Genomic DNA, 72,089 nt, shown 5'->3' with positions numbered 1-72,089 from the left:
AAAGCAGAGACATTACTTTGCCAACAAAGGTCCGTCTAGTCAAGGCTATGGTTTTTCCTGTGGTCATGTATGGATGTGAGAGTTGGACTGTGAAGAAGGCTGAGCGCCGAAGAATTGATGCTTTTGAACTGTGGTGTTGGAGAAGATTCTTGCGAGTCCCTTGGACTGCACGGAGATCCAATCAGTCCATTCTGAAGGAGATCAGCCCTGGGATTTCTTTGGAAGGACTGATGCTAAAGCTGAAACTCCAGTACTTTGGCCACCTCATGCAACAAGTTGATGAGTTGGAAAAGACTCTGATGCTGGGAGGGATTGGGGGCAGGAGGAAAAGGGGACGACGGAGGATGAGATGGCTGGATGGCATCACTGACTCTATGGACAGTGTCTGGGTGAACTCCAGGAGTTGGTAATCGACAGGGAGGCCTGGCGTGCTGCAATTCATGGGGTCGCAAAGAGTCGGACACAACTGAGCGACCGAACTAAACTGAAATGCAACACTGAGGTTTCATCATGTGCTTGTATGGAAAACTTTAGTGCATATTCTCTATGAAGTTACAAGTCTAATGACCCCTTCATATGATCTGTATAGTGACAGGAAATAAGTGGTCACTGGACAGTTATAGAACATGAGTATATAATGTTTAAAAAATCTTATAGAGGGAAATTTAAAGGCTGAGAAACCTCATCACATAGCTTTTTTTTTTTTTTTTTTTTTTTTTGGGGGGGGGGGCGTTCTTTGTATAAAGTCTAATTCTCCTGTATCAAATTCTGAAAATCTGATTTTGATGAAGATATGAAAATGTTAATAGTCAAACTTTCATCAGTAATCCTTTATTTCTTGTGTAGTTTTCACACTGCTAGTTTTAGTGTGTTTTTTATTTCTTCTGCTAATATTCATGATGTTTAATCCAAGGGTGATGGTATGGATATTTTCTGAGGCAAATCATGAGATTGTCAGCCATGTTTTTGGATGGAGAGTCTGAGGATGAGGCACAGGTGCTAGAGAGCGGAGTTGGGGTGGGAGTGGAAAAGGGTGGGTGCAGGGACAGGGGGGTGTGAGTACATGCAGAAACAGAAGTGAAGAGAGGCAAGAAGATAAGCTCACCTTTCTGAACCGTGGTTAGCTCTTCATATGTACACGTATAATAAAGTCTTTAAGTACTCATCACAACACTATGAGGTAAGCATTTTTAATGCTGTCATCCCTTTCAGCAGCTGAGGATGCAGAAACATGTAGCAGTTAACAGGTGAATGAATTTGCCCTAAGTCACCTCCCTGGAAGAGCTGAGTCAGATTGGTGCCCAGGCCAGAGAGGAACAGAGACATGTTGTATCTCACCCCCAATCTGGAAAACATTGCAGTGTCTAGTGTACTCTGGATCAAAAGGCAGATCAGGATGGGGAACACATGTATACCTGTGGCGGATTCATTTTGATATTTGGCAAATCTAATACAGTTATGTAAAGTTTAAAAATAAAATAAAATTAAAAAAAAAAAAAAAAAAAAAAAAAGGCAGATCAACATGTCCATCTGAAGGAAACTTTACTGTATATGGATTAAACACAGTGTCTCCTAAGTGCATGAAAGACCATGGATTGTCGTGTCAGCATGCACACATCACAGAGAACAGTTCCTGGTACAAATAACAGATACAGTGTCATGAAGACTCTCTATCTCATTCTTTTTAAAAATGAAGAGAACAGAACCTGGAAGGCAATAGACTGCATATTAAGTTTTTTTTTTTTTTCCTCTCAAGTGTGACATTCTAGATAATTTCCAAATCACCTTTGTTTAGCTTTTGAAAAAAATATTTATCTTTCATTGATTGATTATTATTTACAGTATTGATTTCTGTCACACATCAACATGAATTAACTGTGGGTGTAGGTGTACATATGCCCCCTCCCTGTTGAATCCCTCCCACTTCCCCATTTCCACCCCTCTATTACCCCTCTGTTATTACAGAGCCCCCATTTGAGTTCCCTGAGTCATATAGCAAATTCCCATTGGCTATCTATTTACATATGTTAATGGATATGCATCCATGCTACTCTCTTCATTTATCTCACCCACTCCCTCTTCTCCCCTCCCCTTGTGCATAAATCTGTTCTCTATGTCCTGTCTCCATTGCTGCTCTTCAAACAGGTTTATCAGTAAGGTCCTTCTATATTCCCTATATATGCATTTAATATACAGTATTTGTTTTTCTCGTTCTAACTTACTTCACTCTGTATAGTAGGCTCTGGGTTCATCCACCTCCTTAGAACTGACTCAAATGCATTCGTTTTTTTCTATGGCTGAGCAGCATTCCATTGTATATATGCACCACATCTTCTTTATCCATTCCTCTGTCGATGGACATCTAGCTTGCTTCCATGTCTTGCCTACTGTGAATAGTGCTGCATTGAACACTGGGGTACATGCATCTTTTTCGGCTTTGGTTTTTGAAGGGTATATGCCTAATAGTGGGATTGCTGGGTCATATGGTGGTTTTATTCCTAGCTTTTTTAAGGAATCACCATACTGTCTTTCCTAATCGCTGTATCAATTTACATTCCCACCAGCAGTGTAGGAGAGTTCCCTTTTCTCCACACCCTCTCCAGCCTTGTTGCTTGTGGATTGTTTGATGATGCCCATTCTATCTGGTGTGAGGTGATATCACATTGTAGTTTTGATTTGCATTTCTCTAATAATGAGCTTCCCTGGTGCCGCAGATGGTAGAGAGTCTTCCTGCAGTGCGGGAGATCCGGGTTCAATCCCTGGGTCAGGAAGATCCCCTGGAGAAGGAAATGGCAACCCACTCCTGTATTCTTGCCTGGAAAATTCCATGGACAGAGGAACGTGACAGGCTACAGCCTGTTTGCAAAGAGTTGGATACGACTGAATGACTAACACTGTAATAATGAGTGATGGCAAGCATCTCTTCATGTGTTTATTAGCCATTTGTTTGTCTTCTTTGGAGAAATATCTGTTTAGGACTTTTGCCCACTTTTTGACTAGGTTGTTTGTTTCTCTGGTATTGATTTGTATGAGCTGTTTGTATGTTTTGGAAATTAATACTTTGTCAGTTGTTTCAGTTGCTATTGTTTTCTCCCATTCTGAAGGTGTTCTTTCCACTTTGTTTATAGTTTCCTTTGCTATGCAAGAACTTTTAAATTTAAATAGTGCCCATTTATTTATTTTTGTTTTGATTTCCTTTATTTTAGGAGGTTTGTCCTAGAGGATCTTACTATGATTTATGTTATACAGTGTTCTGCCTATGTTTTCTTCCAAGAGTTTTATAGTTTCTGGTCTTACATTTAGGTCTTTAGCCCATTTTGAGTTTATCTTTGTGTATGGTGTTAGGAAGTCTTCTAATTTCATTCTTTTGCACTTAGTTGTCTAGTTCTTCAATCATGACTTATTGAAAGTACTGTCTTGTTTCTATTGTATGTTCCTGCCTCCTAAGTCAAAGAAAAGGTTTGTGTGTGGGTTTTTCTGTGGGCTTTCTATCTTATTTCATTGGCCTGTACTTCTGTTTTTGAGCCTGTAACGTACTGTCTTGATGACTGTAACTTTGTAGTATAACCTGAAATCAGGTAAGTTGATTCCTCCAGCTCCAGTCTTCTTTCTCAAGATTACTTTGACTATTCAGGGTCTTTTGTGTTTCCATATGAACTGTGACATGTTTTGTTCTAGTTCTGTGGAAAACACCATTAGTAATTTGATAGGGATCACATTGAATCTGTAGATTACATTTGGTAGTATAGTCATTGTCACAATATTGATTCTTCCTACCCAGGAACATGGACTATCTTTCCATCTGTTTATGTCATCTTTGATTTCTTTCATCAAATTATAATTTTATATATACAGTTCTTTTGTCTCCTTAGGTAAGTTTATTCCTAGATGTTTTATTCTTTTTGTTGCAGTGATGAATGGAATTGATTCCTTGATTTCTCTTTCTGATTTTTCATTGTTAGTATATAGGAAGGCAAATGATTTCTGTGTATTGATTTTTTATCCTGCAACTTTGCTAATTCACTGATTAGCTCTAGTAATTTTCTGATAGTATCATGGTTTTCTATATACAGCACCACATCATCTGCAAACAGTGAGTGCTATACTTCTTCTTTTCTGATCTGGATTCCTTTTGTTTCTTTTTCTTCTCTATTTATTGTAGCTAGGACTCCCAGAACTATGCTGAATAATAGTGGTGAAAGTGGACACCCTTGTCTTGCTCCTGATCTTAGGGGGAATGCTTTCAGTTTTTCACCATTGAGAATAATATTTGTTGTGTGCTTAATATATGTGGCCTTTACTATGTTGAGATAGGTTCCTTTTTTGCCCATTTCTTGAAGAGTTTTAATCAGGGCCAATGCGCCCACAGACAGGGGTCCACAGGTAATGATTTTAGAGCCCCACACCACTTAATTTATGCTGGGTGACTCTGCAACCCCTCCAAACCCTCTTACAGATACAAACACACACAACAGCACAGCAGAATTTGTGAGCTTGCCTTTGTCTCCTGAGGTAATTGCAGATTTGTGGACTCACTACCCAGAGTTGTCACTGGCCATCCTTTGCTCATTCTTGTCCTGGACAAAGGCACTGCAGAGATGCGTGGACCAGTCTCCCCTAGTCTGTGGATGTCTCCTGTCTCCTCTATTCATTAGACATCTCATGTTCTTTCGACTTAATCTCCTGTGTCAGCAGGGGGCTGGGCCCATGCACGCACATGCAAACACAGGTAACATAAGCACACACCTGTACACACGCATGTGCAAGGCACAGGGACACAAACAGGGAACAAATGTGTCAGTACTTGAAGAACAAGTGGTTCACATGAAATACAGTGATTTCATATTTCTTATAGGAAAATATCCATTCTGATCTTCAAATGTGAAATATACAGAACTCTAACTTCCATGAAAGAGTGCTCAAGCCTAGATTTTTATATAAGAAATACAAAGAATTCCATATTTCATGAAAAATCAGTGGTGCACATATTTTCATTTGTGAAATAGAGATAAATCCAATACCATATTGGTTCTCCATATCTGAAGAAAACTAAAGCCATGATTTACATCTGTGAAATATAGAGATTTTCATATTTGATGTAAGGATCACCACCCAGATTTTCATATATGAAGTATAGAAAAGACCATATTTCATGTAAGAAACTCAGCATACAGATTTTCATAAAGTGAAATACAAAAAGTTCAATATTTCATGAGGTAAATTCAGCACTGACATTTTCATATGTAAAATATAGAGAATTCCATTTTTAACTGAGTAAAATTTCACCCTGATTTTCATATGTGAAATATACTGAATTCCATATTTTAGGTAGTAATATCAGTGCACAGATTTTCACATCCAAAATATACACAATTCCAGATTACATGTGGGTAAATAAGCACCCAGTTTTTCATGTGTGCCATACATAATGTTCAGTATTTCCTAGAGGAAGATTTGAACTGAGATTTTCATATATGATATATAGAAGATTTCATATTTTGTGGTAAATGGGTGTCCAGGTTTCAAATGTGATATGTAGAGAATTCCACATTTCATGTGGGAAAATTGGCAACCGTATTTTTATATATGAAATATAGAGTTCAGTATTTTTTGGTATGAATATCTGAGAAGGGATGACTTTATATCAAAGATGAAAAATTTCGTATGTCATGTATGAAAATCTGTTCACTGATTAATACATGTGAAAAGTAGAGATTTCATATTTCATGTAGATAAAGTTTTTCCCAGTGTTGTATAATGTGAAATATAGACAGTTACATATTTATGTAATAAAATCTTAATTAAGATTTTCACATATTTCATTTAGGAAAACTTCTAATGTGATGTCCACACGGAAAACAAAATTCCCCATTCACATTTGAGAATCTATGCCTACAAAACCCATTCTAATATTTAAATATGTGAAGTTTAGTGAATTTAATATTTAGGAAAATAAATGTCTATATTTTCATATGCTAAACAGAGATAATTCCATATACCATGTAGGAAAATGTGCAACCAATATTTCTAAATGTGATATGAAAAATTCAGCATTTCATTTATGAAATATAGAGAAATACATATACTGTAGAACACACAACGCCCATATTTTCATATGTGAAATATAGATTAGTCTATATTTAAATCAAGGAAATCTGTGCTCAGATCTTTTATATGAAATGTTAAGAGTACCACACATCATGTAAAACAACCTCTATCTAGGTTTTCACTTGTGAAATGTACACATTTCGTATTTCTGGAATGAATATTTGCTTCTGGAATTTCATATTTGAACTATAGAGAATTGGATATCTCGTCAGAAAATTTAATTGAGAAATTCATTTATGAAAGTAGAATTTCTAACTCAACAGGAGAATGTATGCTCAAATTTTCCTATGTGAATAATACAGAATTCCTTATTCATGCAGGAAAATATGTGCACATATATCCATATGGGAAACATACAATATTCCATATATCATGAGCAAACATATACAGCTGGATTTTCAAACATGAAATACAGATTTCATACATCATGTAGAAAAATCTGCACCCATATTTTCATGTATGAAATATAGAAAGTTACATATTTCCTGTAGGAAAGTCATCATTCAGGCTTACCTATATGAAATATAGAGTATTCCATATTTTAAGTGGGAAAATCTGCACTAATATGTTAATACAAGAAATGTACAGAATTTCATATTTCATGTAGAAAATCTACAGCTAGATTTTCAAATGTGAAATGTAAATAATTCCATCTTTCATAAATTTAGCCTGTCTTCATATTTTAATAAGACAAATACAGAGAATACCGTATTTCATGTGGGAAAATCTAAACCAAGATACTTATACATGACAGGTAGCAGATTGCACAAACTATGGAGCAAAATCAGGGTCCACATGTCATATAGGTAATGTAGGGATTCTGTATTTCATAGAAGCATATTTAAGGTAAGATTTCCATATTTGAAACATAGAAAATTCCATATTTCCTGTAAAAAATCTGAACTCAAATTTTCATACCTAAAATATATACAGTTAATATGCCATGTAAAAAAATCTGTACCCTGGTTTTCATATAAGAAATGAAAAAAAATCCATATTTCATCTCAAAAATTCCTCATCTTGTTTTTATTTGGGAAATATAGAGAGTTCCATATATTTTCTAAAATATCTGGACTTAGATTTCCACATAAAAAACATGAAAAATTTCATATGTGATGCATGATTTCTGTATGTGAAATATAGAAATTTCATGGTTCATGTAGTAAAATCTGTTCCCAGCTATCTATATATGAAATTAGAATTACATATTCTATGTCAAAAAAGTCATAATTAAGGTTTTCTTGTATGAAATATGCAGAATCCCATATAGCAATATAGCAGAAAATCTACACTTATCATCTGTGAGATATAATGATTTCATACTTCATTTAGGAAAATTTGCACTCAGATTTCCACACGTGAATCATTCAGAATTACATATTTTCACAGTTGAAAATCTAGGCCCACAAAACACATGCTAATATTTTAATATGAGTTCTATAGAGAATTTAACATTTAATGTAGGTTAATGAATGTCTATATTTTCCAAAGTTAAACACAGAGAATTCCATATATCATGTGCATAATGTGCAAATAGATTGCATAAGTGTAAAATAAAACATTCAATATTTAAGCAGGAAAACCTTTTTCCAGATTTTCATATAGCATATTGCATGTTTCATGCAGGAAAACCTGTGTCTAGATTTTCAAATGGGAAATACAGAGAGATACATATTTAATGTAGAAACATCAGCACCCATATTTTCATATGTGAAATAAAGAGTATCCCAAAACAAGGAAATCTGTGTCCATATTTCTTTATGTGAAATATGAAATATACCAACTTTCATGTACCTAGATGATCATTTATTAAATGTACAAATTTTCTACTTCAGTAATGAAAATTTGCCTCACTGTTTCATATTTGAACTATGGAGAATTATATACTCCATGTCCGAAAATCTTAACTGAGATTTTCCTTACAAAACTGCAAAATATTCCATATTTTATTCAGGAAAACATGTGTTCAAATTTTCCTATGTGAAATATACAGCATTCCATATTCATGCAGGAAAAAGAGTGCAGAGATATCCAGATGTGAAACATACAATGGTCCATCTATCATGACAAAAATATACAGCTAGATTTCCAAACATAAATACAGATTTCAAATTTAATGTAGAAAAATCTACACCCATAACTCATATGTGATATAGAGAAAATTGCACATTTCATGCAGGAAAATCATCATTCAGGTTTATATATGCACAAAGCAGGGCATTCAAAACCAGTGCTCTGGAACAACCCATGGGGATAGGCTGGGGAGGGAGGTGAGTGGAGCTTGAGGATGTGTGGGACACATGTATACCTATGGCTCATTAATGTTGATATATGGCAAAAAAAAAAAAAAATCACAGTATTGTAGAGTAATTATCCTCCAGTTACAACAAATAATTTGAATTAAAAAAATAAAACAGTGGGAGGAACTCTACTCAGTGCTCTGTGGTGACCTAAATGGGAAGGCAATCCAAAAAATGAAGGGATCTATGTATGCCTATAATAGATTGACTTTGATGTACAACAGAAACTAATACAAGGTAGTAAAGCACTCCATTCCAATAAAAATTATTTTAAATACATTTCAATTCAACTATGGCTCCAGCAGTGAATGAATAAATGGTTCCCCCATTTGCAATATATATATATATATTGCATATATATATATATATATATATATCCTAGGGGACATTATGCTTTTTAAGTATAATATTTCAGTTAGAGGAAGATAAAAACTGTATCATCACATGATATTGTTAGTTAATTTACCTGAGTTATAGAAACAGAGTAGAATGTGATTATCTGGGGCCAGTGGAAATAGACCATGATGGTCTAAGTTACCAACTTTCAGTCAAAGTTTGAATAATCTCACCAAGGAAGATACTGTAATAAGGGCAAGAAGGGCATGGAGCTGCCGTCCTTAGCTAAAGACCATACAAGTTAGAAGACCAGGTCCACCAATAGTCAGCCTCTCAGTAGAGTGTAGTAAAAGATATATTTCAGCCTTTGCCCATGGCCCTCCAGGTGCTCTGGTCTTGGTCTGGGAAGCTAGGTCTGGAGCCTGGGGACAGGCTAAAGGCCGAGTCTTGCAGAGGTCCAGAGACCTTACTAGAGCCATTCACTGGCCTGGCCCAGGGTTCAGAGAAATAGGCAACCTACCTGCCGTCCCCACCTCCATGACTTAATTCTTGTGGCAATCTGACTGGGTCAGAGTCTACAGAACCCAGCCCCCGCTTCCCCCTCCCCCCCAGTTAGGGTAGACTGAGAAGACAGGGCAGCTGTGGGCTGGGCACCTGGCTCCCTCATTTAAGGTGGCTGGGCAGGGTATGGGGACCTTGGTAAGAGGAGGGCCCAGAGACTGAGAGCTGCCTCTTCAGTTGTGACTGGCCATGAGGGGGAGGACCAAGACAGGGTCTTGGATGAATGCTCTCAGACAAGATAATCAGCTTGCCCAGGAACCCCCTCCTCCTAAACAGGACCTTGGAGTGTGAAAGTCAAGCTTAGAATCTTACCTTTCAGCATTGAGAATAATATTTGTTTTGCTAGAGGTTTACAGGAATACAGTTACCTAACTGTGACTTTTCTTCAAGAATAGAATATCTGACAGCAAGATGTTTGTCACAGCTAATCACATCCTTCCCACAAGTTTTGTATAAGTGGGCATTCTTGAAAGCTTTTGGGAAGTTCAGGATTTTTAAAGGTATAAGCCAACCATCTCCTTGCATGGCCCTGTAAGAAAATGCTCTCTTTAAACTCCAATGTTCTGAAATTGTTTTTCTAACTAACCCATGGATACATCAGTTGAGTTCAGTTTAGTCACTCAGTTCAGTTCAGTTCAGTTGCTCAGTCGTGTCTGACTCTTTGTGACCCCATGAATTGCGTTGTGCCAGGCCTCCCTGTCCATCACCAACTCCAGAGTCCACCCAAAGCCATGTCCATCGAGTCGGTGATGCCATCCAACCATCTCATCCTCTGTCGTCCCCTTCTCCTCCTGCCTTTAATCTTTCTCAGCATCAGGGTCTTTTCCAATGAGTCAGCTCTTTGCATCAGGTGGCCAAAGTATTGGAGTTTCAGCTTCAACATCAGTCCTTCCAATGAACACCCAGGACTGATCTCCTTTAGGGTGGACTGGTTGGATCTCCTTGCAGTCCAAGGAACTCTCAAGAGTCTTCTCCAACACCACAGTTCAAAAGCATCAATTCTTCGGTGCTCAGCATTCCTTATGGTCCAACTCCACATCTATACATGACTACTGCAAAAACCATAGCATTGAATATACGGAACTTTGTTGGTAAATAATGGGTTTGTTTTTTAACATGCTGTTTAGGTGTGCCGTAGGATTTCTTCAAAACAGCAAAACTCTTTTAATTTCATGGTTGCAGTCACCTTCTGCAGTGATTTTGGAGCCCAAGAAAATAAAGTCTGTCACTGTTTCCTTTGTTTCCACATCTATTTCCAGGAAGTGATGGAACCGAATGCCGTGATCTTAGTTTTTTGAATGTTGAGTTTTATGTCAGCTTTTTTCAATCTCCTCTTTCACTTTAAACCAGAGGCTCTTTAGTTCCTCTTCGCTTTTTGCCATTAAATTGTCATCTGCGTATCTGAGGTTATTGATATTTCTCCCTGCAATCTTGAGTCCAGCTTGTATGTCATCCAGTCCTGCATTTCCCATGATGTAATCTGCATTTAACTCCCGTACTCTTGCCTGGAAAATCCCATGGACGGAGGAGCCTGGTAGGCTGCAGTCCATGGGATTGCGAAGAGTCGGACATGACTGAGCAACTTCCCTTTCACTTTTCACTTTCATGCATTGGAGAAGGAAATGGCAACAAACTCCAGTGTTCTTGCCTGGAGAATCCCAGGGACGGGGGAGCCTGGTGGGCTGCTGTCTATGGGGTCACACAGAGTAGAACACGACTGAAGTGACTTAGCAGTAGCAGCAATCTGCATTTAAGTTAAATAAGCAAGATGACGATATTCAGGCTTGACATGCTCCTTTCCCAATCTGTTCCATGTTTAGTTCTAACTGTTGCTTCTTAACCTGCATACAGATGTCTCAGGAGGCAGGTAATGTGGTCTGGTATTTCCATCTCTTTAAGAATTTGCCACAGTGTGTTGCAACCCACACAGTCAAAGGCTTTAGCGTAGTCGACAGTTTTCTAGGAAACATATTTATTATATCTCTTTTCTCTTTTCAGTCTTTTGGTAGTTTCCTTATCATGTGCATCACATTATGGTTTAATACTTATTCAATAATAGAAATGTTTCCCATCCATTATGTCTTTGTGGAGAGGATTTCTAGATTGAAAATAAATTTTGAATTTTGTTTTCATCTGTATTACTCCCAAACAACCCATTTTTTCTTAAGCAGCTGCTTTCTGAGTTTGGGCTACCTGGTGAGCTTTGGGAGACAGATGAATATATAGCAGTACCAAGTTGAGAGAAGAAAATCAATATTATGAATAAATTGTAGTCTCTCAAAATGTGTATGCTGAAGACATAACTCTCTGTACATTATATTTCATCAAAATGTGAGTAGATTGCCATTTCTTCTGACCCTATTTGGAAATAGGGCCTCTAATTAGGTAGTTGGGCTAATACAACTGATTCTTAATAAGAAAAGGAGATCAGTCACAGACAACACAGAGACATTACTGTATGAAGACAAAGCCAGAAAATTCTGGATGACACAGTCCAGAACAGAACAAATCTCCTGACCCTTTGATTGTTGCTTTGATCCCCAGAAGCTTGAGAAAACATCTTTTTAAGCTCCCTGGCATGGTTCTCATTGTTCTGGCAACCCTAGAAAACCAACACACCCACTTCCTCTTGAAAAGAGGCTTTCAGTTTCAAATGAGGCCTCCTTTTCTTACCTAGGTTCTCATGGAAAGGAAACTGGTAAGGGAATTTCTAACACATAAACTGATGATCCTCACAGATATTTAACTCTCCCTGAGAGTTTTCACTGTTTCTTTAGAGATTCAACTGGGCTAGACCTTATTCCTATTTTATGGGTAAAGTTGGCCTAGGAAGTACTAGAATGAGCATAATTTACAGTAAGTGGTAGAAGAAAATAAGCCTATCATGAAGGCAGCCCCACCTCATAAAATAGATACAGTCCTCTCCTTTCATCTGGAAGAGGAAAGTGAACAAGACATTGCTGCCTATTGCTTTAGTAATGTCACAGAGTCGTGATGTCATGGCAACCATTCCTCCCTAAACCTCCCCTAACCAAGGCACTAGTCTGTAGTAGCCATGGGGAAGCCTAGAGGATCACAAGCACTCTCAAACCATTGAAATCACCTGGGCTTTTCCCCCAGAGAATTTGATAGGTGTGTTAGTGTTACCTTCTCCAAGGCAGAATTTGTAGTCTGTGGCTACCACTCTTATCAGCAGTACTCTGATTTCCTGAGAACCCCATGAGACCACCATTCCTACTTGCAAAGTCCATATCTGAAAAAAAAAAAAAAAAAAAAAAGAAAGAAAGAAAAGAATGCAATTCAGTCCAACTTAAATGCCCCAACCCTTGGAGATGTACAGGGTCCTCAATCTCAACAGGGACTGTAAGAGCAGCAAAACCACAGTTCCAGGCAACCTCAGCGTTAACACCTGCAGCCATGCCAGTGCTATGTCACAAGTTTTGCACTTAAACAGTGCAGACTTTAAGTTCTCTACAAACTCGAGAAATTGTGCCACCAAGATCTCTTGAATTCCATCTTAGCCAAGCCTAAAAGACAGACTCTGTTCTGTAACACATTAGGCCAAATGCATGATCAACTGAGAATATTTGTATGTAAAAATACCAGGTACAGGTTATTGAGGAGAAGATGTGCATTGAGAGTGAAGTCACATAAAAGTCTTTTGTGCCAGTTTCAGAGGGAAACTATTCATCTTCCAGATGATCCAGTCAATAGGATCCAAATCACTAATAATATTCAACTCAGCCATAAGGCAGTGCAGGGTCCCTCTGTGGAAATTAATAAAGAAGTTCCCATGCAAGCCTGTCTGCAGCCTCTAATTTCCATTCCTCAAATGATTTCATTCAGTCAGAGGACAGTTCAAAATATGGACAATGGGCAGGCACTCATGGAAGACGATGAAGACTGCAAGAACAGAGTATCTTTCCAGGGCAGTGAACACAGAATGCTTCAGGTTGGTCATAAGATTGAGGAGAGATGGACCGGAGAATGAAAGGGAGATTTCAGAGCTAAGATCTGGCTTTTTGGGGTGGTGGCAGCTGCTCCAGATGTGCCTGCAAGCTTTAAGGACATATTTCAAAATGTTATAAACAATATGATCTCTGGCCTCAATGAGCTTTGACAATCTTCATGTCTCAGCATACTAGACTAGACCAACTGCAGTGCAATGGCTTAGCAATTCAGGAGATATTATTTGGGGGAAGGGGGTGGTGACTTAAAGGATACTTGCTCTGTCACACTTGTTCAAACAGTGTGAATAGTTAATAGAGTTGGAGCCAGGATTCACCTATTCACCTAAGACTGTTCTCTTAAGCATATTTCAATTTCAAGATCATAATGAGATAACCACGTTTATCTGGTGTCAGAGCACTTAACAGGAGGCTTCCTGTGTGCTGTTTTGGATCTGTCATGAATCCTCTATCCCTTATTAATTCCATTCAGGAATTAAGTGGATTAGCAAACTACTCCTGGGGGCTTAGGAATGCATTCATTTCCTTCCTTAGTTTTCCCATATGGTGATAAGTAACTATTTAGGACCCTTTTCCTTTTTATGAACCATACTGTAAAAGTGATTATTTACAACCCTCTCTCTTTCATATGGTTGACCTCATGTTTCCTTCATAACTTGTAAGTTTTGATTTTATCTCTGCTGAAAATAGGTACCTTGTAAGACAGTATAAATACTCACAAAATGTTCAATAAAACACCTTTGCTCCATCAGAGCTTGGGTCCCCACGTCTTTCTTTCTTTCTTTCTCTCTCTCTCTTTCTCTCTTTTACTTTCTTATCATCGACTCCAGACCACTGGGTTCCGGTCCATTAAAGGACCTCAACAAGTGGCTCCCAGAACAGGTATCTGTTACACGTGGCAGATTCGGATGGAGTGACCTCAAGAGCCTACTGAGGCCGGTAAGTAGTAAGACATGGGTAAAACGGCTGGAAAGCCCCATAACTTTTTTACTTTACTTCATCATTTATTTAAAGTTCAGGCACCTAATGAAATGTATGCTGAATTTTTAGCTAGATTAGTGATGTGAAGTCGCTCAGTCTTGTCCAACTCTTTGTGACCCCATGGACTGTAGCTACCAGGATCCTCTGTCCATGGGATTTTCCAGGCAAGAGTACTGGAGTGGGCTGCCATTTCCTTCAGAAATTGCTATTTCCCGTACTGTAATTGGAGAAGAAGCCAAAAGGCAACTAGAGAAATTACTTGCTTATGAGAATGCAAATCAGGAATGTCAAAAGGCTATATATCCAATTCATAAGACAGGGACTATTATTGATTATTTGAAGGCTTGTCGCAATCTAGGATCAGAAACTCAAAAGATGCAAATGCTAGCTGAAACAATGGTTGCTGCCTTAAGAAAGGGAAATGAAGGATGCTTTACATGTGGAGATAAGAACCATTTAAAAGGGGACTGCCCTAAGAAAGCTAAAAAAAAAAAAAAAACCTCCAAAAATCTGTGCTAGCTGCCATAGAAGCCAAAGATTGTAAATCTAAATTTGACATTGAAGGAAAACCTATTCCAGGAAACTCCAAACAGGGGAACCCCAGGTCCCCTTCAATAAAAACCAGGGGCAAATTCCATCTTTTCCCTCAAACCCTCAACATCCAGCAGTGCTGCCATTGATATACCAGAGCCCTAAATGACTTTCTCCTTTACCCTCAGGCAGTCCCCTCTAGAATACCTACCAGACTTTTTGGACCCCTGCCCCCACAAACCTTCGGTCTCTTACTTGGCCTATCTAGTTTGACTTCTGAAGGAATTACTGTTCACCCTAGAGTAATTGATTCAGACTATAAAAGAGAAATTCAAATTATGTCATCTCAGATTTTGTAGCAATTCAAAAAGAGGGATAAAATTGCTCAATTACTTCTTTTACCTTACATTTCTATAAACTCCTCTAGAGATGTACAGATGGGTGGATTCGGCAGTACAGATCAAAAACAGTCCTTTTGGAGATCATTAGTATCTGAATTTGCCCAACCGGCTATAAATATCAAAATTAATGGTAAAAGATTTTCTGGTCTCCTTGACACTGGATCTGATATTACTATTATTTCCAAACATTTATGGCCCAAATCCTGGCCTGTACAAAAAAGTTCTTGCCAAATTGCAGGGATTTCTCAAACCAAAGTACAAGAGGTTTATCAGAGTACTCAAATTTATCCATGTGAGGGACCAGAAGGCCAACCTGCAACATTAAAACCTTATGTGATAGATGCACCCCTTAATCTAATAGAAAGGGACTTACTTATGCAATGGGAAACTCAGATATATATTCCACATTTTTCCTAGGGGCCACTGCTCATTTAGCAAATACATTAATAAAATAACTTGGAAGAATGACGAGCCTATTTGAACAGAGCAGTGGCCCCTCATGAAAGAGAAATTACAGGTGGCTAAGCAACTTATAGATACACAACTAGAATTAAAGCATATTGAGGAATCTTGTTCTCCTCGGAACTCTCCTATTTTTTTATAAAAAAGAAATCTAACAAATGGCATCTCCTAACAGACCTTCGGAGAAGGCAATGGCACCCCACTTCAGTACCCTTGCCTGGAAAATCCCATGGATGGAGGAGCCTGGTAGGCTGCAGTCCATGGGGTCGCTAAGAGTCAGATACGACTGAGTGACTTCACTTTAACTTTTCACTTTCATGCATTGGAGAAAGAAATGGCAACCCACTCCAGTGTTCTTGCCTGGAGAATCCCAGGGAAGAAGGAGCCAGGTGGGCTGCTGTCTATGGGGTCGCACAGAGTGGGGCACAACCGAGGCCAGGGGTGGTGGCTGGGAGGACCAACCCCATGTCCAAGGAGCCGTGGTTGCGAGGGCGCAGGATGGCCTAGAGGAGCTATCCCACATTGAAGGTCAGGAGGGGCGGTGGTGAGGAGATACCCCTCGTCCAAGGTAAGGAGCAATGGCTGCACTTTGCTGGAGCAGCCGTGAAGAGATACCCCACGCCCAAGGTAAGAGAAACCCAAGTAAGACGGTAGGTGTTGCAAGAGGGCAAAAGAGGGAAAACACACTGAAACCATACTCACAGAAAACTAGTCAATCTAATCACACTAGGACCACAGCCTTGTCTAACTCAATGAAACTAAGCCATGTCCGTGGGGCAACCCAAGACGGGCGGGTCATGGTGGAGAGATTTGACAGAATGCGGTCCACTGGAGAAGGGAATGGCAAACCACTTCAATATTCTTGCCTTGAGAACCCCATGAACAGTATGAAAAGGCAATATGATAGGATAGTGAAAGAGAAACTCCCCAGGTCAGTAGGTGCCCAATATGGTACTGGAGATCAGTGGAGAAATAACTCCAGAAAGAATGAAGGGATGGGGCCAAAGCAAAAACAATACCCAGCTGTGCATGTGACTGGTGATAAAAGGAAGATCCGATGCTGTAAAGACCAATATTGCATTGGAACCTGGAATGTCAGGTGCATGAATCAAGGCAAATTGGAAGTGGTCAAGCAAGAGATGGCAAGAGTGAATGTCGACATTCTAGGAATCAGCGAACTGAAATGGACTGGAATGGGTGAATTTAACTCAGATGACCATTATATCTACTACTGCGGGCAGGAATCCCTCAGAAGAAATGGAGTGGCCATCATGGTCAACAAAAGAGTCCGAAATGCAGTACTTGGATGCAATATCAAAAATGACAGAATGATCTCTGTTTGTTTCCAAGGCAAATGATTCAATATTACAGTAATTCAAGTCTATGCCCCAACCAGTAATTCTGAAGAAGCTGAAGTTGAATAGTTCTATGAAGACCTAAAAGACCTTTTAGAACTAACACCCAAAAAAGATGTCCTTTTCATTATAGGGGACTGGAATGCAAAAGTAGGAAGTCAAGAAACACCTGGAGTAACAGGCAAATTTCGCCTTGGAATACGGAATGAAGCAGGGCAAAGACTAATAGAGTTTTGCCAAGAAAATGCACTGGTCATAACAAACACCCTGTTCCAGCAACACAAGAGAAGACTCTATACATGGACATCACCAGATGGTCAACACCGAAATCAGATCGATTATATTCTTTGCAGCCAAAGATGGAGAAGCTCTATACAGTCAGCAAAAACAAGACCAGGAGCTGACTGTGGTACCACAGCTTTCTTATCCATTCGTCTCCTGAAGGACATCTAGGTTTCTTCCATGTCCTGGCTATTATAAACAGTGCTATGATGAATATTGGGGTACATGTGTCTCTTTCAATTCTTGTTTCCTTGGTGTGTATGCCCAGCAGTGGGATTTCTGGGTCATATGGCACTTCTATTTCCAGTATTTTAAGGAATCTCCACACTGTTCTCCATAGTGGCTGTGCTAGTTTGCATTCCCACCAAGAGTGGAAGAGGGTTCCCTTTCTTCCACACCCTCTCCAGGATTTATTGCTTGTAGATTTTTGGATTGCAGCCATTCTGACTGGCATGAGATGGTACCTCATAGTGGTTTTGATTTGCATTTCTCTAATAATGAGTGATGTTGAGCATCTTTTCATGTGTTTGTTAGCCATCTGTATGTCTTCTTTGGATAAATGCCTGTTTATTTCTTTGACCCATTTTTTGATTGGGTCATTTGTTTTTCTGGAATTGAGCTGCAGGAGTTGCTTATATATTTTTGAGATTAGTTGTCTGTCCGTTTTTTAATTTGCTATTATTTTCTCCAATTCTGAAGGCTGTCTTTTCACGTTGCTTATAGTTTCTTTTGTTGTGCAGAAGCTTGTAATTTCAATTAGATCCCATTTGTTTATTTTTGCTTTTATTTCCAATATTCTGGGAGGTGGGTCATAGAGGATCCTGCTGTGATGTATGTCGGAGTGTGTTTTGCCTATGATTTCCTCTAAGAGCTTTATAGTTTCTGGTCTTAAGTTTAGATCTTTAATCCATTTTGAGTTTATTTTTGTGTATGGCATTAGAAACTGTTCTAGTTTCATTCTTTTACAAGTGGTTGACCAGTTTTCCCAGCACCGCTTGTTAAAGAGATTGTCTTTAATCCATTGTATATTCTTCCCTCCTTTGTCAAAGATAAGGTGTCCATAGGTGAGTGGATTTATCTCTGGGCTTTCTATTTTGTTCCATTGAACTATAATTCTGTCTTTGTGCCAGTACCATACTGTCTTGATGACTGTGGCTTTGTAGTAGAGCCTGAAGTCAGGCAGGTTGATTCCCCCAGTTACCTTCTTCTTTCTCAAGATTGCTTTGGCCATTCCAGGTTTTTTGTATTTCCATACAAATTGTGAAATTATTTGTTTTAGCTCTGTGAAAAATACCTTTGGTAGCTTGATAGGGATTGTATTGAATCTACAGATTGCTTTGGGTAGTATATTCAATTTCACTATATTGATTCTTCTGATCCATGAACATGGTATATTTCTCCATCTATTAGTGTCCTCTTTGATTTCATTCACCAGTGTTTTATAGTTTTCTATATATAGGTCTTTAGGAGCTGACTGTGGCTCAGACCATAAACTCCTTATTGCCAAATTCAGACTCAAATTGAAGAAAGTAGGGAATACCATTAGACCATTCAGGTATGACCTAAATCAAATCCCTTATGATTATACAGTAGAAGTGAGAAACAGATTTAAGGGCCTAGATCTGATAGATAGAGTGCCTGATGAACTATGGAATGAGGTTCGTGACATTGTACAGGAGACAGGGATCAAGAGCATTCCCATGGAAAAGAAATGCAAAAAAGCAAAATGGCTGTCTGGGGAGGCCTTACAAATAGCTGTGAAAAGAAGAGAAGCAAAAAGCAAAGGAGACAAGGAAAGATATAAACATCTGAATGCAGAGTTCCAAAGAATAGCAAGAAGAGATAAGAAAGCCTTCTTCAGCGATCAATGCAAAGAAATAGAGGAAAACAACAGAATGGGAAAGACTAGAGATCTGTTCAAGAAAATCAGAGATACCAAAGGAACATTTCATGCAAAGATGAGCTCGATAAAGGACAGAACTGGTATGGACCTAACAGAAGCAGAAGATATTAAGAAGAGATGGCAAGAATACACAGAAGAACTGGACAAAAAAAGATCTTCATGACCCAGATAATCACGATGGGGTGATCACTGACCTAGAGCCAGACATCCTGGAATGTGAAGTCAAGTGGGCCTTAGAAAGCATCACTACAAACAAAGCTAGTGGAGGTGATGGAATTCCAGTTGAGCTATTCCAAATCCTGAAAGATGATGCTGTGAAAGTGCTGCACTCAATATGCCAGCAAATTTGGAAAACTCAGCAGTGGCCACAGGACTAGAAAAGGTCAGTTTTCATTCCAATCCCAAAGAAAGGCAATGCCAAAGAATGCTCAAACTACTGCACAAGTGCACTCATCTCACACGATGGTAAAGTAATGCTCAAAATTCTCCAAGCCAGGCTTCAGGAATATGTGAACCGTGAACTTCCTGATGTTCAAGCTGGTTTTAGAAAAGGCAGAGGATCCAGAGATCAAATTGCCAACATCCGCTGAATCATGGAAAAAGCAAGCGAGTTCCAGAAAAGCATCTATTTCTGCTTTATTGACTATGCCAAAGCCTTTGACTGTGTGGATCACAATAAACTGTGGAAAATTCTTAAAGAGATGGGAATACCAGACCACCTGATCTGCCTCTTGAGAAATTTGTTTGCAGGTCAGGAAGCAACAGTTAGAACTGGACATGGAAGAACAGACTGGTTCCAAATAGGAAAAGGAGTTCGTCAAGGCTGTATATTATCACCCTGTTTATTTAACTTATATGCAGAGTACATCATGAGAAAAGTTGGACTGGAGGCAACACAAACTGGAATTAAGATTGCCGGGAGAAATATCAATCGCCTCAGATATGCAGATGACACCACCCTTATGGCAGAAAGTGAAGAGGAACTCAAAAGCCTCTTGATGAAAGTGAAAGTGGGGAGTAAAAAAGTTGGATTAAAGCTCAACATTCAGAAAACGAAGATCATGGCATCCGGTCCCACCACTTCATGGGAAATAGATGGGGAAACAGTGGAAACAGTGTCAGACTTTATTTTTCTGGGCTCCAAAATCACTACAGATGGTGACTGCAGCCATGAAATTAAAAGATGCTTACTCCTGGAAGGAAAGTTATGACCAACCTAGATAGCATATTCAAAAGCAAAGACATTACTTTGCCAACAAAGATTCGTCTAGTCAAGGCTATGGTTTTTCCTGTGGTCATGTATGGATGTGAGAGTAGGACTGTGAAGAAGGCTGATCGCTGAAAAATTGATGCTTTTGAACTGTGGTGTTGGAGAAGACTCTTGAGAGTCCCTTGGACTGCAAGGAGATCCAACCAGTCCATTCTGAAGGAGATCAGCCCTGGAATTTCTTTGGAAGGAATGATGCTAAAGCTGAAACTCCAGTACTTTTTCCACCTCATGGGAAGAGTTGACTCATTGGAAAAGACTCTGATGCTGGGAGGGATTTGGGGCAGAAGGAGAAGTGGACGACAGAGGATGAGATGGCTGGATGGCATCACTGACTCGATGGATGTGAGTTTCAGTGAGCTCCGGGAGTTGGTGATGGACAGGGAGGCCTGGCTTGCTGCGATTCATGGGGTCACAAAGAGTCGGACACGACTGAGCGACTGATCTGATCTCATCTGATATATAGGTCTTTAGTTTCTTTAGGTAAATATATTCCTATTTTATTCTTTTTGTTGCAATGCTGAATGGAATTGTTTCCTTAATTTCTCTATTTTCTCATTATTAGTGTATAGGAATGCAAGGGATTTCTGTGTGTTGATTTTATATCCTTTAACATTACTATGTTTATTGATTAGCTCTGGTAATTTTCTGGTCGAGTCTAGGGTTTTCTATGTAGAGGATCATGTTATCTGAAAACAGTGAGAGTTTTACTTCTTCTTTTCCAATTTGGATTCATTTTATTTTTTTTCTCTGCTCTGATTGCTGTGGCCAAAACTTCCAAAACTCTGTTGAATAGTAGTGCTAAGAGTGGGCACCCTTGTCTTCTTCCTGACTTTAGGGGAAATTCTTTCAATTTTTCACCATTGAGGATAATGTTTGCTGTGGGTTTGTCATATATAGCTTTTATTATGTTGAGGCATGTTCCTTCTATTCCTGCTTTCTGGAGAGTTTTTATCTTAAATGGATGTTGAATTTTATCAAAGGCTTTCTCTGCATCTATTGAGATAATCATATGGCTTTCATTTTTAAATTTGTTAATGTGGTGTATTACATTGATTGAGTTGCAGATATTGAAGAATCCTCGCATCCCTAGGATAAACCCCACTTGGTCGTGGTGTATGATCTTTTTAATGTGTTGTTGGATTCTGATTGCTAGAATTTTATTAAGGAGTTTTGCATCTATGTTCATCAGTGATATTGACCTGTAGTTTTCTTTTTCTTTTTTTTTTTTTGTGATCTTTGTCAGGTTTTGGTATTAGGGTGATGGTGGCCTCATAGAATGAGTTTAGAAGTTTACCTTCCTCTGCAATTTTCTGGAAGAGTTGGAGTAGGATAGGTGTCAGCTCTTCTCTAAATTTTTGGTAGAATTCAGCTGTGAAGCCGTCTGGACCTGGACTTTTATTTGCTGGAAGATTTCTGACTACAATTTCAATTTCCATACTTGTGATGGGTCTGATAAAATTTTCTATTTCTCCCTGGTTCAGTTTTGAAAAGTTGCACTTTTATTTTTTTTTTAATTTTATTTTATTTTTAAACTTTACAATATTGTATTAGTTTTGCCAAATATCGAAATGAATCCGCCACAGGTATACCTGTGTTCCCCATCCTGAACCCTCCTCCCTCCTCCCTCCCCATACCCTCCCTCTGGGTCGTCCCAGTGCACCAGCCCCAAGCATCCAGTATCGTGCATCAAACCTGGACTGGTGACTCGTTTCATACATGATATTATACATGTTTCAATACCACTCTCCCAAATCTCCCCACCCTCTCCCTCTCCCACAGAGTCCATAAGGCTGATCTTTCTAAGAATGTGTCCATTTCTTTCAAGTTGTCCATTTTATTGGCATATAATTGCTGATAGTAGTCTCTTATGATCCTTTGTATTTGTGTGTTGTTTGTTGTGATCTCTCCATTTTCATTTCTAATTTTATTGATTTGATTTTTATCCCTTTGTTTCTTGATGAGTCTGGCTAATGGTTTGTCAATTTTATTTATCCTTTCAAAGAACTAGCTTTTGGCTTTGTTGACTTTTGCTATGGTCTCCTTTATTTCTTTTGCATTTATTTCTACCCTAATTGTTAAGATTTCTTTCCTTCTACTAACCCTGGGGTTCTTCATTTCTTCCTTTTCTAGTTGCTTTAGGTGTAGAGTTAGGTTATTTATTTGACTTTCTTCTTGTTTCTTGAGGTATGCCTGTATTGCTATGAACTTTCCCCTTAGCACTGCTTTTACAGTGTCCCATGGGTTGCTGTGTTTTCATTTTCATTCATTTCTATGCATATTTTGATTTCTGTTTTTCTTCTGTATTTCTTCTGTAATTTGTTGGTTATTCAGCAGCGTGTTGTTCAGCCTCCATATTTTGCAATTTTTAGTATTTTTTTCTCCTGTAATTGGGATCTAATCTTACTGCATTGAGATCAGAGACGATGCTTGGAATGATTTAAATTTCTTTGAATTTACCAAGGCTAGATTTATGGCCCAGGATGTGATTTATCCTGGAGAAGGTTCCATGTGCACTTGAAAAAAAGGTGAAATTCATTGTTTTGGGGTGAAACGTCCTATAGATATCAATTAGGTCTAAATGGTCTATTGTATCATTTAAGGTTTGTGTTTCTTTGTTAATTTTATTTTTAGTTGATCTATCCATAGGTGCGAGTGGGGTATTAAAGTCTCCCACTATTATTGTGTTATTGTTAATTTCCCCTTTCATACTTGTTAGCATTTGTCTTACATACTGTGGTGCTCCTATGTTGGGTGCATATATATTAATAATTGTTATATATTCTTCTTGGATTGATCCTTTGATCATTATGTAGTGTCATTCGTTGTCTCTTTTCACAGCCTTTGTTTTAAAGTCTATTTTATCTGATATGAGTATTGCTACTCCTGCTTTCTTTTGGTCTCGATTTGTGTGGAATATCTTTTTCTAGCCTTTCACTTTCAGTCTGTATGTGTCCCCTGTTTTGAGGTGGGTCTCTTGTAGACAACATATGTAGGGGTCTTGTTCTTGTATCCATTCAGCCAGTCTTTGTCTTTTGGTTGGGGCATTCAACCCATTTATGTTTAAGGTAATTATTGATAAGTATGATTCCGTTGCCATTTACTTTATTGTTTGGGGTTCGAGTTTATACACCCTTTCTGTGTTTCCTGTCTAGAGAAGATCCTTTAGCATTAGTTGGAGAGCTGGTTTGGCGGTGCTGAATTCTCTCAACTTTTGCTTGTCTGTAAAGCTTTTGATTTCTCCTTCATATTTGAATGAGATCCCTGCTGGGTACAGTAATCTGGGCTGTAGGTTATTTTCTTTCATCACTTTAAGTATGTCCTGCCGTTCCCTCCTGGCCTGAAGAGTTTCTATTGAAAGATCAGCTGTTATCCTTATGGGAATCCCCTTGTGTGTTATTTGTTGTTTTTCCCTTGCTGCTTTTAATATTTGTTCTTTGTGTTTGATTTTTGTTAATTTGATTAATATGTGTCTTGGGGTGTTTCACCTTGGGTTTATCCTGTTTGGGACTCTCTGGGTTTCTTGGACTTGGGTGATTATTTCCTTCCCCATTTTAGAGAAGTTTTCAACTATTATCTCCTCAAGTATTTTCTCATGGTCTTTCTTTTTGTTTTCTTCTTCTGAGACTCCTGTGATTCGAATGTTGTGGTGTTTAATATTGTCCTGGAGGTCTCTGAGATTGTCCTCATTTCTTTTAATTTGTTTTTCTTTTTTTCCTCTTTGATTCATTTATTTCTACCATTCTATCTTCTAATTCACTAATCCTATCTTCTGCTTCTGTTATTCTACTATTTATTGCCTCCAGAGTGTTTTTTATCTCATTTATTGCATTATTCATTATATATTGACTTTTTTTAAAATTTCTTCTAGGACTTTGATAAACCTTTCTTGCATCTTCTCCATCCTTGCCTCCAGGCTATTTATCTGTGATTCCATTTTTATTTCAAGATTTTGGATCATTTCACTATCATTATTCGGAATTCTTTATCAGGTAGATTCCCTATCTTTTCCTCTTTTGTTTGGTTTGGTGGGCATTTTCCAGTTCTGTTACCTGCTGGGTATTCCTCTGTCTCTTCATCTTGTTTATATTGCTGAGTTTGGGGTAGCTTTTCTGTATTCTGGCAGATTGTGGAGTTCTCTTTATTATGGAGTTTCCTTGCTGTGGGTGGGGTTGTACGAATGGCTTGTCAAGGTTTCTTGGTTAGGGAAGCTTGTGTCGGTGTTCTGGTGGGTGGAGCTGGATTTCTTCTCTCTGGAGTGCAATGAAGTGCCTAGTAACAAGTTATGAGATGTCAATGGATTTGGAGTAACTTTGGGCAGCCTGTATATTGAAGCTCAGGGCTGTGTTCCTGTGTTGCTGGATAATTTGTGTGGCATGTCTTGCTCTGGAACTTGTTGGCCCTTGGGTCGTGCTTGGTTGCAGTGTAGGTACGGAGGCGTTTGATGAGCTCCTATCACTTAATGTTCCCTGGAGTCAGGTGTTCTATGGTGTTCTCAGGATTTGGACTTAAGCCTCCTCCTTCTGGTTCAGTCTTATTTTTACAGTAGTCTCTAGACTTCTCCATCTATACAACACCATTGATAAAACATCTAGGTTAAAGATGAAAAGTTTCTTCACAGTGAGGGACACCCAGAGAGGTTCACAGTGTTACATGGAGAAGAGGGAGGAGGGAGTTAGAGGTGACCCGAATGAGATGAGGTGGAATCAAAAGAGGAGAGAGCAAGCTAGCCAGTAATCACTTCCTTATGTGTGCTCCACAGTCTGGACTGCTCAGAGATGTTCACACAGTTATACAGAGAAGAGAAGAGGGAGGAAGGAGACAGAGGTAGCCAGGAGGTTAAAGTGGTGGAATGAAAAGGAGAGAGACAGATCCAGCCAGTAATCAGTTCCCTAAGTGTCCTCCACGGTCTGGAATACACAGAGATTCAGAGAGTTGGGTAGAGAAGAGAAGGGGGAGAGAGGAGACAGAGGTGACCTAGTGGAGAGAAAGGAGAGTCCAAAAGGGGAGAGAGCAGTCAATCCAGTAATCTCGCTCCAATGTAAAAATAGGTACTGAAGATTGGGTTCTTGCAAAATTTATAACAAATACCAAAAAGCTAAGATTAAAATTCTAGAGTACAGGTTGGATTTTCAAAAATACAATATTAAATAAAAGAAGAAGAAGAAGAATAAAAACAAAGTCACAAAAGTTATTTAAAAATTAAAGGAGTAATAGAGGACTTAAATTTTTTTTTAAAAAGTTAGAAAAAAAAAAGAAAAAGAAGAAAAAAGAAAAACAAAAAAAGAATGATCGTAATAATAATAAAAATATATCTAGGATTTCTCTGGTGTTGTTGTGGGCAGTGTGGGGTCAGTTCATTTTTGGATAGTTTCTTGGTCTGGCTTATATTTCTCAACATCTATAGGCCCCTTCCTATGTAGTCCGTACTAACTACAGGGTTTTAATCTATTGCACCTGTGACTTCCAAGGCACTTCCCTCGGTTTTAGCTTCTGTTTGCAGGTCTCTTCAGTGTCTGATTTCTGCCCTGACACAAGGGGGCGGTGGTGGACACTTTTTTAGGCTCACTTGTTCAGTCGCACTGTGGGGAAGGAGGGATGCTGCAAACAAATAACAATGGCGTGTGCTCGTAGTGTCTCAGCCACACTGGGCCTGCCCCTGCTCACGGTGCGTGCACCCTCCCTGCCCACACAGCTCAGGCTGTAGCTTGCTCTGCTGGGAACCGTCTGAGGCTGGCCCTGGGCTGCATGCACCTCCCAGGTCTAAGCTGCTCAGGCTCAGGCACTCGGGTAGTCCTCAGAGGAACAGACTTGGTTGGGCCTGCGTTTTGTGCCCTTCCCATCTCTGAGCAGCTCGGGTGATGAGGTGTTTGGCAAGTGCGGTCACTGCGACTTATCTCATCTCCTGTCCCTGCCACTAGGTTTTCTGGGTGTACAACCAGCGCACCTTCTCAGGCGGATGACTGTCCAGAACCCCAATAAGTCTTAGTTAGCAAAGAAGCCTGCTTTCAGTTTGGAAGATGATGTCTCTCTGGGGCTGCGATTGCCCCCTTCCGGCTCTGTCTGCCTGTCACCAGAGGGGGATGGCCTGCAGCCGGCTAGTTCTGTTCAGCCCTTTGTTCTGTGTGTGGGCCTCATGGTGTCTTAGGGCTTTTCACGTGGTAGCTACCCCACAGTCTGGTTTGCTAGCCCAAATTATTTCGCTCTAATTACCCTCGGGGGCATTCAGGCCCGATCCTTACTCTAAGCAATGCAGCCCGCGCCTCCCTGCCCAGCTCCTGCTTGCTAGTGGCGGGCACAGGTGTCTGCGCTGCTTCTCTGCTGGGGGAGTTACCACTGGGCTCGTAATCTGTGGGTTTTAATTATTTACTTATTTTTCCTCCCTATTATGTTGCCCTCTGTGCTTCCAAGGCTCGGCACAGACTGGGCAGTGAGAGTGTTTCCTGGTGTTTGGAAACCTCTCTTTTTAAGACTCCCTTCCTGGGACAGAGCTCTGTCCCTAACTCTTTTGTCTCTTTTTTTGTCTTTTATATTTTTTCTACCTCCTTTCGAAGACAATGGGCTGCTTTTCTGGGTGCCTGATGTCCTCTGCCAGCATTCAGAAGTTGTTTTGTGGATTTTACTCAGAGTTTAAATATTCTTTAGATGAATTTGTGGGGGAGAAAGTGGTCTCCCTGTCCTATTCCTCCACCATCTTAGGACCACCCTCCCAAAAACAATTTCTTACTCACATTAAACTAGATTTACCTCTAAAATTATTTGTACCCCACTCTCTTCATTCTCCCACAGGACTTCTTGCCCAACAAGAACACCCAGTAGAATAGATCTATACCCGTTTTAGGGGAATAAAGTCACTTACACCCTGCTGCTGCTGCTAAGTCACTTCAGTCGTGTCTGACTCTGTGCGACTCCATAGACGGCAGCCACCAGGCTCCCCCATCCCTGGGATTCTCCAGGCAAGAACACTGGAGTGGGTTGCCATTTCCTTCTCCAATGCATGAAAGTGAAAAGTGAAAGTGAAGTCACTCAGTCATGTCCGACTCTTAGCGACATCATGGACTGCAACCTACTAGGCTCCTCCATCCATGGGATTTTCCAGGCAAGAGTACTGGAGTGGGGTGCCATTGCCTTCTCCACATTTACACCCTACCTTGATTTAATTGCTCTAATCATTATCAATGGAAGAAATAGGACTAAAAATCTAATTGGCTCTAATCCTCATAAAATTGTAATACCTATCAGTAAATCTCAATTTGAGAACACATCACAAACTTCTCCTGATTTCCAAATAGCTTTTCTGGAATATTTCGGAGAAATTTCATTTCATTATCCTTCTGGTAAGCTGTGGAATTTCTTCAAAAATACTGAATTTATTATTTCTCACATTACCAGCTCACAGCCTATACCACAGGCTGAGGTTTTGTATACAGACAGGACTAAAAGTGCCAACGCTTCATTCTGGTCTCTTAAGGAATATAAAGTCTTTTGTACTAAAATTTCATTCTGCTCAACAAAATGAATTATATGATTTTATTCAAGTTATTTGCCTACATCCTTACCCCATTAATATAGTCTCTGACTCTATATATTCTGTTTTTGTATTAAAAAATATAGAAACCTCCACCATAGACTCCAATCAACCTATTATTCAACAACTCTTTTTCGAACTAAAATCTGTTGTTAAAAACCACAATCTCCCATTTATATTACATATATTCGAGCACATATTGTCTTCCTGGCCCATGACTTATGATAACGAGCAGGCTGATGGACCTTTTTCCTTTGCTACTCCAGAAAAACAGCATGTTTTGTTGCATAACAATGCTGGCTCCCTACACCAGCTATGGAAAATCCCATACCGCCAGGCTAAAGAAATTGTTAGTAATTGCTCTACTTGTAGACCCCTACATCTTTGACCCATCACACAAGGTATTAATCCTCTCAGTTCACAACCTAATGAACTATAGCAAATGGATGTAACTCATAGCCCTGAACTTTCTTCATCTTCTTTTTTGCATGTCTGTATTGACACTAATTCTTTTTTTATTTGGGCCATATCTCTTCACAGTGAGGCTACACAACACATTATAACTCACTTACTAGCTTGTTTTGCTGTAATGGGAACTCCTATAAAAACAGACAATGGCCCTGCCTATATTTCTAGACACTTTAAACAATTTTTACAATCTTTTTCTATTAAACATATTACAGGTATTCCTTATAATCCACAGGCACAAGACATAGTCAAATGAGCACATCACACACTAAAGTTGCAAATGAAAAAAAATTAAAAAGGGGGAATACACAGGAACACTATTGTATTCCTTATCTAAAGCAGACTTTACTAGATTCCAACATAAGATATTTTCTAAACCTATAACTACTGTTAATACAGCTTTATTTGTTTTAAATTTTTTAAACTTACCACAGGGAAATATTTTAACGAAAACAGAAAGGCATTTCAAGGAATTGAAGGACACTGTCTTCCTCTGCCCACTTGGTACCAAGATGGGTTAACGAAACAATGGAAATCTGGGAAACTAATCTTACAGGGAAAGGGGTATGCTTGTATTTCCCCAGATGGATCCAATGAACTCACATGGCTTCCTCTTTGGAAGATTCGACCCAAGAGGGCACCTGGCCTTCAAAATGGAGATGGGACAACAAAAACCCCAGGAGGAAGAAATTCCAATACAGGCCATGGCGGCATCACCCTTATGATCTCCCCACTTGGGAACAAATAAAAACCCTTACTAATCAAGATAAAAATCTGGTTTCTTGACAGGAAATGCCTCAGAGTCTTGAAAACCTCAGTTGGCCTGCGTGACCCCCACCTGAGCCTGATTAACTAATCAGGCTTAGCTGGGCTTGCTTATCCAACCCGCCTTTATTGCAGGTCCTAAAATGGACTGATCGTGTCAACCAATGACTCCACCCATATGCCCCCTCCCTGGAATGTGAAGAAGCCATCACACCCTGGGGAAGAGGGAAAACAAATTAACATTTCTTTAGGCTATGAAGTCCTTTCATTGTGCCTGGGCCCAGAGAAATTGTGCATAAATTTTAGCCAACAAACTTGGGCTTTCACTCTGCCTCCCAAAAAGGATTTTCAGACGTTGCTTGGACTATTTACTGCCCTTTCTTTGTCTGTGAACCATGTTTATACTACTGAGACTTTAGTGAAAGTGTTAGGGAAAGAACAAACAACATTATGCAAAGGGTTTACTTATAAGAACTTTGCATATAGTCCTGTTCGTTAGGACAAATGTCAAGCCAAATCAGGAAAATTAATGTTTGTGGTTAATCATACAATTGTTGATTGGGGACCCCATGGTATGTGGTTATCCAACTGCTCAGAAGAGATTACCAGCACGGTGTGTGACTATGTTATGCAAGTGACATGGAAGGTCACAGACACTATGATGGAGAAATACCATGACAAAGGACTTCTTGGGTGGTTTGACGGTGGATTAGTCCCACCTTGTCCTAGGATCCTCCTCGATAAACAGAGTGGGCCCAAACAATGGGACATTTGGAAACCTGCTGCCAGCACCAGAGAACTTGGAACTTGGACCGGACATTTCACAGGGACCAGTCGTGGTCATAGTAACTATTTCGTTCACTATAATCATCATATTTTATACAGGCCTGTGTCCCACTTCCTTTTGTTATAGCCATAGACAAAGTATTACCCACAACTTCGGGTCTGGAACTATAATTTTGGTGATTGTCTTAGTAATTATATTTGTTGTTTATCATTGCCTTTCTATAAGGTTGGTTAATACTAAACAAACTCAATTGGTCAGGACCTTTTTTACAAATATAATAAAAGGGGGAATTGTCAGGAAGAATTTAACAGGAGGCTTCCTGTGTGCTGTTTTGGATCTGTCATCAATCCTCTGTCCCTTATAGCAAACTATTCCCAGGGGCATAGGAATGCATGCATTTCCTTCCTCATTTTTTCCATATGGTGACAAGTAATTATTTACAACCCTCTTCCTTTTTATGAGCCACACTGTAAAAGTGATTATTTACAACCCTCTCTCTTTCATATGGATGACCTCATGTTTCCTTGATAACTTGTAAGTTTTGATTTTATCTCTGCTGAAAATAGCTACCTTCTTTCTCTATTTTACTTTCTGGTCATCAACTCCAGACCACCAGGTTCTGGTCCATTAAAGGACCTTAACAATCTGAGATTTCATTTTCTTTCTCGTTGACTACTTCTCTACTTACACAACTGGAAGATAGCACTAACTTGGAAGTTACATTTTTGTATTAGGACTTTTCTCTCACTTTTGCAGCTGTACCAGTTGTGCTAAATGACTTCCTACCACTAAAGATGGTAATTCCTTCTGCCATACAAGAATCTATCAAAAAACCAAAAAGGCAGATAGAATGCAAAAGCACAAACAAGCCAAGTTTCTGAGGACTGTTTGAAATAAAGAAAGGCCATGGGAAAGTAGGCCATGCATTGTCTGATTGACATAGTAGTGTTGTTATAGAATCCGTGGCATCAAAAAGAGACAAGAGGCACTCCAAGATGCAGAACAGCCAGGTTTATTCAGCACCAGTGTGGTCTCAGTGCAGTCACCTCCAAAGACTGAGTGCCCCAACTTTGTTCTGGGTATCTTTTATACACCATAGATTTCCCACTGGAACAGCTCAGATCCCTCCCTTCCCCAGGTAGCCCTACTTCCCGAGGAGAGGAGGTAACCAGCAAGCAAGAAATCAGATGCATAAGTGGTGATTGATGAGCAGCAGCTGTTAGTACAAGATAAAGGAAGGGAAAGCAAAAGGTTGTTACTTTAATCGGGGGCTTTGATCTGATTTCTATCTCATTCCCCCCTCTTGATGTTTAGGGTGCATCTGAAGCTGTCAGAGAACATCATCATCCAGAACTGGCTGGTAACCCTTTAAAAGCAACAGCTAGGTGGCAGTTCTCCGTTTGACAACTGTTTCTGTGAATGAACCCTGTTAACTTTTTTATTAGGACGGGAATAAAGCAGGAAATAAACAGACATCTGTGAGTATGACTATGGCAATCCCAATCATTGTTTTAACCAGAAACATTGTCTGAAGCAGAACATGGGCAGTCTTCCCGATATTTTTAGCTATGTCTGTCACAACTTTTCCATTGTCACTTATTTGGATGCAACAGTCAGTTTGGTAGAATTTCCACAAGCTCCTCATTCCTCCATTATTGGATTTTGCTAGATGGCAGTCCTCATCTGGGACTGTTGCTGTGCCAACAGTTCCAATGCAGTTGCGATTTCATTAGTTATAATCTCAAGTACCACCTGCAGTCGGATTGTGTGGGTGAGCATGTAAATGGGGGTCCTGTATCCCCAACTCCTGTCTTGTGGCTATGTGGCCAAGCCATAATACTGGATTATCTGTTGAGAGGGGCACTCATCTTTGCTCCACTTTTGTTTTCCTCCTAGCTCAAGGAATCACTTTTCTCTGTGTCTCAGTTCAGTTCAGTCGCTCAGTCGTGTCCAACTCTTTGCGACCCCATGAATCACAGCACGCCAGGCCTCCCTATCCATCATCAACTCCCAGAGTTCACTCAAACTCATGTCCATGGAGTCGGTGATGCCATCCAACCATCTCATCCTCTGTCGTCCCCTTTTCCTGCCTTCAATCTTTCCCAGCATCAGAGTCTTTTTAAATGAGTCAGTTCTTCTCATCAGGTGGCCAAAGTATTGAAGTTTCAGCTTCACAATCAGTCCTTCCAATGAACATTTGGGACTGATTTCTTTTAGGATGAACTGGTTGGATCTCCTTGTAGTCCAAGGGACTCTGAAGAGTCTTCTCCAACTGCACAGTTCAAAAGCATCACTTCTTCAGTGCTCAGCTTTCTTTATAATCCAACACTCACTTCCATACATGACTATTGGAAAAACCACTAGTCAAACCATCTTTGACTAGATGGACAATTGTTGGCAAAGTAATGTCTCTGCTTTTTAATATACTGTCTATGTTGTTCAGGTTTCAATGGCACAGAAGCAGCCGAGAGGAGCTACCCCATGCCCAAGGCCAGGGGTGGCGGCCAAGAGTAACAACCCACGATGAGGAGCGGTGGCTGCAAGGGCACAGGAGGGCTGAGAGGAGCTACTCCACGTTCAAGGTCAGGAGGGACGGCGATGAGGAGACACCCCTCGTCCAAGGTAAGGAGCAGAGGCTGCACTTTGCTGGAGCAGCCATGAAGAGATACACCACGTCCAAGGTAAGAGAAACCCAAATAAGATGGTAGGTGTTGCAAGAGGGCATCAGAGAGCAGACACACTGAAACCATAATCACAGAAAACTAGTCAATCTAATTACACGGACCACAGCCTTGTCTAACACAATGAAACTAAGCCATGCCTTGTGGGGCCACCCAAGATGGGCGGGTCATGGTGGAGAGGTCTGACAGAACGTGGTCCACTGGAGAAGGGAATGGCAAACCACTTCAGTATTCTTGCCTTGAGAACCCCGTGAACAGTATGAAAAGGCAAAACGACAGGATACTGAAAGAGGAACTCCACAGGTCAGTAGGTGCCCAATATGCTGCTGCAGATCAGTGGAGAAATAACCCCAGAAAGAATGAAGGGATGGAGCAAAAGCTAAAACAAAACCCAGTTGTGGGTGTGACTGGTGACAGAAGCAAGGTCCGATGCTGTAAAGAGCAATATTGCATAGGAACCTCGAATGCTAGGTCCATGAATCAAGACAAATTGGAAGTGGTCAAACAGGAGATGGCAAGAGTGAATGTCGACATTCTAGGAATCAGTGAACTAAAATGGACTGGAATGGGTGAATTTAACTCAGATGACCATTATATCTCCTACTGTGGGCAGGAATCCCATAGAAGAAATGGAGTAGCCATCATGGTCAACAAAAGAGTGCGAAATGCAGTACTTGGATGCAATATCAAAAATGACAGAATGACCTCTGTTCGTTTCCAAGGCAAACCATTCAATATTACGGTAATCCAAGCCTATGCCCCAATCAGTAACGCTGAAGAAGCTGAAGTTGAATGGTTCTATGAAGACCTACAAGACCTTTTAGATCTAACACCCCCCAAAAATGCCCTTTTCATTATAAGGGACTGGAATGCAAAAGTAGGAAGTCAGAAACACCTGGGGTAACAGGCAAATTTGACCTTGGAATACGGAATGAAGCAGGGCAAATGCTAATAGAGTTTTGCCAAGAGAACGCACTGGTCATAGCAAACACCATCTTCCAACAACACAAGAGAAGACTCTACACATGGACATCACTAGATGGCCAACACCAAAATCAGATTTACTATATTCTTTGCAGCCAAAGATGGAGAAGCTCTATAGAGTCAGCAAAAACAAGACTGGGAGAAGACTGTGGCTCAGATCATGAACTCCTTATTGCCAAATTCAGACTTAAATTGAAGAAAGTAGGGAAAACCACTAGACCATTCAGGTATGACCTAAATCAAATCCCTTATGATTATACAGTGGAAGTGAGAAATAGATTTAAGGGCCTAGATCTGATAGATAGAGTGCCTGATGGACTATGGATGGAGGTTCGTGACATTGTACAGGAGACAGGGATCAAGACCATCCCCATGGAAAAGAAATGCAAAAAAGCAAAATGGCTGTCTGGGGAGGCTTTACAAATAACTGTGAAAAGAAGAGAAGCGAAAAGTGAAGGAGAAAAGGAAAGGTATAAGCATCTGAATGCAGAGTTCCAAAGAATAGCCAGAAGAGATAAGAAAGCTTTCAGCAAGAAGAGATATGAAAGCTTTCCTCAGAGATCAATGCAAAGAAATACAGGAAATCGACAGATTGTGGAACACTAGCGATCTCTTCAAGAAAATTAGAGATACCAAAGAAATATTTCATGCAAAAATGGGCTAGATAAAGGACAGAAATGGTATGGACCTAACAGAAGCAGAAGATATTAAGAAGAGGTGTCAAGAATACACAGAAGAACTGTACAAAAAAGGTCTCCATGACTAAGATAATCATGATGGTGTGATCACTCACCTAGAGCCAGACATCCTGAAATGTGAAGTCAAGTGGGCCTTAGAAAGCATCACTATGAAGAAAGCTAGTGGAGGTGATGGAATATCAGTTGAACTATTTCAAATCCTGAAAGACAATGCTGTGAAAGTGATGCACTCAATATGCCAGAAAATTTGGGAAACTCAGCAGTGGCCACAGGACTGGAAATGGCCAGTTTTCATTGCAATGCCAAAGAAAGGCAGTGGCAAAGTATGCTCAAACTACCACACAATTGCACTCACCTCACATGCTAGTAAAGTGATGCTCAAAATTCTCCAAGCCAGGCTTTACCATACATGAACCGTGATGTTCCTCATGTTCAAGCTGGCTTTAGAAAAGGCAGAGGAACAAGAGATCAAATTGCCAACATCCGATGGATCATAGAAAAAGCAAGAGAGTTCCAGAAAAACATCTATGAGTAAAACTGTCACAATGATTTTCATGCCTGTAATACACAGAATTCCATATTTTATATAGCAAAATTGGTACACAGAATTTGATAGATATCTTAAATATACAGAATTCCAGATTGCATGTGGGGAAATTGGCACCCAGGTTTTCCTATGTGATACACATAATGTTCAATACTTCCTCTAGGAAAATTTGAGCAGAGATGTTCATATGTGATACATGGAAAATGGATGGCTCTATTTCAAATGATAGAGAATTCCACATTTCATATGGGAATATTGGCACTCATATTCTCATATATGAAGCACAAAGTTTTCCTTATTTTTATACAAATATCTGGGCCAAGATTTTCTTATATTAAATGTGAAAAATCTCATATGACAAAAACATGTGCATGAGTTTTATTACAGCTTAATTCATACTATCTCTCTCTCTCTCTCTCACACACACACACACACACACACACACAAATTGCAAGCAACCAAAGTGTCCTTTAATTGACAACTGGATAAACAAACTATGATACATCAACACAACAGAATAAAATTCAAGCATATAACAAAATGAGCTATCAAACTGCAAAAAGAAATGGATATAACCTGAATGAATGTTATTAAGTAAAATAAGCTAGTTTGGAAAAGATTATACACTTCATGCAGCCAATTATATGACATTCTGGAAAAGGTAAAACTATACAGCAAATAAAAAATATCTGAGGCTTTTTCCTTTCCCTTCAGAATAGTTTTAGTAGTTTGGATAAGATATGTCAACGCTCAACAATTTCTTTCCTACTTTGACTCACAAATCCACTCAGTTGGATTCTTCATTTCCCCAGAGCTCATAGGTCTGCAGGAACTTCGACATTGAGGGGATTGTGGTTACCACCGGTTGATGTTGTGAGTTTCAGATTCCGCACACTGGACACAAATTTCACAAGGTACATCTCGAGCAGGATTAAGGTATGGAACATGTAGTCTTCTTCAGAGGAAGACTTTTCCTTTTTCCTTCTGAGAGAGCCGAATGAACGGCCCTGACAGGCAGCAGGAGTCTGCATTTTACTCTTGCCACTCTCTCCTGCCAACTTCACTGTCACATACATCAGCACAATGAAGAAAAGCCAGAGCAACGTGATCTCAAACTAGTCTCAGGCATACTCTTGTAGATTCTGCCAAATTAAAAAGTGCCCTCCACAGACCAACTTCTCCTGGATTTCTTCGACTTTCTCTGTTAGAGAAGTAAACATTAAGGCGTAGACACAGGTAACAGCCATGGAAATGCACAGGAACAATTTGAGGGACCACATGACGAGATGAAAAGAAATGGCTCCTGGTGTTCTGGTCTGTCTTGGCCCCTCGAGACTGAGGACCAGCCAGGGATGGGCCCTTGCTGACGTCATAGAGGGCCCCATCCCAGCCAGAATCCATGTGGCCATTGTGATGACTTCAGGGCAGAGGATAAGGAGGCTTGCAGGGGTCAACTTGTACTAGGGCTTGAAGGAAGATGGCGACATTTCCAGTGGGTAGTTGCAAAAGAGTTGGGGGGGTGAAAGAATGCCACCTGCTTGCCAATGTATTCTTTCTGAATGTGGTGTTCTACCGGGAAGATAGGTCCATGTTTCATTTTTATTTTTTCCATTTGTTAAATCCAGACACTGGGTAAGCAGAGCAGACCCATGAGCATGTGCCCCTGTGGAGCTAAGTGGGAAAGAACAACAACAAAGGAGAGGCCACAAAGTAGGAGCCACTGATGTGTCTTGTGTGGCCTTCACTGTTCCTAAAAATGATTATGCTCAGTTGCTAAGTCGTGAGTGACTCATTGAGACCCCATGGGCTGTAGCTCTTCAGGCTCCTCTGTCCTTGGGATTTCCTAGGCAAGAATACTGGAGTGGGTTGCCATTCTCTTCTCCAGACATAGAGGATGTTTTAGGGCAGTGAAACTTTTCTGTATGATGTTATGGTAAATAGATGACACTGCATATTTGTCAAAACCCTTAGAATCTTACAGCACATAAAGTGAATCAATGTATGCATATTAAAAAAAAACATTTTGACATCAAGAATGAATACAAAACTTAACTAAACAATCTAGTTATATTATTGTAAATATTTAAAACTACCTCAATCAGATTCCCTGACTTAAGTAACTTTGGAAATGAATGGAGTTTGCAAGACTGAAAGCAAAAGATAAAAGCACTGTAATCTAGCTGATAGTGTTCTTTCTGGTAGGGGTACAGGTTAACAACTTTGATACAGTTACACATGCAAACGTGAATTAAACTGTTAAATAGATGGCACATGAATATACATACATGTATTTCTTTGTTCTGTGAGCTGAAAGAGTCTAAGAGAAATGATACTCCCCAAATCTGAAAGAAACAATGATGTGGAAATAAGCACAGATATTGGTTCCCAATACTCTTTCCAAGGAAAAGAATCATGCTTCTAGGAGAAATTTCTGATTATAGAGCTCAGAGAAGAAATATAGAAGAGGAGTCTGGGGAATCTTATTGTATCAAAAAAGAAGTGAAAACAACAACAACAACAACACAGTAATGGCGTTATGTCAAGGAAGACAGGAATGAGCTTCCAATGGCAAAAACTAGAACAGAATGAGCAATGCAATAATTTAAGCAAGTCATCCTTTGGGATTATACCCAAAAGTATAAAGCAACTATTCAAAAAGCAATTCAGCAAGGTCTATCAAGACAGGCATCCATGATAGGGGGTTATGGTGCCATAGTGGGCCAGATGAGCTAGTAGGGGTGAAGAGGATATCCTTGCAGACAAAGGAGCCTAGTATGGGGCGTCAGAACTCAAATGGGGTGAAACGATAAGATCCACAAGAACAGGGAAGGGAGGTGTGTAGTATGATATGTGAGAACTTGAACAGGGATAAAAGGATATCGATCCCAGGACGTATCATAGGCAGTCAGCACCAAAGTGGGATTAAGAGGCCTTCACAGAGCAGAGAAGCCTGCCACAAGAGTCAGTTTAGTCCAGAGGATATCAAATAGGAGGCTGGCCAGGCATGCAGAGTAAAAGCCTAAGTCCAGAGAAGTGGAAATCTACATGCAGGAGGCATATTTGTGTAGAAAATCAAAGGCCAAGCAAGAGGAGGAGGGCATCCATGAATGGACGTGGGCAGCCCTGTGTGGGCAATAAGAGGCTGAGTGGAACAAGGGGAGTATCTGAACATGGGTGTATCCCATTGCAGAGTACCAAAGCCCAAGCAAGGTAAGGGGAGTATGTTTATAAAACAGTTGCTTCGAGTGGGTGTCAGAGTCTTAATATGTTAAGAAAGGCACATGGGTTAGGGACAACCCAGAGTTTTGTGATATCAAAGCCACAGTTATGCAGGGAGGATACTCACACAAAGGCATGAACAGGCACATGTATACTTCCCAGACTCTGTCCAATGAGAGGAACTGGGGAATAATGAGTACATACAAGTCTCATATATTGCATACTAAATTCCATTTTCCACTAAAACTTTTTGGGATTTCTGGGAGAAATTGATAATTCCATGGCAAGGTCAGGGAAAGTACAAGATGAGCCTGGAGTACCTTGTACCAAAAGCATCAAATTGTTCAAAGAATGATGAAAAGATGTCAAAAGGACAGAGAACCTGGTTTAAGGAGGTTCCCACTGTCCTAGGCTGGAATAATATGAACATCAACATAAATAATGATAGTGACAATTCATGATTCCCTTAGTAAAATAAGAGGCTATTAATCAAATAGATTTAATTAAATTAATAAATCTAAATTTTGGTAAGGAATAATATACACACACACATATATTATATATATATATATATGTATATATGTATATATATACTTTAAAACACAAAAGAATGTTTTAATTACAAGATAGGGGAGAGTAACTTGACAGTGGAGAAGTTTGACAGCAACCACTTTAATCAAGTGATCCAAGTGAATGTCATCAATATTGGGACACACTGAAATCATGAACCACTTGATAAAATGAGATGATATGAACACAGTATCATTCCATCATTTTCCTGTCAAAGATGCAAAACACGATATTCTTCATGAGCAAACACTGGATGGAGCAAAGCTGCGGAGAATATTACAAAATAACTGGCCTCTAGTTTTGGCATTCAAGTAATACTGCCTCACAGAATGAGCTGGGAAATGTTCCTTTCCACTTCTATGGATACATTTAGAATGTATGTGTGGAGAACTGGCATGACTTTTAGTTTAAATATTTGGTAGAATTCAGCAGTGAGGCTTTTTGAGTCTAGGTATGGTAGGGGGACTTTTGTGAGGGGCAGTGGGCAAGAAGTTTAAAAATGAACAATTCTATCTCTTTGCTACTCAGATTTTCAGTTTCTTCTTGAGTCAATTTCAGTCATTTGTGTATTTCTAGAAATTTGTCCATTTCATCTAAATTTTCTAATTACTGCCATGGTATTCCTTTACAATTATGTTTATTCCTCTAAAGTTTGTAGTGATTTTTCCTTTTCTATTCCTAATTTTAGTGATGTGAGTATTCTTCCTCCCTTGAACAATATCGCGAAAGTTATGTCAACTTCTGACCTTTCTGAACAATGAAATTTTCATTTGTTGAGTACCTCTGTGGTTTTTCTATTCTCTATTGCATTTATTATGCTGCAATATTTATTGTTTAATATAGCTGCCTATTAGAGTTTGGTTTGCTACATCCCCTACCTTAGGTGTAATGTGTTTTCGCTTTCATTCTTCTAAAAGTGAAAAAGCAAGAGAGTTCCAGTAAAATATATACTTCTCCTTTATTGACTCTGCCAAAGTCTCTGATTGTGTGGACCACAACAAACTGGAAAATTCTTGACGAGATGGGAATACAAGACCACCTGACCTGCCTCTTGAGGAATCTGTATTCAGGTCAGGAAGAAACAGAACTGGATATGGAACTACAGACTGCTTCCAAATAGAGAAAGGAGTATGTCAAGGCTGTTATTGTCACCATGCTTATTTAACTTATATGCAGAGTACATCATGAGAAACGCTGGGCTGGGTGAAGCAGAAGCTGGAATCAAGATTGCCGGGAAAAATTTCAATAACCTCAGATATGCAGATGATACCACCCTTATGGCAGAATGTGCAGAAGAACTAAAGAGCCTCTTAATGAAAGTGAAAGAGGAGAGTGAAAAAGTTGACTTAAAACTCGACATTCAGGATACTAAGATTATGGCATCTAGTCCCAACACTTCATGGGAAACAGATGGGGAAACAGTGGAACCAGTGACAGACTATTTTGCTGGGCTCCAAAATCACTGCACATAGTGACTGCAGCCATGAAATGAAAAGACACCTGTTCCTTGGAAGAAAAGTTATGACCAACCTTAGTTCAGTTCAGTCACTCAGTGGTGTCCGACTCTTTGCCACCACATGAATTACAGCACGCCAGGCCTACCTGTCCATCACCAACTCCCAGAGTTCACACAAACTCACGTCCGTTGAGTTGGTGATACGATCCAGCCATCTCATATACTGTTGTCCCATTCTCCTCCTGCCCCCAATCCATCCCAGCATCAGGAGTCTTTTCCAGTGAGTCAACTCTTCGCATGAGGTGGCCAAAGTGCTGGAGTTTCAGCTTTAGCATCATTCCTTCCAAAGAAATCCCAGGGCTGATCTCCTTCAGAATGGACTAGTTGGATCTCCTTGCAGTCCAAGGGACTCTAAAGAGTCTTCTCCAACACCACAGTTCAAAAGCATCAAATCTTTGGCACTCAGCTTTCTTCACAGTCCAACTCTCACATCCAAACATGACTACTGGAAAAACCATAGCCTTGACTAGACTGACCTTTGTTGGCAGAGTAATGTCTCTGCTTTTCAATATCCTATCTAGATTGGTCATAACATTCCTTCCAAGGAGTAAGCGTCTTTTAATTTCATGGCTGAAATCACCATCTGCAGTGATTTTGGAGCCCCCAAAAATAAAGTCGGACACTGTTTCCCCATCTATTTGCCATGAAGTGATGAGGCCAGATGCCATGATCTTCGTTTTCTGAATGTTGAGCTTTAAGCCAACTTTTTCACTCTCCTCTTTCACTTTCATCAAGAGGCTTTTGAGTTCCTCTTCACTTTCTGCCATAAGGGTGGTGTCATCTGCATATCTGAGGTTATTGATATTTCTCCCGGAAATCTTGATTCCAGCTTGTGCTTCTTCCAGCCCAGCGTTTCTCATGATGTACTCTGCATATAAGTTAAATAAGCAGGGTGACAATATAAAGCCTTGAGGTACTCCTTTTCCTATTTGGAACCAGTCTGTTGTTCCATGTCCAGTTCTAACTGTTGCTTCCTGACCTGCATACAAATTTATCAAGAGGCAGATCAGGTGGTCTGGTATTCCCATCTCTCTCAGAATTTTCCACAGTTTATTGTGATCCACAGAGTCAAAGGCTTTGGAATAGTCAATATAGCAGAAAAGGATGTTTTTCTGGAACTCTCTTGCTTTTTCCATGATCCAGCGGATATTGGCAATTTGATCTCTGGTTCCTCTGCCTTTTCTAAAGCCAGCTTGAACATCAGGAACTTCACGGTTCATGTATGGTAAAGCCTGGCTTGGAGAATTTTGAGCATTACTTTACTAGCATGTGAGATGAGAGCAATTGTGTGGTAGTTTGAGCATACTTTGCCACTGCCTTTCTTTGGCATTGCAATGAAAACTGGCCATTTCCAGTCCTGTGGCCACTGCTGAGTTTCCCAAATTTTCTGGCATATTGAGTGCATCATTTTCACAGCATTATCTTTCAGGATTTGAAATAGCTCAACTGATATTCCATCACCTCCACTAGCTTTCTTCATAGTGATGCTTTCTAAGGCCCACTTGACTTCACATTTCAGGATGTCTGGCTCTAGGTGAGTGATCACACCATCATGATTATCTTAGTCATGGAGACCTTTTTTGTACAGTTCTTCTGTGTATTCTTGACACCTCTTCTTAATATCTTCTGCTTCTGTTAGGTCCATACCATTTCTGTCCTTTATCTAGCCTATTTTTACATGAAATATTTCTTTGGTATCTCTAATTTTCTTGAAGAGATCGCTAGTGTTCCACAATCTGTCGATTTCCTGTATTTCTTTGCATTGATCTCTGAGGAAAGCTTTCATATCTCTTCTTGCTGAAAGCTTTCTTATCTCTTCTGGCTATTCTTTGGAACTCTGCATTCAGATGCTTATACCTTTCCTTTTCTCCTTCACTTTTCGCTTCTCTTCTTTTCACAGTTATTTGTAAAGCCTCCCCAGACAGCCATTTTGCTTTTTTGCATTTCTTTTCCATGGGGATGGTCTTGATCCCTGTCTCCTGTACAATGTCACGAACCTCCATCCATAGTCCATCAGGCACTCTATCTATCAGATCTAGGCCCTTAAATCTATTTCTCACTTCCACTGTATAATCATAAGGGATTTGATTTAGGTCATACCTGAATGGTCTAGTGGTTTTCCCTACTTTCTTCAATTTAAGTCTGAATTTGGCAATAAGGAGTTCATGATCTGAGCCACAGTCTTCTCCCAGTCTTGTTTTTGCTGACTCTATAGAGCTTCTCCATCTTTGGCTGCAAAGAATATAGTAAATCTGATTTTGGTGTTGGCCATCTAGTGATGTCCATGTGTAGAGTCTTCTCTTGTGTTGTTGGAAGATGGTGTTTGCTATGACCAGTGCGTTCTCTTGGCAAAACTCTATTAGCATTTGCCCTGCTTCATTCCGTATTCCAAGGTCAAATTTGCCTGTTACCCCAGGTGTTTCTGACTTCCTACTTTTGCATTCCAGTCCCTTATAATGAAAAGGGCATTTTTGGGGGGTGTTAGATCTAAAAGGTCTTGTAGGTCTTCATAGAACCATTCAACTTCAGCTTCTTCAGCGTTACTGATTGGGGCATAGGCTTGGATTACCGTAATATTGAATGGTTTGCCTTGGAAACGAACAGAGGTCATTCTGTCATTTTTGATATTGCATCCAAGTACTGCATTTTGCACTCTTTTGTTGACCATGATGGCTACTCCATTTCTTCTATGGGATTCCTGCCCACAGTAGGAGATATAATGGTCATCTGAGTTAAATTCACCCATTCCAGTCCATTTTAGTTCACTGATTCCTAGAATGTCGACATTCACTCTTGCCATCTCCTGTTTGACCACTTCCAATTTGTCTTGATTCATGGACCTAGCATTCGAGGTTCCTATGCAATATTGCTCTTTACAGCATCGGACCTTGCTTCTGTCACCAGTCACACCCACAACTGGGTTTTGTTTTAGCTTTTGCTCCATCCCTTCATTCTTTCTGGGGTTATTTCTCCACTGATCTGCAGCAGCATATTGGGCACCTACTGACCTGTGGAGTTCCTCTTTCAGTATCCTGTCGTTTTGCCTTTTCATACTGTTCACGGGGTTCTCAAGGCAAGAATACTGAAGTGGTTTGCCATTCCCTTCTCCAGTGGACCACGTTCTGTCAGACCTCTCCACCATGACCCGCCCATCTTGGGTGGCCCCACAAGGCATGGCTTAGTTTCATTGTGTTAGACAAGGCTGTGGTCCGTGTAATTAGATTGACTAGTTTTCTGTGATTATGGTTTCAGTGTGTCTGCTCTCTGATGCCCTCTCACAACACCTATCATCTTACTTGGTTTTCTCTTACCTTGGACGTGGTGTATCTCTTCATGGCTGCTCCAGCAAAGTGCAGCCTCTGCTCCTTACCTTGGACGAGGGGTGTCTCCTCATCGCCGTCCCTCCTGACCTTGAACGTGGAGTAGCTCCTCTCAGCCCTCCTGTGCCCTTGCAGCCACCGCTCCTCGTCGTGGGTTGTTACTCTCGGCCACCGCCCCTGACCTCAGACATGGGGTAGCTCCTCTCAGCCGCTCCTGTGCCATCGAAGCCTGAACAACATAGACAGTATATTAAAAAGCAGAGATATTACTTTGCCAACAATTGTCCATCTAGTCAAAGATGGTTTGACTAGTGGTTTTTTCAATAGTCATGTATGGAAGTGAGTGTTGGATTATAAAGAAAGCTGAGCACTGAAGAAGTGTTGCTTTTGAACTGTGCTGTTGGAGAAGACTCTTCAGAGTCCCTTGGACTGTAAGGAGATCCAACCATTTCATCCTAAAAGAAATCAGTCCCAAATGTTCATTGGAAGGACTGATTGTGAAGCTGAAACTTCAATACTTTGGCCACCTGATGAGAAGAACCAACTCATTTAAAAAGACTCTGATGCTGGGAAAGATTGAAGGCAGGAGAAGGGGACGACAGAGGATGAGATGGTTGGATGGCATCACCAACTCAACGGACGTGAGTTTGAGTAAACTCTGGGAGTTGGTGATGGACAGGGAGGCCTGTCATGCTGCAGTCCATAGAGTCACAAAGAGTTGGGCGTGACTGAGTGACTAACACTTACAGTACTGTGGGGCTTTTTTTAATTTTTTTTTTTATTTTTTACTGTTTCCTTTTTGATACCATAAAATACACCCAACTCCTCTTATATATTTCTTCTCTGAGCCTTACAATCAGTAATTTCTGCAAGAAGCCTGGCTCCTTTTATTGGAAAAGAGTATTGGAAACCAAGATCTGTGCTTATTTCTATGTCATTGTTTCTTTCAGATTTTGAGACCATCCTTTCTCTTAGACCCTTTCAGCTAACAAGACAAAGAAATATATGTATGTATACTCATGTGCCATCTATTTACCTGTTCAATTCAATTATGCATGTGTAAGACTATCAGGATGATTAATCTGTAACCCAAGAGAAAAAACACTATCAACTAGATTACAGTGCTTTTATCTTTGTCTCAGTCTTGCAAACTACATTCATTTCCAAAGTTACTTACCTCAGGGGATCTTAGTGAGGTGGCTTCATACATTTGTAATATAATTAGATTGATTAGTCAAATTCTGCATTTCATTCTTGATGTCAAAATGATTTTTTTTAATATGCACACAATGATTCACTTTTTGTGTTGTAAGGGTCTACAGGTTTTGACAAATATATAGTGCCATGTATTTACCATAACATCATATAGACTAGTTCCACTGCCCTTAAACATCCTCTATACCTGGAGAGGAAATGGCAACCCACTCCAGTATTCTTGCCTGGGAAATCACAGGGACAGAGGAGCTTGGTGGGGTACAATTCATGGGGTCTCATAGAGGCAGACACGTTAGTGACTGAGCATAGTCATTTTTAGGAACCGTGTTGGCCACAGAAAACACATCAGTGGCTCCTAGTTTGTGGCCTCTTGTTTAATAACTTTCTTTCCCACTAGGCTCTCTTCTCCACAGGGGCACATGCCCATGGGTCTGCTCTGCTCATCCAGTGTCTGGATTTATCAAATGGAAAAATAAAAATGAATGATGTACCCACCCTCCCAGTAGAGCACCAGGTTCAGAAAGAATACAGTGGCAAGAAGATGGCATTCTGCCATCCTCCAACTCCTTTGCAGCTACCTGCTGGAAATGTTGCCATCTTCCTTTAAGCCCTACCACCAGCTGGCCCTTGCAAGCCTCCTTATCCTCTGCCCTGAAGTCATCACAATGGCCACACGGGTTCTGGCTAGGGCGGGGCCCTCTATGACGTCAGCAAGGGCCCATCCCTGGCTGGTCCTCAGTCTCCAGGTGCCAGGGCAGATCAGCACACCAGGAGCCATTTCCTCTCGGTTTACCATGTGGTCCCTCAAATCGTTCCTGTGCTTTTCCATAGCTGTTACCTGTGTCTACACCTTAATGTTTACTTCTCTGAGAGAGAAAGCGGATGAAATCCAGGGGAAGATACTCTGCGGAAGGCACTTTTTAATTTGGCAGAATCTACAAGAGCATGCCCAATACTGGCTTGAGATCACGTTGCTCTGGCTTTTCTTCATTGTGCTGATGTACCTGGCAGTGAAGTTGGCAGCAGAGAGTGGCAAGAGCAAGTGCAGACTCCTGCTGCCCATTGGGGCCGTTCATTCAGCTCTCACAGAAGGAAAAAGGAAAAGTCTTCCTCTGAAGAAGACTACATGTTCCATACCTTAATCCTGCTCGAGATGTACCTTGTGAAATTTGTGTCCAGTGTGTGGAATCTGAAACTCACCACATCAACTGGTGGTAACCTCAACCCCATCAATGTTGAGGTTCCTGCAGACCTATGAACTCTGGGGCAATGAAGAATCTGACTGAGTGGACTTATGAGTCAAAGTAGGAGAGGAATTGTTGAGCGTTGACATACCTTATCCAAACTAGCAAAACTATTCTGAAGCAAAAGAAAAAAGCCTCTGATATTTTTTATTCACTCTATAGTTTTACCTTTTCCAAAATGTCATATAATTGGCTGCATGAAGTGTATAATATTTTCCAGACTAGCTTATTTTACTTAATAACATTCATTCAGGTTTCATTCATTTCTTTTTGCGATTTGATAGCTCATTTCATTTTATTTTTGAGTAATATTCTGTTATGTTGATGTACCATAGTTTATTTATACAGTCATCTATTAAAGGACACTTTGGTTGCTTCCAATGTGTGTGTGTGTGAGAGAGAGAAAGAGAGAGAGAATGAATTAAGCTGTTATAAAATTCATGTGCATGTTTTTCTGTGTGCAGTAGCTATCAAATCATTTGCTGAACTATCTAGGAGCATAATTCTTAAATCATGTGGTATGACAATGTTTAGCTCTGTAAGAAATTGCTTCCAAATTGCATTCCCACTAACAACAAATGAGAGATCTTATTGTCCCTCATCTTTGCCAGTGAATGGTTTGTCAGATTTTTTTATTTGACCATTCTAATAAGTCTGTAATTGTATCTCATTGTTCTAATTTCACCAGTCTACTCTAAAATGTTATCCTATTTTCATATTTCCATTGTTTTTTATTACCATCAATTCTTCAGGTGTTTTATCTTTAATCTGAGGTTTAAAAAGATCTTCTGCTCAGCAAAATTTCTGCCTCTGTTTATGCCATCAGTGATTACTTTCCTTAATTAGTCTTCTAATAATATTTTCATGAAGGACTCATACGTTGAAATCATGTATATGAAAAAAATTATTTTTAATTGAACAACACTGAGCACATTTTCTTTTCCTGAGTATTGCTTTGTCCACTATTGTTCAGTGCTTCCACACAAAAGTTTAATTTCAGCATGAACTTCTACCCTTTTTCTTTGGTTTGTTTTGATTCTCTTCTCTCCTTTCTAGATGTTAACCAAATCTGTATTCATACCAGTTGCAGTTGCAGTTTTACATTTATCATGAAGTTTTTTTTTACAAGCATATTTGTATTTTACATGAATCTTCACTTTATTATGTGTGTTCTTCATATTGTTGTGAAAAACTATATGCTCATTATTCCAGTTTTTAACAGTCTGTGCCTCTTCTCCATTGAGATTCAAATGAATCCATTTATATAATCTTTGAAACAGAGAACCATCATAAAATATGTTGGTATAGTTATTGAAGAAAATATATTTCAAAAAGAACAGTAACTAAACTGTTCTCTATTTGATAGCATAGTTCATTTTTTTCTGAGTGTATTTTGTAATTATAAAAGCCCAAATGTTCTTGCATATAGTCTATAAACAGAGAAGATAAATTAGCAATCACTTCAATAGAACATAGATTTACAGAAAATCTAATGTTCAGTTTTAACTAGCTCAACTTGGAGTCTTGTTATAGTTCAGTTATCCACAGTCTTGTTTTCGTGTCAGCAAAGAGAATGTGCTAGTTCTTTTTGTGGGGGAAGATATTTTAATCAACCGTTTCATATGCTTTGGATTTTTAAGAGAAGACAAATCTTAAGACACTTGTTTTCGAGTGTCTGGTACTGTGCCTGAGGAATATTTTTCTATTTAATATGTTATCATTAGTAAAATGTACATTCTGTTTACTTACAACACTGATTTAAAGTTGGATTGGCATCACCGACTCAATGGACGTAAATTTCAGCAGGCTCCGGGAGATGGAGAAGGACAGGAAAGCCTGGCATGCATTGGTCACAAAAAATTCATAGGTCACTAAAAATTAAACACGACTGAGTGACTGAAATGATCCTATTAAGTACAGACATTACAAAGTTTTCAAAATAATATGTATTCCTCAAATAAGACCTGATGACAACATTTGTTACAGTTATTTTGTCCTAAATTCACCTGGTAATTTGTTGTAGCCATCAGTGTTTGGTAATTTGCTTTCTATGCGAGAATGTTAAATTGCACATAATTTAATGATTGAATGTGGTTTTGGAATGAGGTATTCTCTCAGATAGTTACCCTCTACAGAAATGAGACTTTAGGTGCTGCTGTTAATGAATACCCATGTACCCAATATAGTTAGTCCAAGTGATATCAGAACATTGAAGCTTAAAGCAAGAGAGTTTTATTGCAGGGTCATGAAAGGAGATGGGTGGCATATGGCTTTAAAAACCCTGACCTCCCCAAGAGATTTCAGCAAAACACACTTCTGGGAGACGTGAAGGAGGGCTGTGATTAACTGTTGCAAACCTCTCCCTGTCAGATCCTCTGCTACTGAAATAAGGACATGGTGAGGTAAGAGTGTTCATGGATCAGATCAGATCAGTCGCTCAGTCGTGTCTGACTCTTTGCGACCCCATGAATCTCAGCACGCCAGGCCTCACTGTCCATCACCAACTCCGGGAGTTCACTCAGACTCACCTCCATCGAGTCAGTGAGGCCATCCAGCCATCTCATCCTCTGTCGTCCCCTTCTCCTCCTGCCCCCTATCCCTCCCAGCATCAGATTCTTTTCCAATGAGTCAACTCTTCGCATGAGGTGGCCAAAGTACTGGAGTTTCAGCTTTAGCATCATTGCTTCCAAAGAAATCCCAGGGCTGATCTCCTTCAGAATGGACTGGTTGGATCTCCTTGCAGTCCAAGGGACTCTCAAGAGTCTTCTCCAACACCACAGTTCAAAAGCATCAATTCTTTGGTGCTCAGCCTTCTTCACAGTCCAACTCTCACATCCATACATGACCACAGGAAAAACCATAGCCTTGACTAGACAAACCTTTGTTGGCAAAGTAATGTCTCTGTTTTTGAATATGCTATCTAGGTTGGTCATAACTTTCCTTCCGAGGAGTAAGCGTCTTTTAATTTCATGGCTGCAGTCACCATCTGTAGTGATTTTGGAGCCCAGAAAAATAAAGTCTGACACTGTTTCCACTGTTTCCCCATCTATTTCTCATGAAGTGGTGGGACCAGATGCCATGATCTTCGTTTTCTGAATGTTGAGCTTTAAGCCAACTTTTTCACTCTCCACTTTCACTTTCATCAAGAGGCTTTTGAGTTCCTCTTCACTTTCTGCCATAAGGGTGGTGTCATCTGCATATCTGAGGTTATTGATATTTCTCCCAGCAATCTTGATTCCAGCTTGTGTTTCTTCCAGTTCAGCGTTTCTCTTGATGCACTCTGCATATAAGTTAAATAAACAGGGTGACAATATACAGCCTTGACGAACTCCTTTTCCTATTTGGAACCAGTCTGTTGTTCCATGTCCAGTTCCAACTGTTGCTTCCTGACCTGCATACAAATTTCTCGAAGCCTCAAGCAAAACAAATATTATTCCCTATTCTGAAAGAAAAACTTCGAAGCTTGACTTTCACACTCCAACGTCCTGTTTAGGAGGAGGGGGTCCCTGGGCAGGCTGGTTATCCTGACTGGGAACATTCATCCAACACCCAGTCTGGATCCTCCCACCAGTGGCCAGTCCCAGCTGAAGAGGCAGCTCTCAGTCTCTGGGCCTTCCTCTTACCAAGGTCCCCATACCTTGTCCAACCATCTTCAATGAGGGAGCCAGATGTCCAGCATGCAACTGGCCCTCAGTCCCCTCAGTCTACCCAGCTGGCGGGGAATGCGTCCTGTAGACTGACTCATGCAGAAGCCACAACCGTTCAGTCATGAAGGTGGGGGTGGGAGAGCTTAGCTATTGCTCTGAACCTGGGGCCAGGCCAGTGAGTGGCTCTAGCAAGCAGCTTTGGGCCACTGCAAGACACAGCCTTTAGTCTGTCCCCAGGTGCCCTGGCTTGCTCCCCAGCAGACCAGAGGACCTGAAAAGCCCTGGGCAAAGCCTGAAATACATCTTTAACTAAACTCTTCTGAGAGGCTGACTCTGGTGGAGCTGGATTTTGAACTTCACTAATGGACACGTGCTCAGTGTGCAGCTCCATATTCCTCCTTCCCTCTTACAGTATCTTCTTTGGTGAGATTATTCAACGTATAACTAAAGTTGGTACCTTGGACCATCATGGTCCATTTCCACTAGCCCTTGATAACCACATTCAACTATCTGTTTCCATAACTCAGGTATTTTAACTAACAATATCATGTGATGATAAAGTTTTTGTCTTCCTCCAGCTGAAATATTTTACTTAGTGTAATGTTCCTAAGGTCCATACCATTTCTGTCGTTTATTGAGCCCATCTTTGCATGAAATGTTCCCTTGGTATCTTTAATTTTCATGAAGAGCTCTCTAGTCTTTCCCATTCTGTCGTTTTCCTCTATTTCTTTGCATTGATCGCTGAAGAAGGCTTTCTTATCTCTTGCTATTCTTTGGAACTCTGCATTCAGATGCTTATACCTTTCCTTTTCTCCTTTGCTTTTTGCTTCTCTTCTTTTCACAGCTATTTGTAAGGTCTCCCCAGACAGCCATTTTGCTTTTTTGCATTTCTTTTCCATGGGGATGCTCTTGATCCCTGTCTCCTGTACAATGTCATGAACCTCAGTCCATAGTTCATCAAGCACTCTATCTATCAGATCTAGTCCCTTAAATCTATTTCTAACTTCCACTGTATAATCATAAGGGATTTGATTAGGTCATACCTGAATGGTATACTTTCTTCAACTTAAGTCTGAATTTGGCAATAAGGAGTTCATGATCTGAGCCACAGTCAGCACCTGGTCTTGTTTTCGTTGACTGTATAGAGCTTCTCCATCTTTGGCTGCAAAGAATACAATCAATCTGATTTTGGTGTTGACCATCTGGTGATGTCCATGTGTAAAGTCTTCTCTTGTGTTGTTGGAAGAGGGTGTTTGCTATGACCAGTGCATTTTCTTGGCAAAACTCTATTAGTCTTTGCCCTGCTTCATTTTGTATTCCAAAGCCAAATGTGCCTGTTACTCCAGGTGTTTCTTGACTTCCTACTTTTGCATTCCAGTCCCTTATAATGAAAAGGACAACTTTTTTGGGTGTTAGTTCTAAAAGGTCTTTTAGGTCTTCATAGAACCATTCAACTTCAGCTTCTTCAGCGTTACTGATTGGGGCATAGGCTTGGATTACTGTGATATTGAATGGTTTGCCTTGGAAACAAACAGATCATTCTGTCGTTTTTGACATTGCAGGTGGCAAGAATACACAGAAGAACTGTACAAAAAAGATCCCCATGACTAAGATAATCACGATAGTGTGATCCTCACCTAGAGCAAGAAATCCTGGAATGTGAAGTTAAGTGGGCCTTAGAAAGCATCACTATGAACACAGCTAGTGGAGCTAGATGGAATTCCAGTTGAGCTATTTCAAATCCTGAAAGATGATGCTGTGAAAGTGCTGCACTCAATATGCCAGCAAATTTGGAAAACTCAGAATGGGCCACAGGACTGGAAAAGGTCAGTTTTCATTCCAATCCCCAAGAAAGGCTCAAACTACTGCAGAATTGCACTCATCTCACACGCTAGTAAAGTAATGCTCAAAATTCTCCAATCCAGACTTCAGCAATACATGAACCGTGAACTTCCAGATGTTCAAGCTGGTTTTAGAGAAGGCAGAGGAACCAGAGATCAAATTGCCAACATCTGCCGGATCATGGAAAAAGCAAGAGAGTTCCAGAAAAACATCTATTTCTGCTTTATTGACTATGCCAAAGCCTTTGACTGTGTGGATCACAATAAACTGTGGAAAATTCTGAAAGAGATGGGAATACCAGACCACCTAACCTGCCTCTTGAGAAACCTATATGCAGGTCAGGAAGCAACAGTTAGAACTGGACTGGTTCCAAATAGGAAAAGGAGTACGTCAAGGTTATATATTGTTGCCCTGCTTATTTAACTTCTATGCAGAATACATCATGAGAAACGCTGGGCTGGAAGAAGCACAAGCTGGAATCAAGATTGCCAGGAGAAATGTCAATAACCTCAGATATGCAGATGACACCACCCTTATGGCACAAAGGGAAGAGGAACTAAAATGGCTCTTGATGAAAGTGAAAGAGGAGAGTGAAAAAGTTGGCTTAAAGCTCAACATTCAGAAAACTAAGATCATGGCATCTGGTCCCATCATGGCACATAGATGGGGAAACAGTGGAAACAGTGTCAGACTTTATTTTCTTGGGCTCCAAAATCACTGCAGGTGGTGACTGCAGCCAAGAAATTAAAAGACGCTTACTCCTTGGAAGGAAAGCTATGACCAACCTAGATAGCATATTGAAAAGCAAAGACATTACTTTGCCTACAAAGGTCCGTCTAGTCAAGGTTATGGATTTTCCAGTGGTCATGTATGGATGTGAGAGTTGGAATGTGAAGAAAGCTGAGCGCGGAAGAATTGATGCTTTTGAACTGTGGTGTTGGAGAAGACTCTTGAGAGTCCCTTGGACTGCAAGGAGATCCAACCAGTCCATTCTGAAGGAGATCAGCCCTGGGATTTCTTTGGAAGCAATGATGCTAAAGCTGAAACTCCAGTACTTTGGCCACCTCATGCGAAGTGTTGACTCATTGGAAAAGACTCTGATCCTGGGAGGATAGGAGGAGAAGGGGACGACAGAGGATGAGATGGCTGGATGGCATCACTGACTTGATGGAGGTGAGTCTGAGTGAACTCCAGGAGTTGGTGATGGACACGGAGGCCTGCTGTGCTGCTATTCATGGGGTCACAGAGTCGGACACAACTGAGTGAACTCACCTGAACTGACTAAAATGAGTGTCCCTAAAGGCATTGCAAACAGGGGAACCATTTATTTATTCACTGCTGGAGGTATAGTTGCATTGCAATATTTTAAAATCAATTTGTATTTGATTATAGTTACTTTATATTGTTGTGTTAGTTTCTGCTGTACATCAGTGTGAATCAGTTATATGCTTACATAGATCCCTTCATGTTGGACTGTCTTCCCATTTGTGTCACTACAGAGCACTGAATAGAATTCCTTGTGCTTTTCTTTCTTATTTTGTCAGTAATTTAAATTGATTTCTTTATTTTAACTGGAGGATGATTACTATACAACATTGTGATGCTTTTTGCCATACATCAACCTTAGTGAGCCACAGGTACACATGTGTCCAACACATCCTTAAGCCCACCCCAAACCCCTCCCTACCCTATTCCTCTGGGTTCCTCCAGATCACTGGCTTTGGATGCCTTGCTTCATGCGTATGTACACCTGAAGGATGATTTTCCTGCATGAAATATTCATTTTTCTATGTTTCACATATGAAAATATGGGTGCAGAGTTTTCTACATGAAATACGAAAACTGCATTTTGCTTTTGAAAATCTAGTTGTATATTTTTGGTCATGATACATGGCTTGTGGGATGTTACACATCTGGACGTCTGTGCACACTTTTTCCGACAAGAATATGGAATTGTGTATATGTCACATAGGACAATTTTAGCATACATTTTCTTGCTTGAAGAGTGGAATTTTATATATTTTCCATTTGATAATCTACATTAGATCTTCTGACATAAAGTATGTTCTCAATAGTTCAAATATGAAAGCATGATGCAAATTTTCACTCATGAAATAGAAACTTTGTACATTTTAAAAATGAATCTAGGTACAGATTATCTCACCTGAAATTTGGTATATTTTATACTTCACACAAAGACTTTTGGATGCAGATTTCTTTCATCTACATATGCAATTCTCTACTTTTTCACATATGAATATACGAGTGCTGTTATTTCTGCACTAAATATATCTAATTATCTATAGTTCACATTTGAAAATCTAGGCACAGATTGTCCTGCACTATATATGGAATACACTCTATGAAAATCTGGAAAAAGTTTTCCCAATGGAAATATTGACTTCTTTATGTTACATTTATGAATATCTGTGAGCACATTTTCCTACACAATATATGGAATTCTCCATGTTAAACCTTTGAATATATGGACATTCGTTTTCCTACACTAAATATTAAATTATCTCTAAAAAACATATGAAAATATTGGCATGGCTTTTGTGGGCATAGAATTTCAAATGTGGAATACAGAATTCTGTATGTTTCACACGTGGCAATCAGTGTGCAGATTTTCTTAAATGAAATATGGAATCACATATATTTTACAGATGATAATTGGAACAAAGGTTTTCTGCTATATTGACATATGGGATTCTGTATATTTCAAATATGAAAATCTGAATTGAGATTTTCTGACATAAGTATGTAATCTTCTATATTTCACATTATAGAAATCAGGGAACCGATTTTCCTTCATGAATTAGGACATCTCTACACTTCACAAATAGAAATCTGTGAACAGATTTTCATACATGTCATATGAGATTTTTTACATTTAATATAAGAAAATCTCGGCCCAGATATTTGTACAAAAATAAGGAAATCTTTATGCTTCATATATGAAAATATGAGTGCCAATATTCCCATATGAAGTGTGGAATTCTCTATCATTTGAAATAGAGCCATCCATTTTCTATGTATCACATATGACCATCTCTGCTCAAATTTTCCTAGAGAAAGTACTGAACATTATGTGTATCACATGGGAAAACCTGGGTGCCAATTTCCCCACATGCAATCTGGAATTCTGTATATTTAAGATATCTATCAAACGTTGTGTACTAATTTTACTACATAAAATATGGTATTCTGTATATTTCAGGCATGAAAACCATTGTGACAGTTTTACTCTATGAAAAATAGAATTCCCTATATGTTACATATGAAAATCTCAATGCTGATTTTACTACATGAAATATTGAATTTTTTATTTCACTTTATTAAAATCTGTATGTAGATTTGTTTTTTTTTGTTTTTTAGTTTTTTTTTTACATGAACTATGGAATTCTATATACTTCCTATATGAAAACCTGGGTGGTGATTTTCTTGCATTAAATATGGAATACTCTACATTTCACACATGGACATCTAGGCATTGCTGTTCTTAACATATGGAGATCCAATATGATATTGCGCCAATTTCACAAGTGAAAATATTGGCACCACTGTTTCTTCATGAAATATGGATTTCTTGCATTTCTCATACATATATCAAGACAATGATTTTCTGCCAGGAAATATGGAATTCCCTATATTCCCTATATCAAAATATAGGTGCTAATGCTCCTTCATGGAATTTGGACTTTGGTATAGTTCACATTTGAAGATCAGAATGTAGATTTTCCTATAAGAAATATGGAAATCTCTATATTGTGTATGAACCAGTGGTTCTTTGTGTACTGCCACATGTTCCCTGTTTGCATTTGTGTCCCTGTCCCTAACATGGGTGTGCTTGTGTTGCATGTCTGTGTGTGTGTGTGTGTGTGTGCATGGGTCCTTCCCACTGCAGACTCAGAGATGAAGGTGACAGAACATGAGATGTGGAGCAACCAGAAGAGGAGGCACGAGGGGTTCACAGACTAGGGGAAACTTGTCCATGCATCTCTTTGATGCCCTTGTCCAGGACAGGAATGAGGAAAGGATGACAGGTGATAACACTGAACAGTGACTCTGCAAATCTGCAGTTACATCAAGAGGCATAAACAAGCTCACAGTTTCTGCTGTGTTGTGTGTTTGTATCAGTAAGCAGTGGTGCGGGGTTTGAGGAGTCACCCAGAGGAAATAAATCATAAGTGATGTGGGGATTTAAAACCACTGTCTGTGGACCCCTCAGTCTGTGGTGCATTGGCTACCCTGTGGAAATGCTGGACGAGGCTAGGGCAGGACCCCCGATTTTGAAGAGGCCAGGGTCCTTTGGAAAAAGGAAGAGACTGGAAGGAGGAGGATGGGAATGAGAGCCGGCTTCACTGCAGATTGTTCCACACATGTGAGAAGGAGATCTGGGAAAGTCCTGGGCTAGTGCTGCCTAGGATCAGCCTGTCAGCCAGCACATTCCCTCTCCAAGTGTGTTGCATATTGGCACCATGCAAGGCAAATGACATGCTAAGCTAGGCTCTCAGGGTGAACCCCCAGGCTTCCTAGGAGAGATGGGCTGTGAGCGTGGAATCTGTCTGGGCACTTCCAGCTACCTGGCAGCGCAGAAAGGTGAGGAAAGCGCAGGTGTGGGGTGTGTGTGTGCCCTGTCTGCGAGGGAGGGAACAGGGATGAAGCAAGGATGGCAGGGTGTTTGCATGCAGGGACCCTGGGACTGTGAGAGAAAGGTTCCAGTTCAGAGCCTGCTCTATTTAGGCTCCAGAGATTAGTGAACAGCAATCATGAGGAAGACGCCTCCTTTAAAGATGTCCTTCGTTTTTCTGAGTGTGCTGCTGCACCCTGGATCCCTTGCCGAAAGGATATGCAGGTAGAAACTACCAGTGGGAAGTCAATGACAATGGAAAGGAGCCAAGAAACAGAATGGGGTGGATTCCCAGGCACAGAAGAGGGGCCGGGGCTATAGCCCCTTGGACATCCAGCTACAAACATCTTTCTGTCCTTCTCAACTGTAGCAGCATTCTTTCCCCAAAATGACCAGGGGCATAAGCATACCTTGCTTTTTATGTAAGCTTTGGTTGACTGATGGGACTGCAGCATAAGAAGCTGCTACCTGCAGAGTTTGCAAGTTTAAAACATCACTAGACCATCCCCATGGAAAAGAAATGCAAAAAAGCAAAATGGCTGTCTGGGGAAGCCTTACAAATTGCTGTGAAAAGAAGAGAAGTGAACAGCAAAGGAGAAAAGGAAAGATATAAGCATCTGAATGCAGAGTTCCAAAGAATAGCAAGAAGAGATAAGAAAGCCTTCTTCAGTGATCAATGCAAAGAAGTAGAGGAAAACAACAGAATGGGAAAGACTAGAGATCTCTTCAAGAAAATTAGAGATACCAAGGGAACATTTCATGCAAAGATGGGCTCGATAAACGACAGAAATGATAGGGACCTAACAGAAGCAAAAGATATTAAGAAGAGGTGGCAAGAATACACAGAAGGACTGTACAAAAAATATCTTCACAATCCAGATAATCATGATGGTGTGATCACTGACCTAGAGCCAAACATCCTGGAATGTGAAGTCAAGTGGGCCTCAGAAAGCATCACTACGAACAAAGCTACTGGAGGTGATGGAATTCCAGTGGAGCTATTTCAAATCCTGAAAGATGATGCTGTGAACGTGACACATTCAATATGCCAGCAAATGTGGAAAACTCAGCAATGGCCACAGGGCTGGAAAAGGTCAGTTTTCATTCCAATCCCAAAGAAAGGCAATGCCAAAGAATGCTCAAACTACCGCATAATTGCACTCATCTTACACGCTAGTAAAGTAATGCTCAAAATTCTGCAAGCCAGGCTTCAGCAATATGTGAACCGTGAACTTCCAGATGTTCAAGCTGGTTTTAGAAAAGGAAGAGGAACGAGAGATCAAATTTCCAACATCCACTGGATCATCAAAAAAGGAAGAGAGTACCAGAACAACATCTATTTCTGCTTTATGGACTATGCCAAAGCCTTTGACTGTGTGGATCACAATAAACTGTGGAAAGTTCTGAATGAGATGGGAATACCAGACCACCTGATCTGCCTCTTGATAAATTTGTATGCAGGTCAGGAAGCAACAGTTAGAACTGGACATGGAACAACAGACTGGTTCCAAATAGGAAAAAGAGTACGTCAAGGCTGTATACTGTCACCCTGCTTATTTATCTCAATGCTGAGTACATCATGAGAAACGCTGGGCTGGAAGAAGCACAAGCTGGAATCAAGATTGCTGGGAGAAATATCAATAACTTCAGATATGCAGATGACACCACCCTTATGGCAGAAAGTGAAGAGGAACTCAAAAGCCTCTTGCTGAAAGTGAAAGAGGAGAGTGAAAAAGTTGGCTTAAAGCTCAACATTCAGAAAACTAAGACTATGGCATCTGGTCCCATCACTTCATGGCACATAGATGGGGAAACAGTGGAAACAGTGTCAGACTTTATTTTCTTGGGCTCCAAAATCACTGCAGATGTTGATCGCAAACATGAAATTAATAGACGCTTACTCCTTGGAAGGAATGGTATGACCAACCTAGATAGCATATTGAAAAGCAGAGACATTACTTTGCCAACAAAGGTCCATCTGGTCAAGGTTATGGTTTTTCCAGTGGTCATGTATGGATGTGAGAGTTGGACTGTGAAGAAAGCTGAGCTCCGAAGAATTGATGCTTTTGAACTGTGGTGTTGGAGAAGGCTCTTGAGAGTCCCTTGGACTGCAAGGAGATCCAACCAGTCCATTGTGAAGGAGATCAGCCTTGGAATTTCTTTGGAAGAAATGATGCTAAAGCTGAAACTCCAGTACTTTGGCCACCTCATTTGAAGAGTTTACTCATTGGAAAAGACTCTGATGCTGGGAGGGCTTGCGGGCAGAAGGAGAAGGGGACGACAGAGGATGAGATGGCTGGATGGCATCACTGACTCGATGGATGTGAGTCTGGGTGAACTCCGGGAGTTGGTGATGGACATGGAGGCCTGGCATGCTGCGATTCATGGGGTCGCAGAGTTGGACATGACTGAGCGACTGAACTGAACTGAACTGAACTGTTACTCTTCACAGAACGCTTGGATATCAGGACTATGCAAAGGATGTCTTCAGTTGATCATTCGCTGTTCCCAACCCCACAGGGCTCTGGAGACAGTGTAGGCTGCAGTGTGTTCTCAACCTGGAGACTTAACGAGAACAGCACCACTTTGAAAGGGCCTGTATAGGCCAAATGGGCAGACTTCAATGCCTCTGGCACCAGTGAGCCATGGCCCTTAATGGAGAGCTGTCCTTAGCGTCTCACTGACTGGCATTCAAGCACGTTTCAGGGAGTTCCCTCATGCCAGCTAGAGCATGCCCCGTTTCTCCACCTGTTCAAAGTGTGCCCAAGCCACCGTAGTCTTTTGCAGTGTTCATGTCCAACATATGAGGGAGGGAGTGACGCCTGTCTCCTTCTGTGGTTCAGCAGAGATTGCCTGTGTTTGCCTCTAAGTTTGAGAAAGCATTCCCCAGCTGTGTGAACTGACAAAGTCAGATCTCCCGTGGGTGCAATTCACATAGGAGGAGAGCTTTGGCTTTATGCCTAGGTTAAGTGTCTTTTATGAGAGCTGGTGTCCAGAGAGTGGCAGAGGGCAGCAGCACCAGTCAGAGAGACAGAGACACACAGACACAAGCCCCTACTACACACAAAGAAAGATGGACAGAGAAACAGTGTGTGCCAGAAGCAGAGACAGAGACAGAGAGAGCTCTGTACCCTGTGGCTCTGGTGCCCCTGTGCAAAGGAGCTCAACTGTATTAAACTGCGTTTGTACCCACTCTCCTATCATCCAGACCACATTGGTCTCTCTGCTCAATGAAGAAAACTATTCAGCCACATTGCCCCCCTGCCTTTGACGGGACACTTTGGGAGAGCACCCAGAGGTTAAAGGTCCTGTGGGACACAGGCGTGTCCTTTTCGGATATGGAAGTGGGAATTCATGGTTTGAATTTCTGGAGGCCAAGGAAGTGGCAGCTTGCACCTGGGTTTTGCCAGACGGAAGGCACGCAAGGTGCCTGGAGACAGGCACTCTACAAAGCAGAGGCATCACGTGACTCGCTGGAGCCCTGGAAGCCAGGGGGTGGGGGTGTGGGGAGGTGGAGGGGGGTGGGGCCAGGGGAAGGGGGTGGGGGTGGGCCGGAGGCAACTCCCTTTGGGCTAGGTGCCTGTCCATGAAGTGCAACGCCCACTTCCCTCTCTGCCAATGGCTGAGATTGGGCCCATCATCCTGGCCGTGGTTCACAGCTCCAGCAGCCTAGGGGGCCTGATAGCCTGGGCATTCTGGTTGGCCCACGCATCTTGCTCCAGGTGGTCCCCCACCACATTCTTCAGTCTCAGGGCACCCCGAGAAGGAGGAGCTATGGCCACTGGGTGATGGCAGCATTGCATCGGCTATGCAGGCCACCTGCTGTGCTGTCATGACCAATCCCTTCACAGCTGCACCAGCTCGAGCCACAGCCAGGGCCACGTCCAGAGTGAGATGCTGCAAGAAAATTGCAGAAGCACCCCGGGACTCTGGATCTTCTTAGCTGTGAGGCCAAGTCTTCAGGGGATGGAGGCCCTGGGTCCTGCCATCGTGGTTAGGGTGTCCGGGACCTTGAGGCACCAGCTGGTGCACCAAGCAAGGAGGCAGCTCTCTTCAGAGTGGAGGTGAAGAAACGAAGGTGAGGCCCTGGATGAGGGAGAGTTGGCAGGGATCAGGCAAGAGGTCGGGCTGCTGGTGGAAGAAGACAGCATGGAGGAGGTGGAGGTGGTGGCAGATGTGGACCACAAGCAGTTGTCCTCGCAGAAGCCAGAGGAGAAGCCAGAGGAGCAAAGCCAGGAACTGCAAGGCCAGGAGCCCCGAGTGATCTACCGGCCCATGCTGGAGGAGCTGGAGTCACTAGCGGCCCTTTAGACAGTGAGTATAGCTCTGGGAATGTGAAAGACCACAGGTCCTACATTCGTATCAGGTGGAACAATCGTCAGAGGAGGAAGGGTCACTTGGCTCAGAGATATGCCATCTTTCAGGGCATTGCAGCCTTCTGGGCCCAAGCCCCATCCTGATTGCTATTCCTCAGTCAGCTGCTCAGGAGGAGGAGAAGGACCAGGAGCAGGAATAGAGGTGGGCCAAGGGCACAGGCAAGGTGAGGGGTGGCTGAGGGAACTGGGTGCTGGGGGTGTGGAGGTCCAAAGATACAGCAGGAGCAGAATTCGGGCATGGCCAAAACACCTGTAGGTGTCTAAGCCGTGACTTTGAGTGACTCCTTTTGGCCTGCATCTGAAGAGGAGCAGTACCCCGGGGGTTGGGATTCTATATCAGGAGTGACCAGAAACATCAGGCAAGAGTAGCATTCCCAGAGAGTTGTTATTGTATTTGTGGATAATCCCAGGAATTAATAGAGACAGTGGGAGCCCCACAACCCATCCCAGTCAGTCGGATCCCCTGTAGTTGTTCCCACTAGTGCAGTGCAGAAGCAGGAGTTTTTCAATACCCGAGGTGGAGATGGAAGGGACTGCTGTCTGGTACGCTGTGAGTGGCAGACGACTCCAGACACATTCTTGTGAATACAGGAAGCAGGTCAGAGGCCCAGGGCTTTCTTGTTAAACACACACAAACACACACAGAAAGACACACACACATACCCATACCCATACTCAACACAAACACTTGCCCTCAGACAAGGTGTGCCAAAGGGACTGCAGTTCCTGACGTTTTAAGCAGTGACATGCCACTACTCAGCACACACCAGCCAGTCAGAGATCAGAAGTGTTCAGAAACAGACCCTCCCTTGGCGAATGCAGAGAACTTCAGACGCCACAGACCACAAGGGACCAAGAGCCATGAGCATGTTTGATGTTATGGCACTGGCTGGGGACATACATCTGTGGGGCAGGCAGGCAAGTGTGAGAGCCCAGAGTGCTTGCAGATGTCTGTTCCAGTGTCCATGTGAAAGGTTGTTGCTGAGCCGTGAAAGACATTGGGATTCTTGGCCCGGGGAGGAGAAGAATTCAATCTGGGGCCAGTGACAAGGTTTGATCACTCAGAGCTTTTGTGCAATCAAGGTTGAAACATGTAAAATATCATGTATGAAATGAGTTTCCAATCCAGGTTCGATGCACGATACTGGATGCTTGGGGCTGGTGCACTGGGACGACCCAGAGGGATGGTATGGGGAGGGAGGAGGCAGGAGGGTTCAGGATGGGGAACACATGTATACCTGTGGCGGATTCATTTTGATATTTGGCAAAACTAATACAATTATGTAAAGTTTAAAAATAAAATAAAATTAAAAAAAAAGTATAAAAGAGGTAGATAAAGATTCTGACATAGACATCAGAAGGGGGCAGAAAGAGTGCCCCCACGCTAGTCTTTACAGGAAGTTATATAATGACTAGCAGGCTGCTAATTAGAGAAAGAAAAGGTCTCAACACTCAGAGAGTGGCACCAGGCCCCTCACCCACATGTATCTTGAGATACATTGGCACAAGGTGAGTCATCCTGGGCCATAAAAGGATTGACAAGAATCTTGAAGAAAGTCAGGCTTCCAAGCAAATATGTAGTCTTAATAACATAGATTAGGAGAACAATTGTATGAGTAAAACATACTGGTTTGCTGAGGCATTCTCAGTTCTGAGTCTTAGGCTGAACCCACTTGAAGAAAGACAAAGTCTAGGGTAAATACATAGTTCATTAACATAGCTTCAGAAAAACATTTCCATAAGAAAAACGCATTGGTTGGCTCAAGGTCTGAGAAGAGTTAACTTCAGGTGGAACCAGGTGTCCTCATGGCAACACAGCATTTTAAAAGAAGCCTCCTTTTAATTTTGTAGAGAGAGGGGAAAAAAATTGGACACGTGTAGTTTGTTTCCTCCTGTCACTTAAGAGAGAGATAAAAATGTCTGACACTTGCAGCTTATTTCCTGTTTGTGGGCCCCTAGCCTTCCTGACTCTTACCCTCTCACTTGTTCCTTCCCAGACTAGCCCTGTTGCTTGTGCCTCTACCTGGCCCTGCATGTGACATGACCGGCTCCTTGACCTGCATCGGATTGTGAACAACCACCAACTATTCATCATGATAAGTGAACAAGATGAAGTCTTGCTTAGCTACATGATCGATTTGAAGGTGAGTGAGGGAGAATGACAGGTAGGGGAGCTGGGTAGGGAAGTGGGGGATCATTTTATGTGGTGTGAGCACTTGGAGTGGAGAAGCAGAAGCCGTTGATACCTGCCCTGAAGGCAAGCTACAGACCCTAGAAACTTGCACATTTCCCCTCCTCCTGGTCCTGGCAGGTGCAGGAACTGAGGCATCCCTGGTCCCGCTGCACGCTGCTAAGTTTCTTTTTGGACCAAACCCTATTTCAGGAACACAGTGATCGTTAAGGAGTACAACCTTAGCTTTATTGGTACAACCTGCCTCCTAGGGTGGTGTGGCTGGGTGGGGAAGGGAGTGGATGCTACTTCTGTGTGATCCTTCCCTGCCTCCCCTGTCTTCCTCCAGGATACATGCCATGTTATTCCACTCCAGTCCACTGGTTCTGGATTTATAAAGGGGGAGCTCCAAGCCGCAGGCTGGAAACCAGCAGCCATAACTTCCTCAACTGATTATTGGATCACAGCAGCCCAGGACCAAACAGGATTGCTGAGATGGGGTTGCACTAGGCCTCTGCAGAATTGGCAATTTGTGTTGGAGTTCTTTGCTGTTCACAAAGTGTTTGGGTCCTGGTGAGCCCCGTGCTGACATTGTTCATGTTGCCAGCAGATAATCAGTGAAGACCTGTGGCTCGACCTCCTACTGTACTTCCCAGGGAGGTAGATCCTGCCATGAGAGGTTACTGACAGAAACACAGGTTGTGAGGGGATCAAAGGTGGGTCCTGAAGGGACAGCCATGTAGAGGCTGAGACACTCTCCTTTCCCAAATGGGGATGCTCAGGCTCATGCAGGCTGGATGTGGAACCTGGATTCGGGTCATACTGGTAGCAAGTGACAAGCTGAGCTGGAGGCTTGGGGACTCCGTGTGTCCAAGTCTCACTCAAAGAACCTGTAATTACAAGATGAGAGTCCTAGGTGATTCTGATAGAGACAGGGTGAATCAAGCACCTTATTCAGAATCACCTTTCCCCAGGTTGCGCCACCCCCAGGCCTCCTGCTGCTCACTGAGTTTGAGATTCCCCTGGGCACTTAAGTCCCAATCTGCCTCCTGGAAAGCACCACCAGTTGGAATGGGTTTCTCTCCACTGTCCCTTGGCACTTTTGTGCTTACTTTGGGGTCTTCTGTGAATTTTCACATCCACCAATTGTCCTCTCACCACCACCACAATGTCAGAAATGACTTAATGCTGGCTGGTGATAATACTGAACAGCTGGGGGAAGAAGTGGACAGAGATCTCAAAAGGGCAGGATGGTGCCTACTGACACCATCTCCCATATTGCTGGACACAGGCATCTTCAGCTACTGAAACACCTGTGTTCCCTGTTTGTGTTTGTATCACTGTGCCTTCCTCGTGTGTGTTTACACAGGTTTGCTTATGTCGCCTGTGTTTGCGTGTCTTTCTGTGTGTGTGCGCATGCGTCTGGGCCACATCACACACAGAACATGAGACTTGGAGGATCAAGAAGAGGATGCACGAGGCATCCACAGGCTCCGGGAGACTGGTCAGCTTATCTCTGTGGTGCCGCTGTCCAAAACAGGAAAGAGGAAAGGATGGCCAGTGACATCTCCAGACAGTGGTTCCACAATCTACAATTACATCAAGAGACATAAACAAGCTCACAGTTTCTGCTCTGTTGACCCATTTTTTGACTACAGGCCTTTCTCCAGGACTGATCTCCTTAACTGGAAACAGCACACCCCCTCATACTCTGAAAAGCCCCAAACGGTGATTGGTCTCTTAGAATCCATCTTCCAGACCCACTGCCCCACCTGGGCAGACTGCCTGCAGTATGTCCTCACCCTATTGAATACAGAGGAATGCCGATGAGTCATGACAAAGGCTAGAAAATGGCTCCAGGCCAATGCCCCAGGGGGCCAATTAGATGTGGAGAACTGGGCTTGGGAGAACTTCCCAGGGGAAGAGCCTGACTGGTACCCCAATAATGAGGGGGGAAGAAACCAGTTGGAGAGAGATCCACAGGCCCTCTCCTACAGGGGGTAAAAGATGAGGCTAAAAGCCTACTAACATCGCTAAGACCACTGAGGTGCTACATGAACCAGATGATAGCCTGGACGACTTCTGCAAAAGGCTGTGTGAGGCCTTCTGTGTTTTCAGCCCTTTTGATCCTGAAACCACTAAATATCAATGGATGATAAATTCAGCCTTTGAGGGACAGGCCCAATCGGCCATCTGAAAAAAAAAAAAAAAAATTACAGAAGTTAGAAGGTTTTCAGGTAAAAATGCCACAGAAATGCTTTGCCAACAAAGTATCTGTCAATCACAAGTAAACAGCAAAAAGTGGATGAAGCAAAAAGTCACACCCTTGGCAGCTGCTGTGTCAAAGCATTCACCCCTGGGGGACCACACCATAAGGCAAGGGGTCCGGATTCAAAAAGAACAATTCCCCTCAGCCACGATCAGTGTGCCTATTGCAAGGAAAAGGGAGACTGGAGAAATGAGTGCCCAAGTCACCCTGAGAAGAAAACCAAAGCAGCAGGCCCACGGAGCCGGTGTCAATGCAAGCCACCTGGCACTAATCTGATCGGGCTAGCTCAAGCAGAATCCAACCAGAGGGGACTGGACTCTCTCCAACTGGGTCCTCGAGAGCCCATGGTCAGAATTCAAGTAGGGGGCCATCCAACGGACTTTATGGTAGACACTGGTCTTGAGCATTCCGTGGTCACCCAGGAGATAGTCCCCTTATTGGGAAAAGAAACTATCACATGATTGGGGGCACAGGCGCCCAGACCCACAGGCACCCAGACCTGCAGGCTGTTTTGCAGTCCTTGACAATGCCGACTGGGGGGCCATGAGGTAGAGCACAAATTCCTCCACTTGCCCAACTGCCCTATTCCCTTGATGAGAAGAGACCTGCTTGTTAAGATGGGGGCCCAGATTTCCTATTCTGCATGATGGGTAACCTCTCCTAAAGCTAGCAGGTCCACCTTCCTCCTTGATTATGACTCTTGCTGTAAGGTGAGATGAAGAATGGCGCCTGTATTCCTCCCTTCCAGGAGAAGGGACCATTCCTCCGGAATCAGAGACTGAGTACCTATCAGTTTCAGCTGAGGAAAATGCTCCGGGCCTGGCAAAACCCCTAGCTCCCATCCTGATCGATCTGAAAAGAGGAGCTCAGCCTGTAAAACTACAACAGTATCCGATTCCCCAGTAGGCCCAGCTGGGAATCCAGGCTCATTTAGACAGACTACTCCAAACATGGACTTCTGATGAAATGTCAGTCACCCTGGAACACCCCACTACTACCCGTGAAGAAGCCAGGGTCGCATGACTACCATCTGGTTCAGGACTTAAGAGCTGTAAACGAGGCAACAATTACTCTGCACCCGGCAGTGTCTAAACTGTACACCCTACTAGGACTGATCCCTTCCACAGCTGAACAGTTTACTTGCTCGCACTTGAAAGATGCCTTCTTCTGCCTCCAGCTTGCACCAGTCAGCCAACCACTATTTGCCCCTGAATGGGAAAACCCACACATGGGAAACAAGGAACAGCTCTCTTGGATGAGGCCTCTTCAGGGATTCAAGAACTCCCCTACTCTCTTTAGTGGAGCTTTGGCCACTGACTTCATGCAATTTCATCGACAGGAGTTATACTGTGTCCTGCTGAAATAGGTTATTGGGCACAACACAGGCTGGATACCTAGAAGGAACAAAGGCTCTTGTCTCCTTGTTAGTGGAAGCTGGATACCAGGTATCAAAGAAAAATGCACAAATCTGTAAAAGACAAGTCAAAGATCTAGGTTTTAACATCATCTGGGGCCAGCGAATGCTGGGAACTGAAAGGAAATGAGCAGTTTATGCCAACCATCCCCCTACCACTCGCCAGAAGGTCCACGAGCTCCTGGGAGCAGCAGGATTCTGCAGGATATGGATCCCTGGATTTTCAGACCTGGCCAGACCCCTATATGAGGCCCTGAAAGGAGAAGAAAAGGCTCCCCTTGAATAGGAGCCAAGAGGCGGCATCTCAAACAATTAAGGCCAAAGTCTTCGATGCCTCAGCGCTAGAGCTTCCCAATATAACCAGAGTATTCAATCTCTGTGGTCGAGCCGGTCCTAAGATGGCAGAGCAATAGGACGGGGAGACCACTTTCTCCCCCAAAAAATCATCAAAAGAACATTTAAACGCTGAGTAAATTCCACAAAACAACTTCTGAATGCCTGCAGAGGGCATCAGGCACCCAGAAAAGCAACCCATTGTCTTCAAAAGGAGGTAGGAAAAAATTTAAAAGATAAAATGAGAGACAAAAGAGGTAGGGATGGAGCTCTGTCCCAGGAAGGGAGTCTTAAAAAGAGAGAAGTTTCCAAACACCAGGAAACCCTCTCATTGCCGAGTCTGTGGCGAGCCTTGGAAACACAGAGGGCAACATAATTGTGAGGAAATATAAATAAATAATTAAAACCCACAGATTACATGCCCAATGGTAACTCCCCCAGCATAGAACAAGGGCAGACACCTGCATCCGCCACTAGCAAGCGGGGGCTGGGCAAGGAGGCGCAGGATGCATTGCTTAGAGTAAGGACTGGGCCTGAATTCCCCGAGGGCAATCTGAGGGAACTAACTTGGGGTAGCAAACCAGACCGTGGGATAGCTACCAAGCAAAAAGCCCTAACGTAAGACGCCACCAGGCCTGCTCACAACAAAGGACTGACTAGAGCAACGCAAAAAGCCCTAACCTAAGACATCGTCAGGCCTGCTCACAGAAGAAAGGATTGAGCAAAGATAGCCGGCTGTGAACCATCCCCCTCTTGTGACAGGCAGCCAGAGCCGGAAGGGGGCAACCGAGGCCCCAGAGAAGCATTATCTACCAAACTGTAAGCAGGCTTCGTTTCTAGCTAAGACTTCTTGGGATTCTGGATGGTCAAGATCCACCTGAGAAGGTGCACCAGTTGTACACCCAGAAAACTGAGTGGCAGGGATGGGGGAGGCGAAAAGTCACATTGACCACGCTCACCAAACACCTGATCACCTGAGCTGCTCGGACCTGGAAAGGGCACAAAATGCAGACCCAACCGAGTCTGCGCCTCTCAGGACTACCCGAGTACCTGAACCTGAGTGGCTTAAATCTGGGAAGTGCATACAACCCAGGGCCAGCCTCAGACAGTTCCCGGCAGAGCAACCTAGAGCCTAAGCAGTGTAGACAGGGAAAGCACACACGCCGTGAGTGAGGGCAAACCCAGTGTGGCCAAGACACTGCGAGCACACGCCAGTGTTATTTGTTTGAAGTGTTCCTCCCTCCCCACAGCAGGACTGAACAAGTGAGCCTAAAAAAATGTCCACCACTGCCCCCTTGTGTCAGGGTGGAAATTAGACACTGAAGAGACCAGCAAACAGAAGAAGCTAAAACAAAGGGAACCACCTTGGAAGTGACAGGTGCAACCGATTAAAATCCTGTAGTTAGTACCGACTACATAGGAAGGGGCCTATAGATCTTGAGAAATATAAGCCGAATCAAGGAACTATCCGAAAATGAACTGACCCCACACTGCCCACAACAACACCAGAGAAAGTCCTAGATATATTTTTACTATTTTTACTATCATTCTTTACTTTTTTTTTTATATTTTAAAATTTTTAAGTCCTCAATTACTCCTTTAATTTTAATTTTTATAACCTACTATAACTTTGCAAAAAAAAGACCATATTTTTAAAGCAAACTTCATATATATATATATTTTATAATTTTTGTGACTTTCCAACCTCTACTCTAGATTTTTAATCTTTGCTTTTTTGTATTTGTTATCAATCTTGTACCTTTAAGAACCCAATCTTCAGTACCCATTTTTACTTGGGACCGAGATTTCTCTCTCCCCTTTGGACTCTCTTGACTGCTCTCTCCCCCTTTGGACTCTCCTTTTTCTCCACCAGGTCGCCTCGATTCTATCTCCTCCCTACCCCTTATCTTCTCTACCCAACTCTCTGAATCACTGTGTGTTCCAGACGGTGGAGAACACTTAGGGAACTGATTACTGGCTGGATCTGTCTTGCTCCTTTTGATTCCCCCCTTTATCCTCCTGGCCACCTCTGTCTCCTTCCTCCCTCTTCTCTTCTCTGTATAACTGCGTGAACATCTCTGAGCAGTCCAGACTGTGGAGCGCACATAAGGAAGTGATTACTGGCTAGCTTGCTCTCTCTTTGGATTCCACCTCACCTCATTTGGGTCACCTCTATCTCCCTTCTCCCTCTTCTCTTCTCCATGTAACTCTGTGAACCTCTTGGGTGTCCCTCACTGTGGAGAAAATTTTCATCTTTAACCTAGATGTTTTATCAACAGTGCTGTATAGATGGAGAAGTCTTGAGGCTACTTTAAAAATAAGACTGAAAACCAGAAGCAGGAGGCTTAAGTCCAAATCCTGAGAACACCAGAGAACTCCTGACTCCAGGGAATGTTAATCAACAGGAGCTCATCAAACGCTTCCAAACCTAACCTGCAACCAAGCACCACCCCAGGGGCAACAAGTTCCAGAGCAAGACATACCATACAAATTCTCCAGCAACACAGGAACACAGCCCTGAACTTAAATATACAGGCTGCCCAAAGTCATTCCAAAAGCACTGACATCTCATAACTCATCACTGGACACTTCATTGCACTCCAGAGAGAAGAAATCCAGCTCCACCCACCAGAACACCGACACAAGCTTCCCTAACCAAGAAACCTTGACAAGCCACCCATACAACCCCACCCACAGAAAGGAAACTCCACAATAAAGAGAACTCCACAAACTGCCAGAATACAGAAGGCCAACCCAAACATAGCAGTCTAAACAAGATGAAGAGACAGAGGAATACCCAGCAGGTAAAGGAACAGGATAAATGCCCACCAAACCAAAGAGGAAGAGATAGGGAATCTACCTGATAAAGAATTCCGAATAATGATAGTGAAAATGATCCAAAATCTTGAAAATAAAATGAAATCATGGATAAATAGCCTGGAGACAAGGATTGAGAAGATGCAAGAAAGGTTTAACAAGGACCTAGAAGAAATAAAAAAGAGTCAATATATAATGAATAATGCAATAAAGGAGATCAAAAACACTCTGGAGGGAATAAATAGTAGAATAACAGAGGCAGAAGATAGGATTAGTGAGGTAGAAGATAGAATGGTAGAAATAAATGAATCCGAGAGGAAAAAAGAAAGAAGAATTAAAAGGAATGAGGACAATCTCAGAGACATCTGGGACAATGTTAAATTTGAATCATAGGAGTCCCAGAAGAAGAAAACAAAAAGAAAGAACATGAGAAAATACTTGAGGAGATAATAGTTGAAAACATCCCTAAAATGGGGAAGAAAATAATCACCCAAGTCCAAGAAACCCAGAGAGTCCCAAACAGGATAAACCCAAGGCAAAACACCCCAAGACACATATTAATCAAATTAACAAAGATCAAACACAAAGAACAAACATTAAAAGCAGCAAGAGAAAAGCAATAAATAACACACATGGGAATTCCCATAAGGATAACAGCTGATCTTTCAATAGAAACTCTTCAGGCCAGGAGGGAATGGCAGGACATACTTAAAGTGATGAAAGAAAATAACCTACAGCCCAGATTACTGTAGCCAGCAAGGATCTCATTCAAATATGAAGGAGAAATCAAAAGCTTTACAGACAAGCAAAAGCTGAGAGAATTCAGCACCACCAAACCAGCTCTCCAATAAATGCTAAAGGATCTTCTCTAGACAGGAAACACAGGAAGGGTGTGTAAACTCGAACCCCAAGCCATAAAGTAAATGGCAATGGGATCATACTTATCAATAATTACCTTAAATGTAAATGGGTTGAATGCCCCAACCAAAAGACAAAGACTGGCTGAATGGAAACAAAAACAAGACCCCTATATAAGCCTGCAATATATCTTTAACTAAACTCTTCTGAGAGGCTGACTCTGGTGGAGCTGGATTTTGAACTTCACTAATGGACATGTGCTCAGTGTGCAGCTCCATATTCCTCCTGCCCTCTTACAGTATCTTCTTTGGTGAGATTATTTGGCATATGACTAAAGTTGGTACCTTGGACCATCATGGTCCATTTCCACTAGCCCTTGATAACCACATTCAACTCTCTGTTTCTATAACTCAGGTATTTTAACTAACAATATCATGTGATGATAAAGTTTTTGTCTTCCTCCAGCTGAAATATTTTACTTAGCGTAATGTCCCTAATGACATTGCAAATGAGGGAACCATTTATTTATTCACTGCTGGAGGTATAGTTGCATTGCAATATTTTAAAATCAATTTGTATTTGATTATAGTTACTTTATATTGTTTTACTAGTTTCTGCTGTACATCAGTGTGAATCAAGTATATGCTTGCATAGATCCCTTCATGTTGGACTGTCTTCCCATTTGTGTCACCACAGAGCACTGAATATAATTCCTTGTGCTTTTCTTTCTTATTTTGTCAGTAATTTAAATTGAATTCCTTATTTTAACTGGAGGATTATGACTCTAAAACATTGTGATGGTTTTTGCCATACATCAACCTTAGTGAGCCACAGGTACACATGTGTCCAACACATCCTTAAGCCCACCCCACATCCCTCCCCACCCTATTCCTCTGGGTTCTTCCGGATCACTGGCTTTGGATGCCCAGCTTCATGCATATGTACACCTGAAGGATGATTTTCCTGCAAGAAATATTCACTTTTCTATGTTTCACATATGAAAATATGGGTGCAGAGTTTTGTACATGAAATACAAAATCTGCATTTCACTTTTGAAAATCTAGTTGTATGTTTTTGGTCATGATACATGGCTTATGGGATGTCACACATCTGGATGTCTGTGCACACTTTTTCCGACAAGAATATGGAATTGTGTATATCTCACATAGGACAATTTGAGCATACATTTTCTTGCTTGAAATATGGAACTTTATATATTTTCCATATGGAAATCTCCATTAAGAACTTCTGACATGAAGTATGTTCTCAATAGTTCAAATATGAAAGCATGATGCAAATTTTCACTCATGAAATAGAAACTTTGTACATTTCAAAAATGAATATCTAGGTACATATTATCTCACCTGAAATTTGGTATATTTTATACTTCACACAAAGATATTTGGGTGCAGATTTCCTTGATCTACATATGCAATACTATTTCACATATGAATATATGAGTGCTGTTATTTCTGCACTAAATATATGTAATTCTCTATAGTTCACATTTGAAAATCTAGGCACAGATTGTCCTGCACGATATATGGAATACACTCTATGAAACTCTGAAAAAAGATTTCCCAATGGAAATATTGACTTCTTTATGTTACATTTATGAATATCTGTGAGCACATTTTCCTACACAATATATGGAATTCTCCATGTTAAACCTTTGAATATATGGACATTCGTTTTCCTACACTAAATATTAAATTATCTCTAAAAAACATATG

General features: G+C 41.4%; 1 long non-coding RNA gene across 1 annotated transcript; it reads left to right on the top strand.

Moving 5' to 3' along the window:
* The first annotated feature begins 31,279 nt into the window (after positions 1-31,279).
* LOC129639912 (uncharacterized) lies at positions 31,280-45,195 on the top strand. The gene is made up of 3 exons (XR_008708666.1): positions 31,280-31,481; positions 44,489-44,545; positions 45,151-45,195. It is a non-coding gene; the product is annotated as an uncharacterized LOC129639912 (long non-coding RNA).
* Positions 45,196-72,089: the final 26,894 nt, after the last annotated feature.

Source organism: Bubalus kerabau, chromosome X, assembly GCF_029407905.1.
Source record: "Bubalus kerabau isolate K-KA32 ecotype Philippines breed swamp buffalo chromosome X, PCC_UOA_SB_1v2, whole genome shotgun sequence".
Taxonomy (NCBI): domain Eukaryota; kingdom Metazoa; phylum Chordata; class Mammalia; order Artiodactyla; family Bovidae; genus Bubalus; species Bubalus kerabau.
Note: the sequence above shows the minus strand (reverse complement) of the source record. Positions and strands in the feature narration are given on the sequence as shown.